The sequence below is a fragment of the Lotus japonicus genome, chromosome 3 (genome assembly GCF_012489685.1).
Source record: "Lotus japonicus ecotype B-129 chromosome 3, LjGifu_v1.2".
NCBI lineage: Eukaryota > Viridiplantae > Streptophyta > Magnoliopsida > Fabales > Fabaceae > Lotus > Lotus japonicus.
Genome location: NC_080043.1, coordinates 78364750 through 78435681, shown reverse-complemented (window position 1 = coordinate 78435681; position 70932 = coordinate 78364750). Strand labels below are relative to the sequence as shown.

The 70932-nt window shown below is 38.3% G+C and overlaps 4 protein-coding genes across 5 annotated transcripts; 3 read left to right on the top strand and 1 right to left on the bottom strand.

Moving 5' to 3' along the window:
• The first annotated feature begins 3541 nt into the window (after positions 1–3541).
• On the top strand, positions 3542–7647 carry LOC130746159 (1-aminocyclopropane-1-carboxylate synthase-like). Its single transcript, XM_057598707.1, has 5 exons — positions 3542–3921; positions 4031–4162; positions 4267–4427; positions 5731–6303; positions 6876–7647. Exons 1-5 carry the CDS (start codon positions 3751–3753, stop codon positions 7312–7314), a joined length of 1476 nt encoding a protein of 491 aa, XP_057454690.1. The 5' UTR covers positions 3542–3750; the 3' UTR covers positions 7315–7647.
• An 18237-nt stretch (positions 7648–25884) lies between these two features.
• LOC130742712 (cation/H(+) antiporter 14-like) lies at positions 25885–29236 on the top strand. Of its 2 annotated transcripts, none has more exons than XM_057594814.1 (3): positions 25885–26258; positions 26553–27548; positions 27920–29236. In XM_057594814.1, exons 1-3 carry the CDS (start codon positions 26013–26015, stop codon positions 29027–29029), a joined length of 2352 nt encoding a protein of 783 aa, XP_057450797.1. In that variant the 5' UTR covers positions 25885–26012; the 3' UTR covers positions 29030–29236. The 2 variants fall into 2 exon arrangements, with proteins under 2 accessions (XP_057450797.1, XP_057450798.1); XM_057594815.1 differs by having other exon boundaries at positions 26123–26258; positions 26599–27548.
• A 5235-nt stretch (positions 29237–34471) lies between these two features.
• Positions 34472–35772, bottom strand: LOC130744772 (uncharacterized). Its single transcript, XM_057596930.1, has 2 exons — positions 34945–35772; positions 34472–34894 (listed from the first exon to the last, which is right to left on the bottom strand). The coding sequence occupies exons 1-2, from the start codon at positions 35770–35772 to the stop codon at positions 34472–34474; spliced, it is 1251 nt and encodes a 416-aa protein (XP_057452913.1).
• Positions 35773–48737: 12965 nt separating this feature from the next.
• On the top strand, positions 48738–51815 carry LOC130742711 (cation/H(+) antiporter 14-like). The gene is made up of 3 exons (XM_057594811.1): positions 48738–49039; positions 49329–50324; positions 50703–51815. Exons 1-3 carry the CDS (start codon positions 48794–48796, stop codon positions 51813–51815), a joined length of 2355 nt encoding a protein of 784 aa, XP_057450794.1. The 5' UTR covers positions 48738–48793.
• The last annotated feature ends 19117 nt before the right edge of the window (positions 51816–70932 follow it).

The following is a 70932-nucleotide window of genomic DNA, read 5'->3' as shown; positions in this document are numbered from 1 at the left end:
CGGAGGCCCCTCCTCAATCCAAACAGAGTCTGGGTAAGAAGAGGCGTTCCTAGCAAGGTAGTCAGCACAAGAGTTTCCTTCCCTACGCACAAAGGTAAGATCAACATGATCAAAAAACACCACTAACTTATGACAATCCTTAATAATGGAAAATAAATAAGAGTTTCCAGAAACTTTCTTCCGATCCTTAACTAGCTTTGATCTTGAATTTGTGTCTTTATATTAAGAGGTTTGATCTTTAAAACGAGAATAATGGCTTTAGAAAAATTGTAACGTAAAGGAATAAGAGTGACACAATATTAACGGAATAAATATAATTATTATGGTGTGCAACGTTCTGAGAATGAAATGAGAGAATGAGAAGTGTTGAGATATCTTGACATGTCAGGTTTAAATATAATGTGACAAACTGAAGGAATAAAAGTAAGTTGAGTTGACAACGTCATATTGTGCGCTTCATAATTAGGGGTGGAAATGAGCTGGGTTGGGCTAGGCTTTGCGAGGCCTAGGCCTGGCCTACATTCAGAACTCGCGGCTCAAGCCTTGGCCTGTGACCTTTCATAGGCCAAATTTTAAGGCCCGGTCTGGCCTTCTAGGAGGTCTGGCATAGCCTATAAGCCTGTTCGAAAGCCTACGTACTTACCTCAAAATAACCTCTTAAAGAAGGTAATAGACCTTTGGTCGGTCTGACATAACCTATAAGCCTGTTCGAAAGCCTACTTACCTCAAAATAACCTCTTAAAGAAGGTAATAGACCTTTGGTCTAATAGGTCGCGGGGTAATAGGTCAGCTGACTTATAAGCCTTCACAACTATCATGGAATTTCTATTTTGAATATTGGAGAATCCAATTAAAAAACTCATCCTCAACAATACTAAAATGATTTCTTTTTAGGAGAGAATGTTTTTAATTTAAGTTTTCATCTTAGTATTTCTTCTCTTTTAACTTTTTTTGTTTGTTTTTTAGTAGTACTTTTTAGACATGATATTAAATTTATTAATATTTTTTTTACAATTAAATTTATTAATATATTAGTATAATATATTTATTAAATTATAAAAAAATTAGGTAAATAGGCCGGCCTATCAGACCCAATAGGCTATTTTGGAAGCCTAGGCCTGACCTTTTTAACTAATCAAGCTTTCTAAAAGCCTAAACCTGACTTTTTTAGCAAAATAGCCCGGCCTAGACCCGACATTTGATAGGCTAGGTCCTAAGCTCCTGAGCCGCCTGACCTATTTCCACCCTATTTATAATTCCTATATTATAATAGATATGCATTACTTCAAGTTAATTAAGTTTGGTGAGAAACTCATCTTTCTCATGGCTTCTAATTTCAAAAGAGAGATCGCGTGAGAAGATCCTGTTGCCTGAGGTGAGTGAAGAAATAAGTGCCTTCCAATTTTGATTATAGTACGGTTCTCAGTATTTGAGCTTGAATTGAGCTAAGCTATGAGTTACATGTGTCATTTCATTGTCTTTCAATAATAATCAATTGATCACATACACTTTATGAGAGCTTTAAAAAAAATACACTTATGAGAGATATATATGAATTAAACATACATAGTAGGAGTTTTTCTACCGTCATAAAATGTTATGAAAGTTAAAAATAATTACAAATGTGTATGTTTAATAAATGTCTGTCAAAAATAAATAACCTATACTTGCGAGTACATGCTCGAATCCGACTTGTCTTGAGGGTAAAATTTAATATGATTGAGTTTGTATTTGGATTTGAGTTTGATATTGGTGATACTAATACCCGTGCCCAAACCATAATGATATAAATAAAATTACAAAACTCTTAGTTATATACAAAATTTAGTGGGTTTCATCTTTTGATTTGTTAACAATTTAATTATATTTGAACAATAAAATACATGTTTTTTTCCAAAATGATATAAAACGGTTTTTTTGCAATGGGTTTTGTTTTGCAATAAAACCTATGCATCGAATTTGATTAGGGCATAGGTCTAAAGCTACTACGGACTTAGATAAACTCGAAACCCAACGTGTTTAGGTACAAGGATTTGGGTTTAGAAAAACTAAAACCAAAACCCGAGCCTAAATCCAAATCCTAGTTAGAAGTGTGTGTCTACCAATTATTACGCATGTTTTTTCAAGATTCTTGGAGAAAAATGGGAACCATGTCCCTTTGTGTACATCTCATATCCATGCTTGGTGGTTGATTTTCAATTTTTTACCATACATAGCAAAACGGGTTCTACCTTTATTTAGTGGCAAGTGCATGGAAGCATCATTTTTTCACTTTTCAAGCAAAGCGAGTAAAATTGGGTGTGGAGCCCAAACTGACACTCTGAAAGTTTTCGTTGCCGCCCCACAAGCCCATGGGCCCTCCCGTATCACTGGTCCATTATTTCCTCTGTTTATTAAATGCTGTCTATCATCCAATGGTTAATGCGTTCACTCTCCAATTTGACATTTTCATACTAGAGTCCAAATACCGGCCAAAAAGTCATTCTTTCAAGTCAGTTTACATACATGTCTTCATATACCAACAAATTGAATAGGACAAGTGGTAGACTGGTAGGTATTTCAGCTTTTAAGCATTTAATATGGAATTTGATCTTTAGATGATGTACGAAAAAAATTTTATTGAGAGAGATTTGCTCATTTAATATGATCTTAAAGTTTTAAAATGATTAGTTTTATAACTATCGGTCGCAAGCAAGATACAACAAAAACAAACACGTCTTCATATAATTTTGAAAAGAAATTATTAACCGTTTCCACATTCACTAAAAATATAAGGAGAATAGTCATTATAAAGAGTAGAACAATCCTTACTTTTGAGTAAACTTTTGAATTAGAGTTAGACCTAACTTACATTTTTACATTTTTAGGATGAGAAATGCTAGTAATATATACTCTTTATAGTAGTAACCAAACAAGCACTAACTAATTTTTCCAAATGTATATTTGGATACCTGTTGAAATTAGTACTACTAAAAGACGTTGACACTCACTTTCACTTTGAGGAAAAAAAGTGAATGAAATTCCTCACATTAATTATGTATGATAAACCCACTGCTCAACTCGTATTCAAATACTAATAAAACTTCGTTTACCTGTTTAATTATCAGCTTGCTATATTTATATAACTTTTTATTGTTTAGGACTTCTCGATCTGATCACAATTTGACAATCATGATTTTTTTATGCACTCCATATCACATTCATTTGCCTTTCATTTTTATCTTTTTTGTTATCACTCTTCATATTACTTCATATATCAATCATATGAGGCATTGATTGTATTTTGACTATTTTCTGAAGAAACTATTTGCGGCATGGTGATACCCCTTATATGTTTCAAGTTAAGCTGGTTTTCTTGATTAATTATATTGAAGGAACAAATACCTAACACAAGAACAAGTGTACAACCCAATTAAGCAAATGCAAAGATGAAAAAAAATTCCTTTATAAGTAACTGTTTCCACACGTGATCATGACAAGCTTATGAAATTGCAAGAACGCACGCAAGCAATGTGTTGCAATGACCAACACATATCCACTATTTACTTATTTTTCTTCGGTTTTCTCAGGTTTTGAAATTCGAATTAGACTTTTCCTCCTTTGTCATCACCTACAATATCAATCGATGGTCCACCACTGCATATAAATTGCTCTACATTCTCTCCTGTTTTCCCACCACTATAGCACAAAATCCAAAACCTTTGCTAATCAAATTAACTAGAGAGTGACCTTACCTTATATTAATTTAACATGGGTTTGGGAAGTGATCAGAATCATCAACTTTTGTCCAAGATTGCAACCAATGACAAACATGGAGAGAATTCTCCATACTTTGATGGGTTGATGGCTTATGAAAGAGACCAATTTCACCCTACAAAAAATCCTAATGGTGTTATCCAGCTTGGTCTAGCAGAAAATCAGGTATATATATGTTGAATTAACTCATATGATTTAATTCGTGTGCCATGCAAGGTGTTTGATAAATTGCCTCATCCAGTGGGTGTTGATTAATATTTATTGATTTTTTCAGCTCTGCTTTGATCTGATTGAAGAGTGGATAAGAAATAACCCCAAGGCATCAATTTGCACTCCTGAAGGAGTGCATAAGTTCAGAGAGATTGCAAACTTTCAGGACTATCATGGATTGCCAGAGTTCACAAGAGTAGGAATCTGAAAAATTTAATTATTTGACTATTATTGTAATGCTTGAGCATAGTGTTTAACTCATATTGGTTTATAATAAGAAATGTTTTCATTTTTTTTCAGGCTATGGCAAATTTTATGTCAAAAGTGAGAGGTGGGAGGGTGAAATTTGATCCTGAGCGTATACTGATGAGTGGAGGGGCGACAGGGGCAAACGAGTTGATCATGTTCTGCTTGGCTGATCCTGGGGATGCTTTTCTTGTTCCCACACCTTATTATCCTGCGTATGTACCTTAATTAATTTCACAATATAGTATTAAGGACACCAAACCAAGTATTAAGGACACCAAATAGGATGAAGCTTGCATTCATGTAAATTAAAACAATTTATGTCCAAATAAAATATAAATTAAGGGGACTCATATATACCACCGAGTTTCAGCACAATTAATAGATAACTAAACTCTTTTTCCCTGAAGGTTAGCTTAATTATTTATTATGAACTAAATGTCACATAAGTAAACCATAAAATAGCGATGTATTGTGTAAGTTAGTATGCAACACCCTCATTTGTAGCGATCATTAATAGTTAAAAAAATGTGAATGCACAAGTAAACTAAATGTTTAAATGAGCATAAAAAAAACTAAATGTTTAAATGTTTACCAATCATTTTCAATTCAAAATGAAAATGTTTGACATACATCCGATTTTAGCCGTGACCCCAAAATTGATGTCTACTTATAAACATTCTATTCAAAATGAGAACAAAAATATAAGCATGACTCAGTAAGTTAGGTGAAGCTCAGTCTGAAATGGAAAATAATAAATCTTGTAAAGAGAAATTGGTCAACAAGCGTGCGGTTGCTGACATGTGCAAATCTAAGTGGTAGTGGATAGGAACATTGACCTTTTAAAAAATGAAGCCATGACCCATGAACAACTCAGCGTACGGTCACCTTATTATATTCTTCTTTTACTTTTGGAAGCAAAAATATTCCTGCTTTCAGAGTCCGAGTCTTGTGCATAAAATAGTAAAATAGGTAATAAAAAATGACAACTTTAAAATTCAAAATAATTAAAAATGGATAGAAACCAAATGCAGAAATTCTCTTGTCTATTTCTTTCTTTAACACTTTTTTTCTAGCCACCAAATTAATACATGGGCCACCATCTATGAAAAATTATTTCTGTATAATTAAGATATTTAATAGACACTCAAAGTATGAAAGAAAGAAATAATTAATGTGATACATGATATAAAAAAGAGAAGAATAGGAAAAAATAATGTATGTATATATTTGCACTATTTACATGTTCAAATATCATCGCTGATATTATATAGTTGTAATCGAGAATGACAAATGATTCAAACGAGAGACGTCATTGAGTCATTAGGCTCATGTTATGATGACATGATTATGAAGTAGTAACAAACTTAATAAATCCAGGTAATTTCATTAAGTTCGCATGCCTTAATTTAGTGATACATACCCGAACTATGTATTTAATCGTCTCATAATAGTGATAGACACATTTCATATTTGAATTTTGATTTATTCATATTTAATTTTAATTTCTTTATGCAGATTCTTGCGTGATTTATGTTGGCGAACTAAGGCGCAATTAATCCCTGTTCTCTGTGATAGCTCCAACAACTTCAAGATAACAAGAGAAGCTCTTGAAGCAGCTTACAACAAAGCCCAAGAGGACAACATCAATGTGAAAGGAGTGATTATAACCAACCCCTCCAACCCTTTGGGAACCATCCTAGACAGAGACACAATGAAGAGCATCGTGAGCTTCATCAATGAGAACAACATCCATTTAATTTCTGAAGAAGTGTATGCAGCCACGGTTTTCAGATCCCCAAGCTCTTATGTGAGCGTTGCTGAAGTCATCCAAGACATGGAAGAGTGCAACAATAATATTAATCTTGATCTCATTCACATCACTTACAGTTTGTCTAAGGACATGGGGTTCCCTGGTTTTAGAGTTGGGATAGTTTATTCATTCAATGATGGAGTTGTGAGTTGTGGAAGGAAAATGTCAAGCTTTGGGTTAGTCTCCTCTCAGACTCAACACATGCTGGCTTCAATGCTTTCAAATGACAAATTTGTGGACAATTTTCTCAAGGAGAATTCAAGGAGGTTGGCTAAAAGGTAAGGGAGGGGCAACATGTTTGATTATTGTTCTGTAAAACAGTTTTTCAAAACAGGAAAAAAGAAATTAATTTAATATGAATAGTTATAAAAAAGTTGCTCTTAAAAACATCTTATAGATATTTAAAAATAATATTTAAAAAAATTGTTTGAATGAGTTGTTTTACAATGTTAAAATAATATAATTTGGAAACTACAAAAAGAAGCTGAAAATTTTTCTTAGCTGTTTTGAGATTTTAATTTTAAAAAATAATTTTTTTTAAATACTGACTATAAAAAACAAGTTTTTAAATTTTTTAAATCAGAACAATTTTTTTCAAATCACAAACAAACAAGACCTGAATGTTTATTATTTTTTTTCTAATTTTAGTTTTCAAATCACAAGTTTTTTAATGCTTTGTATTTTGGAAAACAAGTTTTAAAAATGGTTTCTCAAAACAATTAAATTCAAAGAGCTTACAGTAATCAAACAAATCCTTACATTGTCTCCTCTAATTAACAAATATGTTAGTTTTGTTTGCTGTATTAAATTTTCGCCTCCTTACATACTTTGTCCCATTCATTCCTTAAAGGTATGACTACTTCACAAAGGGGCTTGAAGAGGTTAACATAACTCGCTTTCCAAGCGACGCAGGACTCTTTTGTTGGATGAACTTGAAAAGCTTGCTTAAGGATCAAACATTTGAAGCTGAGCTGAAGTTGTGGCGTGTGATCATGAATGAGGTGAAGCTCAACGTATCGCCAGGCTCATCTTTTTGTTGCTTCGAGCCTGGTTGGTTTAGGGTTTGCTTTGCTAACATGGATAATGAAACTGTGGAAGTCGCTCTCAACAGGATCCGGACATTCATAGGCAAGGAAACAAAGAACCAAGTGAAGATCAAACGTTGGCAACCGAATCTCAAACTCAGTTTCTCCTCGAGAAAGTTTGAAGAGAGTACTGTTTTATCACCTCACATGATGTCTCCTCATTCACCAATTTCCCACTCACCCCTTGTGATTCCAGCCACTTAATCCAGTCAGATTGTCCACGTGGAAGCATCTATCTTATTTCAAGAAAATAATGTTCAAAATTCATCTAGCTTTGATTTTGTTTTTCTTCCTAGTGGGATTTTGAAATGCAAATTGTTCCAGAGTTGCTTAATTAAGATATTATAATTTATGAATTGTGTTGAGAATATGCCTATAGCTGAAATTAAGAGGAGATAATTAGTTAGGATTTAAATTTTGTTTTAAGATATTGTTTAGATTTATTTTCAAATTAGAATAAGATTAAAATAATATTAGTTGTTTCTAAAATCAATATCACTTGATTTTAGGAATCAGATCAGTTTATGAGTAGGTTTGTTATTTTTCTATTATGTAATTGCTCTATATATATAGAGCTCACAATGATAAATAAAATAATCTCCTTCAAATACATTCATACGTATAAAATTACCCAGCAAGTGGCATCAGAGCTCTTATCCTTAAGGGACCTGTGAGTCAAAAGAATACCTAATGGAAGGAGATGCATCATCATCATCATACATAGTGGGTCAACCACCATCCTTTGATGGTGAGGAGTACGAGTTATGGGCTGCAAGAATGACTACTCATCTTGAAGCTCTAGATCTTTGGGAAGCGGTAGAAGAAGACTATGATGTTCCTGAACTACCTGAGAATCCTACAGTGGCTCAGATGAAGAATCACAAACAAAAGAAGACAAAAAATGAAGGTATGAAAAACGGTAGAAAGGGGGGGGGTTTGAATAACGTTTTCAAGATAAAACTTCCACCTTAAAGATTTTAACAAATCTTTTCGAGAACTAAGTGCCAAAGATAGGAGATAGAAAAGCACACAAGGATTTTTATCCTGGTTCACTTGATAAATCACTCAAGCTACTCCAGTCCACCCGTTAAGGTGATTTCTTCCTTCTTAGAATGAAGGCAATCCACTAATCAGGTATGTGTTACAACTGCACTTGAAACCTACAAGTGACTAACAATACACTGACTTAGCTCACACTAAGATTTACTCTCTTAGTCTTCTCTAGGATCCGATCAACCTTGATCTCCTAAAGGCAAACTATACAACTGTATATGAAGTTCTTGTTTACAAAGAAAGTGCTTCTAAAAAGCTTATAGTAAACACAATGAAATTCAAGATGAAAGAAAGCTTAGAAGGATTTGAATATTTCTTGCGCGTGTGTGAATGCTTCTAGCCGGTTCTTTCAATCTTCAGCCTCTATTTATACTCCAAGGATTAGGGTTGAACGTTGCATGGAAATGCTACCGTTGGAGGGCAGTTCTGGAAATTCCAGCTTCTGCTGTGGCTGAGGATGTTAGGTAGGTCGTCAGGATAGTACACTTTGCTTTTGTACTTTGGATAGTGACTTGACCTTAACCTCGTAGACTTCTGATCAGAGGAGCGCTTCGTATTGGGACTTGTGAAGCTGATTGATCAGAGTCAGAGGGAAGCTTGGATCCTCTGACCGTTGTACCTTCTGATCTTCACTTCAGAGGATCAGTACATGGTCTTCAGAGCCAGTTGCTTCTGGACTTCAGAGTCTTCACTCTTCAGAGTCTGGATCGTCAGAGTCTTCTATACCATCAGAGCTTCTGAGCCTTCAGAGTCTTTTGGTTGTCAGATCTTCTAGATCATCAGACCTTCAAGTGAGCTGAGTCCTTATCAGAGCTTGATTTACTCAGATCTTCTGAAGCTTTTCCACTGTTCAGAGTGAACATGGAGATTGCGAAAGCGTTGCTTGGGTCACTCTTTAAGCACAGTGCTTCTGATTTGTGTGAGATAAAATAGAGATCAGAGCCTGTAAATAGCACACTCAGAAAAACACGTTAGAGTACCACAATTGTTCATATCAAAAGGTTAACTTGTAATCATCAAAACATAGAGTTGTACTACTAGATCAAAACTTGATCTTACAAAAAAGGCTGAGGCAAAAAATTGTCTATTTTTTATTTTCTTCCGTGTCCAAGATCATATTCACACGAATAATGAATTTGAAATCCGCAAAAGAAATTTGGGAATATCTCAAAGCAGAATATCAAGGTTCTGAAAGAACTAAAGACATGCAAGTTCTCAACCTTGGTAGAGAATTCGAGATGCAGAACATGAAAGATAATGAAACCATCAAGGGCTATGCTGACAGATTGTTAAGCATAGCAAATAAAGTGTTGGAAGAGTCAAAAGACCTGTCAACCATTACCTTGGGAGAATTAATTAATGCTTTACAAGCACAGAAGCAGAGGAGAACCACGAGACAAGATGAGGTGGAGGTACAAGGTATGTATCGTATGAAAGCACAAAATCCAAGAAGTGGGAAAAAGCAGCAAGGTGAGAATTTTCCTTCTTGTCCTCATTGCAAAAAGACTAACCATCCTCAAACAAGATGTTTTTGGAGGCCAGACATTAAGTGCAGAAAGTGTGGCAATATGGGACATGTAGAACGAGTTTGCAACTCTGAACCAGAGGAGGCTAAGGTGACCATGGAGGAACAAGAAGATGATGAACTACTTCTCGTCACAACGTGCTTTGCTGCAAGCAATATCTCAAGCAATTCATGGTTGATAGATAGTGGTTGTACAAACCACATGACCAATGACGAGAAGTTATTCAAAGAGCTTGACAAATCCATTGTTTCCAAAGTAAAAATTGGGAATGGTGATTTCATTCCAGTCCAGGGAAAATGAACTGTTGTGATTGAAAGCTTGTCAGGTTTGAAATATATCTCAGATGTTTTATATGTCCCTGATATTGATCAAAATTTGCTCAGTGTTGCACAACTTGTAGAGAAAGGTTTCAAAATCATATTTGAAGATAACATGTGTGTGATAAAGATGCAAAAGATAGGGACATGTTCAAGGTGAAGATGAAAGCCAAATGTTTTGCTCTAAATTTGGCAGAGAATGATCTTCCTCTCTTGTCAATGGAAGCCGACGATTCCACCACCAAGGCTTCTACCCTCAAACATGTTAGTAGTTCAAATTCTGATGTTGGCTCGGATGATATTGCAACACCAGAAATTCATGTTATGGTTTCAGACAATGATCACAAGCATTACCATCATGATGAGAAACTTAAACACAAGATCATTAAGCAGGTGGCATATTATTTCAGTGATGACAATTTGCCCACTGATGAATACTTGCTGAGTTTCGTCAAGAAAAACAAAGAAGGTTTTGTTCCTATATCAATAGTTGCTTCTTTTAGAAGAATGAAGAACCTCACTCAAGATTATTCACTTATTGTTGCTGCACTGAAGGAGTCTTCACTACTTGTAGTTAGTGATGATGAGAGAAATGTTAAGCGATTCAATGCACTCTATTTCAATGAAATCAGAGATCATAAGTTACATGTTGTTTTGGTAGAGAATATGCCTCAAGATTGTTCAAAGGAAAATTGTATGAAAATATTTCATGAAGTTAGAAATATAAAGAGGATAACAATTCATGATTCATCTTCTACAGCAGATTGAAGACAAAATCAAGAGTTTCCAGCTATTAAAGTCAAGAGGAGATTTGTTGAGAATATGCCTATAATAGCTGAAATTAAGAGGAGATAATTAGTTAGGATTTAAATTTTGTTTTAAGATATTGTTTAGATTTATTTTCAAATCTGAATAAGATTAAGATAATATTAGTTGTTTATAAAATCAATATCACTTGATTTTAGGAATCAGATCAGTTTATGAGTAGGTTTGTTATTTTTCTGTTATGTAATTGCTCTAGATATTAAGAGCTCACAATGATGAATAAAATAATCTCCTTCAAATACATTCATACGTATAAAAATACCCAACAAATTGTGTAGGTTGTCCTGCTTACAAACAGCTACCTGTGAAGTAGGGTAATAACTGAAATTATTTGTGCAATATTTGAAGTCACATACATATATGAACAGTAAAACTTATTACCTCCCGTTTGCCGGTACACAACACCTTGTTTCGACAATAGGATATATATTAAAAATAATCAAATGTCCAAATTGATTATAGGCAACCAATTGAGCAGGTTTAAGTGAAGACTTGGCTCTGCACCCCAACAACTGATTGGCATTGTCTCATCTTCCATCTTTTCTCATTTCTGAGAGCCCTTGTTCCTTAACTTCTTATTCTTTTCCATTTTCTATCACTTTTCTCACTCTCCATTCCTTGATCTTCATAGAATGGGGTTGGGCAATTAATTTCTTTAATTTGTTCATTGAAACCTGCTAGAGTTTCGAGTTGTAGACACTACAATACTTTTTAACTTTTAATAACACTGGTTTATGCAACGGATAAAAGTGTTGTTTAAATATACATCAATAATTAGTTTATGTTTGTTGTCATAAGGGGTTCGTTTTAGGTAACCCAGTTTTTCACAACACTAAATAAGTGTTATCTATTTTATAATAGAGATTAGTTTTTCGTAATAATTGTTGCATATTCCACATAATAGATTATATTTTCTCACAGTGTTGACATAGAAAATTGTTACACAGGGAACACTGGCAGCGGCGGACCTTCATGGTGACATAGGGGAGCTGCAGCTCCCTCACCATTGTCAGAAAAACTAATAGTATCTTTTTTTTTTTGAACTTCAATATGTTATAAATTAAGAGGTAGAAACCCCACTTCTAGTACAAAAGATAGCATCCTGATGGATCAGCAAAGCTGTACCAGGAGGATCAAATTCTACCCAAACCTGATCCTGGTAGTCAAAAGCCATATGGGCGATGAAATCAGCTACAACATTCACTGTACGAAGACAGTTAATAAGCCTAAAGTTCCTAAACAAGGAGGAGAGAGCCTTGCAGTCATACACAATGGAGGCAAGGTAATTGTTGAAAGGTACAGTTCTGGTCCACGCTTGGAAGAGTTGCAGGCAGTCAGTTTCAATTTCAAGTTCCTGGAAACCCAGGTCTCTGGCAAGGAGGAGGCACCACCGCAGCCCTAGAGCTTCAGCTATATCTGGTTCATAGGCAGAGGGAAGGAATTTGCAAGCTGCCGCCAGACAAAAGCCTTCGTTATCCCTGAAAATAGTTCCGAGGCCTGTTCCTGTGTTGGCTCGAATGGAGGCGTCAATGTTGGCTTTGATGGTAGTTCCCTGTGGTGCTGTCCAATGGGGCTGTGGGGGTGATGGAAGGCCCTGGGTGCACTTCGGTTGGGGTGCTGGGTTGCGGCTTGGTATATGCATGCGTGAAGCTTGCAGAACCACTTGTTCAGGGGGGATTCTCTTATTTTCAAACAGCCAAAGGTTCCTTCTCTTCCAGATTGCCCAGATTATGGAGAAAAGCCAAGGATGACCTTCCTCTGGAATCTGCTCCATCATGTGTGCTAGCCAAAGCTTGAAAGAGGGAATTTCCTCCTCAGGGATGCGGAGACCAAGGGGGGATAGAAACCAAATATGTTTAACTTCTGGGCACTGAAGTAGCGCGTGATTCGTAGTTTCTGTGGATTCCCCACACATTGGGCAGGTTTGATCCAGCTCAATTCCTCTGTGATTTAGATTTTGTTTAACAGGTAGTGAGTTATGTGCCGCTCTCCACAAGAGTTCTTTGCATCTAGGTTGGATTTCCACACTCCAAAGGTTTGTCCAGAAGAGGTTTGGATTGGAATCAGAGGGGGTTTCCTCACTCAGGTCGGTTTGGAGCATGTGATGCCCCGATTTCACTGAGTAAATACCATTTTTGGAGAAGGTCCACATCAGCTTATCTTGTTGAGCTTGGACCGGGAGTGGGATTTTCAGAATTTGTTCTGCCTCATATTGGGAGAAAGTGGAAGATATCAGAGGAACATTCCATGTGTGAGTGTCCTCTTCAATCAAGTCCGCAACCCAGGTGAGCCTTCCACTTGATTGTTCTCTTTGACCCGGTCTCTCGTTCAGTTTGTGGGGTAACCATTTGTCCTGCCAAATCTTCACCTGTTTGCCATCTCCAACTCTCCATGAGGAGCCCTTATCAATGACTTCCCTTGCTCCGAAGAGACTCCTCCAAGTGTAGCTTGGACGGTAGCCCAGCCGTGCTTCTGAGACATTACAATTGGGGTGGTAGCGGGCCTTTAAGGTTCTGGCTAGAAGGGACTGTGGGTTTGTCTTCAAGAGCCACCATTGTTTAGCTAGTAGGGCCTGATTGAAATCCTTTATCCTCCTGAACCCGATACCTCCTTTTGATTTCCTCCTTGTGGTTTTTTCCCAACTAAGCCAGTGCATCTTCCTTTTATCAACATCCCCTCCCCAAAAGAATTTGCTTATGAGACTCTCAATCTGGTTGCATAGATAGTTTGGGAGTGCAAAGCATCCCATGATGTAAGTGGGAATGGCTTGAGCAACGGATTTAACTAGCACTTCACGGCCAGCTCTGGATAAGGTGCGTTCTTTCCATCCTTTGAGTTTCTTCCAAACTCTATCTCTCACAAAGGCAAAGACCTGGGATTTTGAGCGCCCTACAATAGTAGGGAGACCCAAGTATCTAGGATGACTCTCCACTGCCTTCATTCCCAAAAGCTGCTTAAGCTCATCAACACGGGTACTAGGCACACCTCGGCTCCAGGAGAGTTCTGATTTTTCCAGGTTGATCTTTTGTCCAGAGATTGATTCATAGGTTTGGAGGATATGTAGAATGGTTGCTGCCTCATTCACAGCAGCTTTGGCAAAGATGACGCTGTCGTCTGCAAATAGGAGATGTGAAAGGGTAGGGGCCCGTGGCGTTATGCGTATTCCTGTGATGGATTTTTCAAAGAGGGCTTGCTGGAACATGGCTGAGAACACTTCTGCCCATAAAATGAATAGGTAGGGGGAGAGCGGGTCTCCTTGATGGAGGCCCCTCTGGGGAAGGAATCGTTTGTCCGGGCTTCCATTAATCATTACTGAAAAGGAAACCGATTTGACACAGCTCATCACTAAAAGGACCCAAGCGTGTGGGAAGCCAAAGTAGATCAGAGTTTGCTCTAAGAAGTGCCATTCCACTCTGTCGTAGGCCTTCGACATGTCTAGCTTGAGTGCCATGTGACCTTCTTTACTTCTGCTGCTCTTCATATGATGGAAGCACTCGAAAGCAACAAGAGCGTTGTCAGTGATTAGTCGGTGGGGGACGAAAGCGCTCTGATTCTCTGAAACAATATCAGGAAGTATTAGTTTTAATCTGTTAGCAATTACCTTTGTGACGAGTTTGAAAAGGACGTTGCATAGGCTAATCGGCCTGTAGTGGCTCGTGTGGGTAGCCTTCTTGATTTTTGGAATGAGAACTATGAGGGTATGATTAATTTCTGTTGGATCCTTCTGGCCATTCAGAACTTGGATGACCAAACTTGACACATCTTCCCCGACAATGTCCCAGAACCGTTGATAAAACAGTGCCGGTGTACCATCACTTCCTGGGGCTTTGGTAGGGTGCATGCTTTTTAGGGCTGTGAGAACTTCCTCACTGCTGTAGGGGCAAGTCAAGAGGGCAATATGGGCGCTGCGGATTCTTCCACTGATCAAGGAAATAGGGTTGACCGATAGGTTGGGAGGGGTTGTTGCTGTGAAAATGTTTGCAAAGTAGTTGTTGATGACAACTGCAATATCTTCCTCTTCAACGAAACGGTTGCCAAGGTCATCTTCAATCATCTCAATGGTGTTCCTTGATCTTCTTTGGGTTGCTTTCTTGTGGAAGAAGGAGGTATTCCTGTCACCATGGATCAGCCAGGATGCTCGGGAGCATTGGCACCAGAAAATCTCTTCCTGGTGAAGGAATTCATGAAGTTCACTCTCAGTTTTCTTAGCCTCAGCAATGGTTTCCTCGGTTTGAGGCTGCTCATGGAGAGCACTCAGTTTGGCTTTTAGGTCTCTTACCTTCTTAGAGGGGTATCCAAAACGAGTTTCACCCCAGGATTCCAGGTACGCTCCAGTAGAAGCCACCTTGTGAACGGCCGTTCCAGTGCTGTGATTCCAGCTCGCGGCAACCAACTCTTCAATGTTTTCATCCTGTAGCCAGAGTTCCTCAAATCTATATAGCTTGGTCCTCTTCCTCTTTTTCTTCTTCCTGAGAGAGCACTCAATACGTAGGGGATTATGGTCGGATCCAAACCTGTGGAGATGAGCTACTGTGATGGTGTTCCATAGCAATCTCCATTGCTCATTTGCAAGAGCTCGGTCCAACCTTTCCTGGATGTTGTCTGGCGATGGTCTATTATTAGACCAGGTGAAAATTGGAGAAGTGTAACCCAGGTCAGCAAGATTACAGGCTGTGATTACTCCAAGAAAGGCATCTGATTGTTGGGGGTTCCATGGTTGCCCTCCTTGTTTTTCCTCCTGGCAAAGGATTTCATTGAAATCTCCAAAAACCATCCAAGGGGTGAGGGCTTCAGGTTGAAGGGAGAGGAGAAGCTGCCATGACTTCCACTTGTTTTGTTTCTCTGGGAAGCCATAAAAGCCGGTGAGAGTTGCGGTTTTGTTCACATGGTCAATAGGGATGGTGAAGCTAATGTGGTGGGTCGAGCATGAGATGATGGTAAGGTCCAGCTCAGATTTCCAGTACAAAGCTAGGCCTCCTGCTTTCCTACACCCGTCTCCTGTACAATCAACTGCAAAGACACAGTTGAAACCTTCAAGGTTACGCATTCGTTGGATTTCTACTGCTTTCTTCCTCGTTTCCATGAGGAAGACAATGTTGGGGACTTCTGAAATTGTGAGCTGTCGCACAGCTCGAATTGCCCTCGGGTTCCCAAGCCCGCGGCAATTCCAACTTAAGATTTTCATGATTCTCGGCGGGACTGCTGGGCAGTCTCCACCATTTGCAAGCGTTGTTTCTGTGGTGCTGGTTCTGGGTCAGTTTCCATGGAAGTGGCCACGTCGTTTTCACATTCTTTCCTCTTGTGCTCCCATGTGTGCCATGGTGTGGTTTCCTCTGGGAGGTTTCGGATTTTTCTTTTCCAGGAACGGAGGTTTTTAGATATGGTGCGGTCAGGGAGAATTTTCGGGTTATCCTCTCCATCTGAGAACTCCGGATGTGAGGTCAGAGGGAACTGCTTTGGGAGTTCCTCGGTCTCATTTTCGGTGTGGCGTTTCTCGGTAGTGGGGGATGTTGGTGGAGGTGGGGTATTTATGATAGGGGAAGTCAGAATCTCTTTTGGCGTGGTTTTGGGGGACAGGATCTCTTTTGGTGTGGTAGTGGGGGGTGGAATCTCTTTTGGTGTGGGGATGGGGGGCTCATAATTGTGGAGAGAGATGCTGCCTAAAGATTCCATGAGAACCTCATCAATGGTTCCATCTGGGGTTGGTGTCATAAGAGTAGTGGCTCCTGGAGTAAATGCTTTGACTAGACGTCCTTGGACATGGGCCTTTTGTATTGATGGCAGCTTGACTCCAGAGGTAGGGCTGTTAGTATGGCTCTTGTTCTGGTTAGGTTCCCCTGATATCGCCAGATCTACAGGGCTTGAGCTAGCTCTTTTGTCAGAGAATAGATTCTTCTTACTCAGTGGGGTTTTTGCTTCCTGCTTCATAACTGACATATTGGCAGGCTTGAGAGGGGAAGCACGGACCCAGGGTCCATAGGGAAGGTTGGAGAGGTCATCCTCGTCCCAGGAGTCTTCCTTGTCATCGCAGAACCTGAGGGCCGGTGTGGTCCAGCGCGCCACAACCGAAGCAGAAATCCGCCAAACGCTCATACTTGAAAAGGATCTTGAGGGGTGCTTTCCCCAATTTGGGAATGGTCGTTCCTCTCTTCAGAGGTTTTGTCACATCAATCCAGATCCGGACCCGGAAATAGTTACCCAGACGGTGCTCTTCTTTCTCATCCCAGCTATCATAAGAACCCACAAAGTTTCCCATCCTAACTGCCATTTGCTGAGTTCGTTGGCTCAGGGGAAGGTCATAGATCCTTACCCAAAAGAGGGTTTTGGTAAGGGTTACCTCCTTTGGGCTTTCGTCTGCTTCCAGCTCCCGGAGAATGATGAGGTTATGGTTGAAATTCCAGGGGCCTTGGCTCAGTATGTTATCTCTGTCCTTGGCGGCAAAGAAGCGTAACGTGAACAAATTCTTTGCAATGTCCCTGACCTCGAAACCATGCTTGGTCTTCCAAGCACTTGTGACCATGGATTTAAAAGCTCTGTTGTTTATGGATTGTTGAGTATGAACCTTTCCAACTAGCCACCAGTCGTTGATGGTGGCCTCTGCTGTGTCTTCTTCAAGGGTGGGGAACGCTTCGATCTCGTCTGGACAGAGGGAGATGTTCTGCCATGGATCCATCAGGACCAAGGACAGGGGAGGATCCCGGCTTAGGGAGGAGGAGAGAGGGCACAGGGCCTTAGGGAAAGGGCTCACTAGTGCGCCGACAAGGTAACCCTAGCGGAGCAAAAGGAGTGGTTTTACGGTTTTTCCTCGTTGTCTATGTTGGAGGAGGAGCTTCTTTTTACTAATAGTATCAATAAGATACAAATGTGTTGCTTTTAGCAAATTATAATAATAAAATACTTCAAAGCAATCTCTCTTTCTCTTGGCTTGTACTAGCTACCTATTCACACTCACATGTTTCAAATACTAGCTTTGCATCCTATCTCTTTTTCTGTTTTGATGTACATGCGGTGAAACCCATATATCTCTACAATTAAAACTAAAGAAATTGTCTTTTCATTTTAATTATCTTTTTATAAAAATTGTTCTTGATAATCAAAAGTGAAATTGTAATCTGTATATATTTTCATTTTTTATAATGTTTGATGAAGATCACTAGACACTTACAGTGAGATGATTAAAAATGAGAGATAAGTGAAAAATGTGGTATATGACATAAAGTGATATGAAAAAAAGAGATGAGAGAAAAATTAGGGTGTATGAAAAGTGTGAGTCTTTAAATATTACACAATGTTAACATCTATCTAACACCTCATTTTTCTCTTCATTTTTTTCTTATATCATCTATCACATCTATTATTTCTCTTTCATTTTCTCTCTTTTCTTTTATTTCTTATCGAGAGTGTTAGTTGGATGTTTTATTTGGTGTGTGTACATTTTTACGAACTCAACTCAACATAGATCTACATTAAAATTAATATGGTAAATTTTTATTTTCCGAGTCAAGTTTTATGTGATAAATTTTAACTTTTTTTATTTTAAACTTGTTTATTAGTACATAAAAATATGTGAAATAACCTTTGTATTTGAAAAAAAAATATCAAACAAAACATACTCTAATTTACACAATATTTTAGCTCCTCCAAACTTTTATGTCAAGTTCCGCCACTGAACACTGGAACATGAGATTGTAGAGACTGTTGTGTAAAGTTTAGGAATCAATTTTCATGTCTATGTCTACATTTTTAAACTGCAAAAAATATTGTATTAGATGAGGTAAGAAACAGAGAAGTTGAGAATCACATAGACGATGACCATATCTAACTATCTAAGTTGAGAAGTTGAGAATAAAGAGAAGAGGGAATGAACCAATCATCAACAGAGGTAGACTCCACTACTGCTATGAAACTGCAGGTTGACGTGCCAAGTGCAGGCGGTGATATGTCTACTTAGAACATCTCCAATGCTAGGTTCTTAGTTCTTAGCACTATTCATGTGGACCCGTACTGTCATATGTGCTTAAGCAACTTTTTGCAGATTTTGCTTCAACCATGAGTTCTTATCACTATTCATCAGGACACACAATACCATTATATTAGTAATATTTTTTATTTTCATATAATTTTGATTTAAACTTAAATGATAATCAATATCAATCAATCAATATCAATATATATTAGAAAAGAAGAACTCCTATCAGGCTGATTTAGTGACGTGTCGTTCTCACGTTAATTCTTAGTGACGTGTCATTCTCACGTTAATTCTCATAAAAAAAATTCCACGTGTCATTCTCAAGTTAATTCTCATAAAAAAATACATTTTTAAATTTTAGATTTCATCAGAATTTGGGTTATTTATTTTTTGATTTTATCTTAATTTATTTTTGATTTATTTTTAGAGTATTAATTAATATTTATGGTATTTTTATTTAATTTTCGGATTTTTAATTAATTCAGGATTTTATGAGTTTTTTATTGCGATTTACTAGATTTTGATAGTTTTTATCTATATTTATTCAGTACCTTTTTAAATTTTAGATTTGATTAGAATTTAGTTTATTTCTTGATTTTATCTGTGGGTCTTTTATTTTATTTTTTATTTATTTTGATATTATTAATTAATTTTTATGGTATTTTATTGAAATTTCGGAATTTTATTTAATTCATGATTTTATGAGTTTTTTTTGTGATTTGCTAGATTTTGGTAGTTTTTATCTATATCAGTACCTTTTTAAATTTTGGTAGCTTCTACGTATGCGTATCTATTTTGATTTAAAACCAAATCATCCAAAAAATTATTACTTATGTGATATTTTTTAAAATAAAATCCGATGAGATAACAACCGAATGCATTCAGTTTTTATTTTTTTTAAAACAATCATTATATTCTAAACTAATTGATTGATATTTTTTTAAAAGATTTGATCTATTTATGTAAGATATTGCATCGGCCATATCCTCCCCTATATATACCCCATCAAACTCTCATCCTAAACCATCTCTTCAACTCTCTTTCATTCTTCTCTCCCTCGATCCGCCGTCCGCCACGTCACCGCCCAACCAGGTATCTTCTGTTGGGTTAAATAACATTTGTGATTTTTTCTTCTTGATTTGTAGGTTGATGAAAGTATTCGTAGTGACGGGGTTAATCCCATGGCATGGCATAACGGTGTGATTACCTTTGAGACTCACGATATTGCTCAGGTTGGTACTACGATCTATGATAGAAGAACTGATGTATAGATTTTCATATTTCTGAATTAATTAATATGATATCTATTGAGTTTCTTTTTTATGTCCTTTTAATTGTCGTGAATGAGGAATAAATTGATTGAAGAGGTAAGCTAACGTAGAAATAGAAACCGTTTTGTGTTTTATGTTTTTGATATGTTATTTGAATTGTGATCATTGTTAGTGCTGACCCTTTATTTTCTTGAATTTATAACAATAATGATAAAATATATTTATGCGGTAAAAATAATAAAATATATTTACATTAACCATTTGAAGGTGCAAGTATATATTTCAGTTGAACGACACAATGTTCACCATTTGAAGGTGCAGATATATATTTCACCTATTTTTTTTTTGTCAATTAGGTATTTCACCCTTTTTTTACTTGAAAGAATTAGGTATTTCACCTTGGTGAGGAAGTAAAATAATATGAATCACAATTTCTAAAATAATAATAATATGGATCACCGTCAAAAAGAAAATATGAACCACTCCAAGATGAGATTAAATGTTTACCTTTTATTTTGTACAAGTTTGATTTTAGGATAGAATTAGGAAAATAATCTTTAAAAAATTAGTTAATTTGAAATTCTTTTAAATAATATTCTATTAATTATAGTATCGTATTGAATGTTGTTTTTAATAAAATATATACAAATTGAATAATTCTAAATAGTTAGTGTATATTTTTTAAATAAAAATTGTATATTGGAAAACACAAAAAACCGTTTGAATTAATTTTTTTAATAGGTAACTGGATTTAAATTTAAGGCATTTATAAAAAAAGCACATGTTGACAAAAAAATATGAATAAAAATACATTAACTATCCAAACAGCCCGTAAGTAACAAAAAAACAATCAAGTTGTTCAGCTCGTGAAAAACACACCGCCAGTCCACTAGCACCTTTCATAAGTTCTAAACCCTAAAGTTACATATTCCCTTAAGAGTGTTAATTAATTTTTATCGTATTTTTATTGAATTTTCGGATTTTTATTTAATTCAGGATTTTTATGAGTTTTTGTTGTGATTTGCTAGATTTTGGTAGTTTTTATCTATCTTTAGTTAGTACGTTTTTAGATTTTAGATTTGATTAGGATTTAGGTTGTTAATTTCTTGATTTTATCTTGGGTCTTTTATTTTATTTTTAATTTATTTTGAGAGTATTAATTAATTTTTATGGTGTCTTTATTGATTTTTTCGGATTTTTATTTAATTTATGATTTTAAAATTTTTTATTGTGATTTTCTAGATTTTGATAGTTTTTATCTATCTTTAATTAGTACCTTTTTAAATTTTAGATTTGATTAGGATTTATGTTGTTTATTTCTTGATTTTTTCTTAATTTGTCTTATTTTTATTTAATGTTAATTTCAGGAAAATGGAGCTGATCCGGTGCTAAGGGTCCACAGAGCTACCATGAACACGCAGAGATTTGATGGTTGCTAGGTGAATTTGGTAGAGTTTGTCATTAGCCGCGGACTAGAGCTTATAGGTTACTACTTATAAGGTTTGATGTACATTTATGGAGGGTGAAACGATATTACTCCATCAAATCAACCATTATTAATGTGATTGCAGCCATTATTAATTTTAAAATCTTATTTTTAATTAAAGAGATTTCTTTATGTATATGTAACGTGAGATTTTGTTTGATATAAAAACTATTATTGTAAAATCTTCTTTAATTTTAGAGATTTCTTTATGTATATGTAACATGAGATTTTGTAAAACCCCAAGGATTTCTCTATACAGTCAACTTCTTTATTTCTCTGATAAATCAGAATCCATTTAGTAAGATGATTTGCATCTAAGGCTGCTCTGAAATCTAAAAGCTATTGTTAGTTGTATGTTTTAATTTTAAACCACTGTAATGCTATCTACGTGAGATTTTGTTTCATATAAAAAGTACCATTATACTTTTTTTATACAATCATTATATTCTAAACTAATTAATTGATATTATTTTAATATAAAAATTTAATATAATTAACTTTTGTATTGTTTTAAAAAAATTTAGATTGTATATTTATATATGTATATAACTATGGTGTTGTTTTCAAAAGGGTATGCAATCTGTCTAGGAGGTGATTTTAATGGGATTTTGATCTGTGGGGAAAGAAGAGGTGGGGCTGCTCAAATGGATCCTGTGTACATAGATACACTCGCAGGAGGGTTGTATTTAGATGAAGCTGTCCTTGGCTGTGGCAATTTCTGGTTTCTAGAAATCTTAAAGAGAGGTGTGTTATTCAATTGATTTTTCAGTTGAAATGCCTTATACGTCATAGGGAAGGAACTTGAAGGAAGATTGGCACATTGAAGGAAGATTGGCACATTTAATTGATTTGAGAGGCCTTGATTAGTTGGCATCCTGTGTACTCATTATTGACATGTTTATGGAATCTCTCGGTTGTGAGAGTGTGAGTCATGGTCCTTGGGTGGCTTATTAAAGAAGGCATGAAGAGGTTACTGTCACAGGAAATTATTGTGCAGCAGCTTGGATTAATTTTTAATTTGGTTTTGTTCTAGCTTTTTGCTACTGGATGTGAAGTCACAATTCTTAATTAGAGACTACTTTTTGTGTTGGCTTTTGTGTGAGTACTCTTTTTCCCTCTTGGGGTTTTTCCCGCTGGTTTTTTCCTAAGAGGGTTTTAATGAGACTCTGCATAAGCTGTCTTTCTCACCAAAATAGTTCATAGGTTGACAAAGCTTTTTGCTTTGTTTGCCTGGGCGGGATGATTGTATTTTCTTGATCACACCTTTTGTCATCCAATCTACATGAGAGGATTGTTCTTATGATTCATCTTTATTATTAATAAAAGCTATTTGTTCTAAAAAAAGAATAACTATAATAATTTGATAGTAAGAAAAGTACGAGGAATACAAAATATTAATACATATTTACTATAAAATTATGACCTAAATTTATCAGTGCTAACAAATTAGAGTTACGAGATGTCACGAGGAGGAACATTTTACATGAAAAATGAAAATTTGTACGAGTTAAAATAATTCATTTTTCTATAACTTAAGTGTATTTTTAATAATTTAAACAATAATTATATATTTATGTATTGTTATATATCTAAAACACAAAAACATTACCTTTTATGCAACACGAGTATACATCTTCACAAACAAAATTCAGTTATACCTCACATATGCAAAACTTAAAGCTTTTAACTTATTAACTTCTGTGTTTTTCAAAATTTGTGCTATTTAAATATCTACATCTTTATTATGATTGTTCTTACATTCTTAGTATCTTAAATATTTTATAATTTAAAATATTAATCGATGTATCAAATACAATAGACAAATTCCCCGTGCAACGCGCGGGTAAAAAAACACTAGTTTAATACTTAAATTGAATGAGTTGATGAATGAGAGAGAAAAAATTAATTTTTTATGCTAAAAACTTACAAAGTAAAACTCCTTATATAAGAACTAGTTCTTATTTTTAGGAACTAAGAATTTCACGTTAGCCCCTCCAATGATTAAGAACCCGGTTCTTAGTTCTTAGATTAGAAATAAAAACTAAAAACCTTACATTAGAGATGCTCTTAGTACAAATTCGGCATTATTTTGCTGACACAAGATCCAAGAGTCAAAGGTGCCCTTATCACTAATTTGAGCTCCTACAGTGAAATGAAAGTGTTTATAATATGTGTGAGTAATCTATAATTATCGATAATCTCTATAAAAAATTAGCATAAATTAAAATTCATAATTAAATTAGATTTTATGGAAATAAAATTTCCTAAAGAACAATTAATTTTTAATATCAAGTTTATAAGTAAAATTCTGGTACTATTTTTTTGTCTTGACAAAGGTATCCTCATCGCCGATAGTTGTGAGACTAATATTTCACCCTATGGTCAACGCACTAAGTGGTAGCGGGCTGACCAATGAGATTTTTTTTTTCATTCACAAAAATTGGGATTCGAACCCCCAACTGCTTATCTAAGACCCATATACAATGGTTAAACAAAAAATGTTTTGTTTAACCCTTTTCTACCCCACTTTTTCTCTTCCCAACACTCCACATCATCTTCTCTCAAATTCAACAAACTCTCAACAATTACCCACTCCAATGGTTTTACTTAACTCTCAACACCCTACCCCACCACTCACCACTCACCCTACCCCACCACTTTTTTATTTCACATTTTTATTTAATTTTATATTTTTGTTTTTATAATTACATAAAATTACAATTATCGATTTAAATTAAATTAAAACAATAAACACTTAACAATGAGTTGTTTGAAGAATTCTGGGTGTTGAAATGGTGATTGTTGGGATCCATTTCAATACAAATACTAATAGATAGATAAATAAGATGGTGAGAGAGATAATAAGAGAGTGAAAAAACTTGGTTTTTTTTTTCTGTGTCCAATCAAACGAACCAAGTCTCTATTTATAGAGAAAAAAAAAATCATGAATTTTGGTATAATTTTTTTTTTTCAGAAATTTTTTTTTGATGAAATAATTGAGTTCAAAAGATAAGGAAAAACAAAATCCGGAGCAACCAACCAGAGGAAGCCACGTGGCAGGGGCTGAAATTTTTTTTATCTCTCCTGCAGACAAGGCGCGTCACGCGCCTTGTCTGCGCGTGTAGCACACGCGCCTGCGGTGGCCACTGGCCTCGCGCCACATGGCACACCGCATACTCTTTAATTCTGTTGAAAATCTTCAACAATTTTCTTCTCTCTCCCCCCTTTCAACCAACTTCAACAACCATTAAACCCCTTCAACAAAATTCAACAAACTTAAACAATGGTTTCAACCATCCATTGTGGATGGTCTAAGAAACAAAGTGTTGAACCACTATTTTTTTTTGAACAGCGTTGAACCACAAATTTATATCTGATTTAATAAACACACATAAATATTACTCCCTCTGTTCCTATATAACTGACACTTTGAGATTGTTGCACAAGTATTAAGAAATAACAATTAATGTTATTGTTTTATTAAAATTACTATGTAACTTCCTATTATACCCTTTATTTATCTTATTAATTCTAACTTTTCAAGTTTCTTACCACCAATAAATGAAGTGTACAATTGGTAAAATATAATTAATGCTCTCTTAAATTTTGTAAAGTGACAGATACTCCCTCTGTTCCAAAACTATTGTAGTTTAAGGTTTTTACACAAAGTTTAAGAATTCATTAATTGATGTTATAATTTGACTGAAACACCATTATTTAATATGAGTTATAGGAAAGAGAGAGAATACAATTTATTGGTCAACTAATTTGTGAGAATTGTGATTGGTGGAAATAAGAGGTAATACTTAGGAAATACAATGTTAAATGAGGGCATGAGTGGAAGAAAATTAGATAAAGTGCTTGGATATGTAAAACAACAATGGTTTTGGAACAAAATAAAAAAGTTAAAATTACAATAATTTTGGAACGGAGGGAGTAATTAAGAACAAAATGTAGCTAGAAATAGTGTTAGTTATTTTGTAACAAAACTCTAACACATTAGCCGTCACGGTAACAGAACTCAAAATGAGGATGTTATATAAGGTGTGAAAAAGAGTACTAAAGAAGTTGCGGCTATTACAATTGAGGATACTACTTTCAAAAAATAAAATAAAATTGAGGATACCATGAAACCACAGTTTTCTTCTAACATGTATTCCGTTATACCATTTTGTTGTACTAATAAAGTCCCAAGAATCGATTAGGGAATTAAACTTTGCTTGATATTACTATTCTTGTCTAACCAATTTCACGGCATAAGATACAATATTATCACCTTTCAACCATTAAGCTTCTAACTTGCTCGTCCATTCATTTTCTAAAATCTCTATTTCCATCATCTCCCTCACGCACACGTTCTTTGAAGTTTCCTTGCATTGTTCATATCCTTTGCCCACCATATGTTTTTTTTTACTTCTTTAATTTGGAGCATTAACTTCCATTAAGTCTTCTAAAATGGGTGATGAAATGGAACATGAAAGGCTAGATGAGCTAAGTTCCTATGGAGAAATTGGGGATGAGCGATTAGTATGCCGGTACATTGAGAAACACTCAACCAAGGGCATATTTCTTGGGGATAATCCCCTCCATCATGCCACATCCATGATAATAATTCAGATTATTCTTATATTCATTGTTGGTAGAATAACCCATTTCTTGTTGAAACCTTGCCATCAAACACAACTCACTTCACAGATTGTGGTAAGTTTCTTTTTTTCATCATAATTAACATGTTCTATTTGTGGGAATTAAGTTGTAATAATAAATTAGTAGTCGAAGGAATCAAAGAACAAGATCAACCTTTTACTATCATTTCATTTATTCTTGTTTGGTTTTATACTATTTAAGGAGATAAAAAATGTAAAGTTATGATAATATTCATTTCAACCTTAGATTTAGTAATATTTAGGCTTTGACACAAAATTATAGACTCATATTGGAAGAAATTTATTTGATGATGTATTGCCTTTGGTTTTTGTTTTTTTCTCTCATCAGGCTGGTATCATAATGGGTCCCTTATTGTTTGGTCAATACCGTTCAGGTTATGAGTTGTTGTTTCCAGCAGCAAGCAAATTGACGCTTCAAACATTTGCAGAATTTGGCATGATAATTTATTGCTTCAAGATAGGGGTGCAAATCAATCCCAAACATATCTTTAAGTTTGAAAAGAAGGCAACGGTTATAGGTTTAGTAGGCCACATATCTTCTATATTGTTTGGAATCGTAGTTTTCATTATTGTTCAGAGAAGCTCCTCTCTCAAGTCTGAAGTGAGTGGTGTTCTACGTATGATAGTTCTTGATGCTTTGACTGCATTTTCTTCTATAAGTAGACTCCTCAGCGAGATAAACATTCTCAATTCAGAGATTGGACGGGTGGCTTTATCTGCTTCCATGGTTAGTGATGCAAGCTCGTGGATTTTATTTTTTTTAGTACGCAACAGTGTTAAAAACGTCTACCAAGCATCATTTATACCTGCTGTGGCGATGGTTGTGACAGTTTGTTATTTCATAAGTTTATTCTTCCTGCTAAGGCCGTTGGTTATATGGATCTCCAACCGCAATCCACGAGGAAAGCCTATGACAGAAGGCAATTTCTTGTTAATTATGTTTATACTTCTATTTATTGGATTCTCTGCACAAAGCGTTGGACAACCTTCTTTCATTGTTGCTTTTTGGTTTGGATTAATCTTACCGGATGGTCCCCCTTTAGGTTCTGTTTTGGTAGAAAGGATTGATACCATTGGTTCTACTTTGATTATTCCAGCTTATTGTACTATAAGTGGGATGAGGACAATTGTTCCCCCATTATCATCACAAGATGCATGCATAGTGGCTGTTTTACTTGCGGGACAAATAGGAAAGTTTGCCGGCACAATTTTACCCTCACTTCACTTTGAAATTGAATTATGGGATTCTATTGCGCTATCTCTAATCATGTGTTGTAAAGGTCTTATAGATCTCGCACTCTACACCTTATTATTTGATAGTAAGGTATATTTTAAGGTTTTCACCGTTCATTTTACTTGTGAGAAGTTACAATTAGTGGCATGTATAAAAACTAATGGTTCTAAATATGAACTTTACCCACTAAATTTCAAACCTCAATTTAAATCCTCATATCAATTTTCGGTAACAGTGGGAAAATGTTTCACATAGATGGTTACACACATTTAATATAGTATATGACTATACATGTGCACTTTTGCTTATAATCCAAATTAATGATTCAAGAAGTCCTTGAATTGAAAAAGTCAATTAAGAATTTCTGTGTCTTGGGTTATTTTTTAACTATACATGTCATTTTATATTTATACATATATATATGTTGTGCTAATTTGCATATATATAATGCGTACTCGCAGGACATTGGGGTACTTTCTTTCACCCTTGGAATATATACCATGGTGGGTGTAACTGGATTTGCAACCTTAGTTATTTATTACATATATGATCCTTCAAAGAAGTACAAAAATTACATCAGAAAATCAATCAAGGGCTCCCAGCAGGACCTTGAATTTAAAGTACTTGTTTGCGTCCACAATGAAGAAAATGTACATCCATTGATCAACCTTCTCCAAGTCTCTGGCCCTTCAAAGGCTACACCGCTTTCAGTCTTTGTTCTACATCTCATGGAACTTTCAGGCAGGGCAGCCCCCATCCTTACAAAAAATGAGAACACTGACAAGTCACATCCGAATGGAGATTCATCCTCTCAACAGATAAACAACGTTTTTGATCAATTTCAACAGCACAACAAAGGAAGTGTCTCGTTGGAGTGCTTCACAACTATTGCACCATTTTCTAGCATGCACAATGATGTATGCTACATTGCGATGAACACAAAATGTCACGTTGTGATTATGCCATTTCATAAGCAATGGTCCATCAATGGAAATGTTGAGATTTCTAATGCTTCAATCAGGACACTAAATCAAAAAGTTCTGAGTAAATCTCCTTGCTCAGTTGGAGTTTTAATTGATAGAAGTCAAACGAGCAGCAAACCGTTAGTTTTTTATGAGAATTCATTATGTGAAATTGCCATGATCTTCTTAGGTGGTGCTGACGACCAAGATGCATTGGCCTTTAGTTTTAAAATGGCTCAACATCCAAATATTAGACTCACAGTGTTTTGGGTAAGGGTTAATATGCATCACATACAAAGGAATATGAAAAACCCTTATATTGACGTGATGGAGCATATAAAGTATAATCCTAACCTTAAAGGGAAGGTAAACTTTAAGGAGGAGATTGTGGAAGATGGGATAGGAACAACACATGTTATCCGAACAATGGAGGGACATTTTAATTTGGTTATAGTGGGTAGACACCATATAGCAGACTCAAGATGTACATTAGGTTTGACAGAATGGTGTGAACTCCCAGAACTTGGGCTTATTGGGAATCTCCTAACCTCAGATTTTACATTTTCAGTTTTGGTGGTGCAACAACAACCCTTCAACTTAGATATCTAACAAAACGTCTCCATTTTATTTAACTCTAGAAATATATTCTTCTTATAGGTAAGTTAAAAGTGTAATCTAGAGGTGTTTGTGTCTCAGTTTACATGCATATGCACCATAGTCTCAGTTTAAATTCAAATCTAAGAGATTTGAATTTTGAACTAAATATATTAAGTAATAAATAATTTTCTTTGTCTTAAATACATAAAATAATAATAAAAAAACTACATCCACTTTATTATTCATTATATTAATTATTAATTGTTAAAATTTTCAATTTATTATATTTGAAACAAAATATTTATTTAAATTGTAATTATTAATTACAACTTGAGGAGAATTTTTTAAATAATAATAATAATAATTAAAATTGATTTACCTTTACATTAATAAAAATATTATATAGTTAAAAATAGTTTTTTATTTTTTTCATAAATGCAAATTTTAATGAATGATGAGAAAAAGCTTGAAAACATTTTTCTAAAGTAGGAAAAAGAAAAAGGATAGCAAAAAAAAAAAAACTAATACAAAACCCACTGAGTATCAACTCTATCACAACCATTCTTAGCTAACGTATGAGCTTCATAGTATGCCTTATGACAAACTGCAAAACTTTTAATTTGCTTATATTTTTATTTGGTACATAATTTCCTCATATATTAAAGTTAGGGTTAACCATCGTATTACTCACTGTTTTTGTGTCGCCGTCTAATTTAGGTCCATCTCAGAAAAATTATTGTAAATGGTCCTCATGTTTAAAAATTATTTAGAGCGGATCGGAGCTCCGGCGAGTGCTGATTTGAATCGATAAATGGTCCTCATGTGGATTTTTAAAAAAATAAAAAATAAATAACAAGACATATTAATTAACTAGTATTAATCACAAAAAAACGAGTATTAATCAAAATAAAACCTATTAACAAATCTAATCCTAATCTAATTAACAAAATCAATTCCGCCCAAATTAACCCCAATTCCCACGCATTAACCTAAATCCTAAATCACCTCAATCTTTCATCTTCTAATTGTCATCATCCATTGCTGGCCATGACTACGGTAACATTACCCTTTGATTCTTCTTTTGTGTTCCCCTTTTGCTTTTGCTGGCCATGACTACGGTGAAATACTCCTGCATTGAATCGTGTTTTGTGACTGGGAAGAGAGGGAAATTAGGGAGGAGGAAGAAATAAGGGAGAGGATTGAGAAACAGAGGAAGAGGAAGAAAGAATAATAGTATAAAGCAAATCCAGGTTCCAAACACCATCCACCCATAAGTCAGTCAACTTTGTTGGAACTTTGCAAGAAGAAGAAGAAGAAAGTAACAGAATTGTAACAAAACGAGAGAGAGAGCAAAAGAGTTTGACTATTAACAAAAAAATTTGTTATTCACTATCTGAACTCAATACAATGGGATTCTGCTATTTATAATAGCTAATGCCAACTCAGCTTTTGAACTAGACTAACTAACACTGTTAATTAGCAAGTAATACTAATTAACCACCTAACTTTTGAATTACTATTTAACATCCCCCCTTAATCCAAAAGTTACAACAAAATCAAACAATCCCAAACTGTCCTAGATACTGCAGAAAACCTGCTAACAGGGAAAAAAACTGCAGAACCAAAACAGATACAGAATTTCAAAGCACAAGAACATTCATCATCTTTTTCAAAGTCTTGAACCTATCAGCCTTCAATGGCTTTGTAAACACATCTGCAATTTGCAGATCAGTACCACAATGCTGCAACTTGATATTCTCTTTGCTAACTTGATCTCTCAGAAAGTGGTACTTAGTTTCAATGTGCTTTGATCTACCATGACTAACTGGATTCTTGGCAAGATCTATGGCAGATTTATTATCCACCATCAGCTGAACTGCCTCATCTGTCTTCAATCCCAATTCTTCAAGTAAAGCTTGAATCCACAACCCTTGACAAGCAGCACTGCATGTTGTTATGTACTCAGCCTCACAGGTTGAAAGTGCCACTACAACCTGCTTCTTAGAAGACCATGAAATAGGTGCTTTTCCAAAGAAGAACACATAACTCATTGTGCTACGCCTATCCACTTGATCCCTACACCAGTCTGAATCAGTATAAGCTACAAGATGTAGATTACCATCTTTCTTCTGACTTGGCAAGTGTTTAGGAAAGAAGACTCCATGATTTGGTGTTCCCTTTAATCTAAGAATCCTCTTAGCTGCAGCTAAATGAGACTGTCTTAGACAGCTCATAAACCTGCTAACCAAGCCAACACCATAAGATATTTCAGGCCTACTATGACATATAAACCTCAGGCATCCAACCAATTGTCTAAACATGGTACTGTCAACCTCAACTTCCTCTTCACACAATCCCAATTTCAGATTACCTTCAACTGGAGTCTCAGCAGGATTACAACTTAGCAAGTTGAACCTCTTCAATACCTCAAGGATGTACTTCCTTTGATGCATGAGAATGCCCTCACCAGTTTGAACAAACTCAATCCCTATAAAATATGACAGTTTACCTAAATCTGTCATCTCAAATTCACTGTTTAAGCTTCTTTTCACAGCTTGTATTTCTGAGTAACTACTGCCTGTGATGAGCAAATCATCCACATAAAGGCAAAGCAAAAGTACACCACCAGAATCACAAGACTTCACATAGACTCCATGCTCAACTGAGCACTTGTGAAAACCTGTCTGGGACAAGAATGTATCAATCCTCTTATTCCAAGCTCTAGGAGCTTGTTTTAAGCCATAAAGGGCTTTTCTCAACTTCAGAACCTTGTGCTCACTGCCCTTAATTTCAAAACCAGGGGGTTGTGTGATGTAAACCTCCTCCTCTAGAGGCCCATTCAGAAATGCAGACTTGACATCAAGCTGCCACAAATCCCAGTTCTTCCAACTAGCCAAGGCTATAATCATTCTCACTGTTTCCAAGCGAGCAACAGGGGCAAACACTTCAGAGTAGTCAAGACCAGCTCTCTGCATAAAACCTCTCACAACAAGTCTGGCTTTGTGTTTAGAGATTGACCCATCAGGATTAAGTTTCACTTTGAACACCCATTTTACTGAAATAGGTGTCTTGTTTGCTGGTAAATCAACCAAGTCCCAAGTCTTATTCCTTTCAATAGAAGCAAGTTCTTCTTTCATTGCCAATCTCCAAGTCTTATTTTTAATAGCTTCTTCAAACTTTACTGGATTAGCAACAGCCAGTAAAGCCATGTGAATCATGTCACCATCACTGTTGAACTCAGTTTCTGCAATCAATTGATAATCACTAAATCTGGCAGGTAGAGTCTTAGTTCTGATTGGTCTTGGATTGTGAACCTGAATCTGATTCTGATTCTGAGAAGTCCCTGGCACGTCTACAACTGCATACTCTATACCTTCTGAGTCATCATGATCCAAATCCATATTTACTCTTTGCATTGAATCATTAACAACCATAGTTTCTTTCCCTTTCCATACACTATGTTCTTCAAACACCACATCTCTACTGAACTCAACTTGACTTGTTCTGGGATTGTACAACTTATAAGCTCCAGTTGAGCTATATCCTATGAAAATCATGGTTTCACTTTTGTCATCAAGTTTCCTCCTTCTCTGGTCAGGGATATGTTTATGACATAAACAGCCAAAAATCCTAAGATGTTTGACTGAAGGCTTTCTTCCTGACCATACAGCTTCAGGAACTTGTGAATCAACACTCTTAGTAGGACACAGGTTAAGCACATACACCGCTGTCATCACAGCTTCTCCCCAGAACCTATGAGGCAGGGATTTTCCTTTCAGCATACTCCTCACCATGTTCAGAACTGTCCTGTTTCTTCTCTCATCAACACCATTGTGTTGTGGTGTGTACGGAGCTGTAACTTCATGCAAAATTCCATTCTCTTCACAGAAGTTGCTCATCTCATTTGAGCAATACTCTCCACCTTCATCTGTTCTCAGCACCTTAATACTTCTACCAGATTGCTTCTCAGCCATTGTCTTAAACACTTTGAATACTGAGAAGACTTCACTCTTTGTCTTAGCAAATAAACCCACATTTTTCTACTATACTCATCAATGAATGAAGCAAAATACTTATTTCCACCAATGGAAGCAGTTTCAAAAGGGCCACAAACATCAGAGTATATGACATCTAATACAGCAGTAGATCTAGTGGGTGTGAAAGATGTAACATCCCGATCTGACGACTGGCCTCACGGTAACAACACGAGTCTTTTCAGTGCGCTTTGTCCTCACTCGCGCACTTCCCGGGAAAACTTCCAAGGAGGTCACCCATCACGATATTGTTCCAAGGCAAGCACACTTAACCATGGAGTTCTTATCAGTTGGGCTCCCGAAAAGAAGTTGTAACTTGTTGTTATGAGTAGTACCAATCAAATCATTTATGCCCTCCTCAACTGTATAGTTCATCCCTATACAGTCTCGAAATACCTCTTGTTCGGGTGTGAGATCGGTTCATTCATGTGCCCCTCCGCCTAGAAGCCTGCCAGGAGCCGCTCCTTGTCCGTGCCTCACTGCACCGGCGATCACTCCCCGACCTCGTCGGCCCCGGGCGTCACAGGCCCACCAGCTTCCGCTTGGTTCGTCCTCGAACCACACCGTACTGGGAGAGGTCGGCTCTGATACCACTTGTAACATCCCGATCTGACGACTGGCCTCACGGTAACAACACGAGTCTTTTCAGTGCGCTTTGTCCTCACTCGCGCACTTCCCGGGAAAACTTCCCAGGAGGTCACCCATCACGATATTGTTCCAAGGCAAGCACACTTAACCATGGAGTTCTTATCAGTTGGGCTCCCGAAAAGAAGTTGCAACTTGTTGTTATGAGTAGTACCAATTAAATCATTTATGCCCTCGTCAACTGTATAGTTCATCCCTATACAGTCTCGGAATACCTCTTGTTCGGGTGTGAGATCGGTTCATTCATGTGCCCCTCCGCCTAGAAGCCTGCCAGGAGCCACTCCTTGTCCGTGCCTCACTGCACCGGCGATCACTCCCCGCCCTCGTCGGCCCCGGGCGTCACAAAAGAACTGAAAGGTGCTCTAGGCTGCTTGCTAACTTAGCAATTTTCACATAGCTTAGAGGGAAGCTTGATCTGGGATAAACCATGCACCATATCTTTGGACTTCAGAGAGCTCAAATCCTTGAAGTTTAGGTGGCCAAATCGTTGATGCCATAGCCAAGAGTTATCTTCCAATTCAGCTGTCAAACACTGAGAATCTATGGCAGTCAATTTAACCTGAAAAGTTCTGTTTGGAGTGAGAGGGACCTTCATAATTTTTCTCTCATTGGGGTCAAATACTTCAAGATGCCTTTTCTTCATGGTCATGGAGAAATCCTTTTCCAGTAATTGACCCATGCTGATGAGATTAGTCTTCATTCCAGGCACATAGAGGACTTCAGAGATCACAACATCCTTGCCATCTTCTATCTTGACCAGAACATCACCAATGCCTTATGCTGAGATAAACCGATCATCAGCAAAGCGAACTTTACTCTTCTTGTTCTCATCAAGGTTGATCAGCCTCTCTTTGTTACCAGTCATGTGATTTGAGCAGCCTGAATCAAGATACCAGGTTCCTGGATAGTTTCCACCCTCCTTGGTCACCATCATGAGCGTCACATGCTCTTCATCAGTGATATTGCAAGTTGCTGGATTGCTTTCACCCTCCTCGGTCACCATCATGAGCGTCACATGCTCTTCATCGGTGATATTGCAGGTTGCTGGATTGATTTCACCCTCCTCGGTCACCATCATGAGAGTCACAGGCTCTTCATCAGTGATACTTCCTTCCTTAGCCAGATTTGCTTCATCACTTGTTCTCCCTCGAGTATCACCACCACTCGGTGCTTTGCATTCAGAAGAAAAATGGCCAATCTTATTGCAATTGAAGCAACGAATCTTCTTTCTATCAAATTTCCTCTTACCACCTCTGTAATTGCTAGACCCCCTCCTCTTCTTGATGAATTTTCAAGTTGATCGTGTTCTTCTTGATTCTGGAATTGAGATTGCTTTCCTGAGTTGTTCTTGTAGTCTTTCGATTTCCCCTTTCCATGATAACCACCTTTTCCAGAAAACCCCCCTTTCTTGGAGGTTTGTGCTTGAAGCGCTTGATCAGTCGATTTCGATTTCTCTGACGATCTTTCAACGATTCGTTGTTCATGAGCCTCTAGCGATCCTTGAAGCTCTTCAATTTTGAGATTCTCCAGCTTCTTAGATTCTTCAATCGCCACCACAACATGGTCGAACTTTGGGGTTAGGGTTCGCAACACCTTTTCCACTATTGCTTGATCAGTCATCTTCTCACCGCAAGCTTTCATCAGATTTGTGAGGGAGATGATTCGATTGAAGAAATCAGCGATGCTCTCATTGCTTTCCATCTGCAACAACTCAAATTGACGCCTCATCGTTTGCAATTTGACTTTCTTCAACTGCTCTGCACCTTCATTGTTCTTCTCCAGGATCTTCCATGCCTCTGTAGAGTTCGCTGCTCTAGCAATCTTGTCGAAGTGTGCGACATCTACGCACTGGTGAAGCAGAAACAACGCCTTGCAATCTTTCTTCTTATTTTCCTTATGCGCAGTCCTTTGCGCCTCTGTGGGTGCCTCAGGAAGCTCTGGGTACCCGTTCTCCACTATGTCGATGACTTCTTGATACCCGATGATCACCTTCATCTGGATTCGCCAATGATCCCAGTTCTTGCTATCGAGTATAGGGAGATTTGCTGGAAAATTTCCATTGTTGTTCTGACCCATCGTGAACCAAAGCTCTGAATACCAGTTGTTGGAACTTTGCAAGAAGAAGAAGAAAGTAACAGAATTGTAACAGAACGAGAGAGAGAGCAAAAGAGTTTGACTATTAACAAAAAAATTTGTTATTCACTATCTGAACTCAATACTCAATACAATGGGATTCTGCTATTTATAATAGCTATAGCCAACTCAGCTTTTGAACTAGACTAACTAACACTGTTAATTAGCAAGTAATACTAATTAACCACCTAACTTTTGAATTACTATTTAACAAACTTGATCAAAGTATCACAAATATTAACAACTAGAACTCGATCTCAAAGCCTTCCCGTTTCCACTCAGTCATGATACCACAATGAAGAGTTTCCCATGCCCAACTGAGCACCAAAACCAGGAGCAAGTGAGTTCTTGAAATTCACAATTCCTTTCCATATACATGAATTATCATATAAGTATTTCTCTGAAAGGGCGTTCACCAAAATCTTCCCTTTTCGAGAAGAAGACTATTCACCGATTTTCCAAGCATAGCAATGTTATTAGATCGGGTGCTTCGAAGACCCAAGTAACACCTTATTTTTTTTATAGTTAGCACCTTATTTACTTATGTGCTTTAACTTATTATATCATGTTTGTTCTTTTTTTCATTTTCTTCTATTTTTTTAACAACATTCTGTTATTGCTATTAATCTTCTTGTGTGTCCAATTTTTAAACATTTTGATTTTTCAGTCTATAACCGTATATTTTTCTCAAACTTTCAACCATATAACCATCAAACTGTATTATTTTTAATAAATTTTTAAAATACATACTTTTCAAAATTTGGTTAAATTTAGAACTTTTTGGGTTAAATAACCCATAATTTAGGTGGACCAATCAAATTTAAGATAATTAGTTGAATTTTTTATATTTCATTTATTAATTTATTTAGAGTTAAATATGTTTTTTGTCCATGATTTATATAGATTAATATAAATGGTACCTGGAAATTTTTTTTAAAGTTTTAGTCTTGAAAACTTTATTTGATCTAAAATGGTTTATGTAGATTTTTCACATCTATTTCGGTCCCTCTAATTCTTTGATTAAAATTAAATCATTCCCCCTCATAGTATTTTTAAAACCCGGAAATTCATATCTTTATCTCAAAATTCAGAAATTTATAAACCCTTTCTTCATCATCTTTAAACCCCAAAAATTTCCTTCATCTTCTTCCCTGAATCACAACCTTTCCCTCACACCTCCTTCGAAGAACAAGTTACCTACTTGGAAAACACCATCCCTGAAAATCTTTCCCTCAGAAAAGCCTCCATCATGCCATCTAAATCCTCCTCCTATTCATGGCACGTTTTCACCGCCAACTCCCCTGTTTCACTACAAAAACCATCCATACCCATGGAGATCTTTATTGACCTGTGTGTCCACTGAATGAATGGCATGGATGGGGATTGGTACAGCACCATTCACGTTACCCTTAGAAATAGATGGTTACAACTATGCAAGCTTCGAATGCGCTGGATCCATTTCAATGAATGAAAACGTGGTTCACATGTTGAGGGATTGGGGTTTCTGAGATGAATTTCTGGGTTTTGAAATTATTATGAGGAGAGAATGATTTAATTTTAATTGAAGAAATTTTGAAGAGACCGAAATAGATGTAAAAAATCCACATGGAACCATTTTAGATCAAATAAAAATTTTCAAGGACTAAAACTTTTATTTTTTTTTTCATGTACCATTTTATATTAATCTGTACAAATCATGGACAAAAAACATATTTAACCCTAAATAAATTAATAAATAAAATATAAAATTTTAATTAATTATCTTAAATCTGATTGGTTCACTTAATTTTTGGGTTATTTAACCCAAATTTTAGGATGAGTCATTTAGACAACCCCTAACAAAATCTTAAGTGACCCATCCTAAAAGGATAGAGGGTTAACCCGCTTATCCATTGTAACGGATACAGAGGACAATTCTATGTTGGACAAAGAATCTCAATCTCTTCCTGAAAATCAGATCTCACCGACAACCACGCACCCCTTTCTGCTCCCTTACCATCATCGTCTTCACACAGACCCAGAGGCCGTCCGAAGGGGAGCTCGAAAAAAAAGGGGAAAGTCGTCCCTCCCTCCCCACCAGTCATCCCAAACTCTTCTCCGCCACTCATCCCAACAGATAACAATCAACTTCTGGTGTTACCGGTCGAATTCCAGCAACCACAGGGGATCCTCACAAGAGCCAAGAGTGCAATGCTGATGGGAAAGAGACTTGGAATGATATATGACTGCAATGATGCAGAGGCGATTCATGGAATTGCTTCTCAAATTACTGCCCGCCATTAATCAAGCTGGTTGATTTTGTTCCAGGTCACAATGTCAAGAACTTGGGTGACCTGGAACGTTAGAGGACTAGGTATTTCCTTGAAGAGAAATGTGGTTAAGCAAGCGTTTAGTAAACTGAGACCAGAAGTTATTTTAATTCAGGAGACCAAATTGAATGCTGATAGAGAACGAGAAATCCAGGATTGGTCTAGCTCTTTGGATATGGAGGCCGAAGCTATCTTTGCAATTGGAGCAGCGGGTGGGATTTTAACTCTGTGGAAAAGAAATGCCTTTGATGTCACTGGTGTGGTGAAGAAACAACGCTTCATCATTCTAAAGGTACATTTATCTGCTTTTGATTACCCTATCTGGATTGTTAATGTATATGACCCGAATGCTGAGGAGGAAAGAAGAGAATTCTTTAGGGAATTGGAATCAGAACTGAATAATTTTGAAGGTGCCTTAATCTTGGGGGGTGATTTCAATGCCACCCTTCATGATGAGGAGCGTATGGGACACGATAACAATAGTAGGCCAGCTGATGCATCCTTTCAACTCTTTGTGGATTCTTTAGACCTCATTGACTTGAATATGGCTCATGGAACTTTCATATGGAATGGCTCTAGGAGTGATGGACCCCGAAGTAAGCTTGGCCGCTGGCTACTCAATGTAGCTATGGTACAGTTTGATGGAGCTTCTCAAACGGCTGAGGATTGGGGTATCTCAGATCACCAGGCAATCACACTTCGATTGGGCTCCTCTGATTTTGGCTCAAAACCCTTTTGTTTCTACAACAGTTGGTTGATGGAAGAAGGCTTCAAAAAAATGGTTGAAGATTGGTGGTGCTCGGCAGTTGTTGAGGGCTGGTCAGTCTTTGCATTAATGAAAAAACTCAAGGGACTTCGTGATAGAATACGTGAATGGAAGAAGTCAAGAGGATCTTGGGGGCCAGTGAAAATTCAAGAACTGGAATTGAGGTTACACGAGGTTATGGGAAGAATGGAGAATGAAGGCAATAACTCTTATTTGAGACAAAACGGATTGGAAATTCTAAATCAGCTTTGGCGAGAATACCGGCTTGAAGAAAGTCGTTGGATCCAAAAAGCTAGGATCCGCTGGCTTAAAGTTGGGGACCGCAACTTAAGCTTTTTTCACAAGGTGTTCAAATACTGGGCAGCTCGCAAACGGGTGGAAAATATGAATTTCAATGGAGAACAATTACATAGCCCAGATGACATCAAGAGAGCAATTTTTGTGCACTTTCATACCTTCTTTAAACGAGATACCAAAGTCAATGTTACTTTTCAGTGCCCCAATCTGAATAAATTGGAACCTGTGGATCGTGCTCTCCTTGAGGAGGAATTTACCGAAGATGAAATATGGAAAATAGTAAAAGATTGCAATGGTAACAAAGCACCGGGGCCCGATGGATTCAACATAAATTTTTATAAGGAGTTTTGGCATCTCATCAAAGGGGATCTTATCAAGGTATTTCAGGACTTCCATAACAACGGAAAACTTGTACAAGGGCTGAATGCGGCTTTCATAGCCTTAATTTCGAAGAATTCTAATCTTTTCTCAGTTGGAGATTTTCGACCCATTAGCTTGATCGGTAGTATCTACAAGCTGATTGCGAAGGTTTTAGCCAACCGACTTCAATTGGTGATGCCCTTGCTACTAACAAAGATCCAATTTGCGTTCACAAATGGTCGCCAAATTGCTGATTGCATGTTAATAGCGAACGAATTGGTTGATCCTATGAAGAAAAGAGAGCATGGAGGCCTCCTATTGAAACTCGACTTTGCCAAAGCCTATGACAACATCGAATGACCCTTCCTCCTTAACATTATGAGAGACATGGGCTTTGGTCCCAAGTGGGGCCTTTGGATCCATGGATGCGTGTCGACAGCCACACTTGCGGTCCTAGTCAACGGATCACCCACAGATTTCTTTGCGATTGAAAAGGGCCTCTGACAAGGAGACTCTCTTTCTCCTCTTCTATTCAACATGTGTGTGAATGTTTTATTGTGCATGTTGAACATGTTACAAGTGGAGGACATTCATGTTGGTTTCCCAATTGCGGATGGATTCGCTCTGAATCACTAACAATTTGCGGATGATACGCTAATTGTTTGTGAAAATGACATCAGCCATTTGAGCATAATCAATGCAGCTTTGGAAGTGTTTCTATGGGCTTCGGGGTTAAAGATTAACTTCTCAAAAACCTTCTTGATCGGCTACAATGTAGCACAAGAAAGAGTCATTGAACTCGCATATGCATTTGAAATAAGTGAGGGGGGGGGCTGCCTTTTGTTTACTTGGGAGTGCCCCTTGGCGATAATCCGAGAAGAATATCCTTTTGGAATCCAGTTATTGAAAAGATGAGAACTAAGCTTGGAAAATGGAGATCCAAATTTCTTTCGCTTAGTGGGAGGTTGGTTCTTCTAAAATTCGTCCTCTCTTCCATACCCATCTACTATATGACGATTTTCAAAGCCCCGGTGGGCGTAGTGGGGGAATTCGAGAAGCTGATGCGCTCCTTTCTTTGGGGAACTTCGAAAGGGAACTATCAGATTGCTTGGATCGCGTGGGAACAGATTTGTAGAAACTCTCAGTTGGGGGGCCTCGAAGTAGGATTCCTCTCTTGGAGAAATAAAGCTTTGCTCTTGTAATGGGTTTGGCGATTTGGAAGAGAAAGAGATTCCCTTTGGCGGAAGGTGGTGTGCCAAAAATACGGATGGGATGATAACTTACTGGTCATGCATCTAGTGGTGGACAAATTTAACATGTGTTCTACGGTGATCCAAGACATATCAAAGTTCTCTTGGAGGACACAATCATGGCTAAAGAGTTTCGAGACCAGATTATGTGTGTTATAGGACCGGGTCGATCGGTGCGATTCTGGCTTGACCCATGGGTTGATCATGCTCCCCTCCACCTATCCTTTCCAAGGATGTTCGCTCTAGCAAGGAATAAAAATTCACTGATTAGCGAGGCGAGCTACCTTGCTGGTCGTACATGGAATTGGCACTTAGAGTTTCGCAGGGAATGTTTTGGGTGGGAAAAAGATGAGGAAAACAGATTTTATGCCATTGTGAATTCATATTTACTGAGTGTTAGACCAGACTTAATTTTGTGGTGTGGCGATCATAGAGGGATATTCTCCGTCAAGGCTATTTGTGAAGCCACAACGCTACAACTATTATCTCCTTTACAGGGTTCTTGAAACATCCCCAAAAAGACTAGCAAAATCATCCCACCAAAAGTGTCACTTTTCCTGTGGCAAACAGTAAATAACAAAATAGCTGTCAAAGGTAATTTAGTGGAGAGAGGGATAGCTTTGGACAACGAAGGTCGCTGCAGTTTATGTGGTTTACAAGTCGAATCAGTTCACCATTTGATGCTGGCTTGTGGCAAGACATTTCCATTATGGTACAATATTCTCAATCGTGAAGGTTTGGCGTGGTGCTGCCCGGGCTCTATTCAAGGTCTGCTGGAGGAATGGACTGATTTTAGAGCAATATTTGATAAGGACTCACGGGAACTGATTGCTTATGCGCTATGCTGGTCCATTTGGTTGGGTCGCAATGAATTCATTTTTCAGGATAAAGAATTCAACATGGAATTGGTTTGGGACTTGCATATATCTCGACTATCTTGGTGGATTAAAGCATGGTGGAAAAAATGTCCTTATGCTAGCAGTGATTTCTTGTTGAACTTTGTGGACATCCGATTGAAAGCTCCAAAGGTAAAAATCCGTAGTAATCAATGGACACCACCACCAATAGAGACCTTAAAATTTAACGTCGACGGATCTTCTCATGGCACTCCCGGGAAGAGTGGTATCGGAGGAATTATCAAAGATGCAGGAAGACAAATCAGAGGCATCTTCTCAAAAGCTATTGGGGAGCTTTGGGCCTTTGAAGCTGAGGCGAAAGCTATTCTTTACGCACTCATTTTCTACCGTCAATTCCAGCTTAAGCATATCCTTATTGAGAGTGATTCTGCACTCGCTGTAGGCTGGGTAAATAATAGAGTCAATAGCCTTGGAAATTGATTCAAGACCTCAACCTAATTGACTCCTTTTGTATTGAAGTTGATTGCTTAGGAGTTTCTCACATCTACAGAGAATCAAACAACTTGGCGGATTATCTTGCCAAATCTAGCTGTAATAGGCAATCTGAAATCTGGTCTCTGATGAGAAACTAGCTGATCACATCCCTGAATTTTTGCTGCTAGTTAGTTGTGCTGTAGTTGTTTCCCTTGGGGCTGTTTTTTTTGCTGCATTTTCAGCTGCTACATCACATGGTGGTGCGCTTTGGGCTTCCTTGGAATTATATCAGCTTGGCTTTTGGCAGTGAACTTTTGTTTTGGCAGGCGCAGCCATTGTAATGCCTTTGCTGAAACAATTTTTAGGCTTGAACCTTTTGACTTTCCTCTCCTCCATGCGGTGATATTGCTCGTGTTTGGTGGTCTTGAGGGGCGTGATTCTATCTCTTGCTGCAAAAGTGTCTTGGTTATGAATCTTTCTTTTAGCCTTTGTTTTGTTATTTGGCACTGTTTTGCCACTCTCATTTTTATTCATGTTGCTGTTTATAGTTGTTTTATTTTTCCTTGAACAAGCTCTTCTTTAGCCTCTTTTGTACTGACTTTTTATCTATGCTATTATATTCTTCTTTTTCGAAAGAAAAAAAAATCTTGTAAATGTATCAATATATCACGTGACTTCTAAACAACACATTTGTGCTTTGCTTCGATTTGGATTCTGACGTGATTGCATACCCATGAGCCATTGCTATACAAATTTCTTGTAGTGGATTTTGATTTGATCCATTTCCAACGTGAGAAATTAAGGACCCAATGACCCGCAGTCACTGACGGATCTAGAAAGTTTGAGTTGTGAGGGCAATATACATACCCACATAAATATAAATAAGTAGTGGGGGCAAATAACATATATAGTAGAAAAAAAATATTTTTTTATGCCAAATAATACAAAAATCTCATAATTAATACTATGGAAATCTAAAAAAATTGGTGGGGGCAAATGCCCCCATATCCTATAACTTGGATCCGTGCCTACCCACACATATTGACATATTTTCAGTGTTCATTTGATGTTTTTTTATGAATCAAATTGTGTCACCACATTCAAAAATTGTTCAATTGTTCATTTAAAGTTATGAGTGTTATACTCATGGTAACATGACATAAATTTAATTGGTGGAATAGGAGAGAGTACTCAACCGATTAAGAATGTTAATGGGTATAGGTGGACATATATATCAACCACCTATGCCACAAGTATAAATTTGTACCTGTACGGCCGTACCGGCTTCACACCCACGTGAATATCTATTAAGTGGATTTTAAACGAATTTCTAAATATCCGTGGATACCAATGAGTACTCAAGGATATATATGGATTCATAAATATTTGTTCAAATGAAATTAATATTAAATTTAAATTTAAATTCAAGATTACTGACACGACCCATGGGTGAAGGGGAATGAGTTTTTTCTTCCCTTTTTTTTTTTGGGTAGAGATGCTTCTTTTTACCATTATAATAATATATCATTATACAAGTTTATTTGAAGGAGAATCATAGTGAATTATAGCCCAAGGCGAAGCACAAACTCATTAAAGATTATACTCAACTGGAATATATATATATATATATATATATATATATATATATATATATATATTTAGGGTTAAGGGTCATATCAGTCCCTGTGTTTGTAAAAACGTTTGATTTTGGTCCCTTAGTTAATAAACCGCCAGTAACTATAAAAAAAACCGCCACTAATCGTCATTTTTTGGCTAAGGGACCAAAATCAAATACTTTTACAAACACAGGGACTAATATGACCCTTAACCCATATATTTATATGCGTGAGGTATTTAAGTATTTTATATATCAAGTGGGTATTTATGGGTATGGATACTTCAATATCCATACCCACCCCAATATGGATAATTGAAATACCCATTAAATAAATTCGTGGATACCCATGGGTGCGATAATTTTGTGAGACCCAAGTTTTTAAGCTTAGAATAAATTAATTAAATTCCTATTCACGATTACGTTTTGATGTATCGTGAAGGAAACCTGAACAAGTGTTTACCGAATGGAATAAATTTATGAAGGAGAAAGTTCAGGAAAAGACTAAGAATAGTATTAAAGTCGATATTAGTTATAGCACGAGTCTTATTCACTTAGGCCTAGGGCAAGAGCGTTAGTATATGACTAATATGCTCTTAAAGCACTGTAGAAACGAAATTCAAAAATCTTCAGAGGAATATAAGAATTTCTCTTATTCCTTTCCATGACAAATGTTTCGACACGAAACCCTGGAATGTACGGACGATTGATTCGAATTCTCAGAAGTTTTCCGAAACTAAGTTCCTGATAGCTTAAGAACCTTAAAATAAACTGTTGGTGAAGACTTTTTCTATTCGGAGTTTTAAATGAAGATTTCACACGTGAGTACCAATTTCTTTCGATGTTTCTAATCTTTCTTCATAAGGAAGTTTTCTCATCCGACATCAACTGCAAAAAGTAGTTTTTCGAGTTAAATCGATTCAAACGACATTGGATAGTTTGCTTTAGTTCCGAGAAATCTGTTTCGAGTTATAAAATTTTGTCGCCAGAATCTCTCTTAGAATTCACAGAGGAACGCGCTGGAAAAATCATAATCGCAAAATAATCATTTTCCCGCATTTTCTCTTCCCTATAAATAGCTTGAAAATCAAAATTTCAAAACTCCAACACCCATTGAACCCGCGGCTTGGAGAGGAAGGAAGGAGAAGAAAGTTTTTGCCGTTTCTTGCCTGATCGTCGCTTTGTTCGTTGCTACGCGTAGACCTCGAGGTAATGATGCTATTCCTTACCTCTGATCGTAAATTCTGTTGCTTTTCTACATGTCTTTCTGTGCTCAAAGTTATGAGCTTTTTGTAAAATTGTCCAAATAACTTGATTTCTTTGTCAAAACATCTTCTCTACTATCCCAAGAGCATGATTATACAGTTGTTATTCGCCGAATCGTCGCAGACCTCCAATTCTGTGGAAATACCCATTTTCTTACCAAAGCTTCGCTCTTTGGATTAAAAACTCTCGACTGAGCTTAGCGTCAGTAGGATTAGTTTTCATAAACGTCGTTAGGGACAACCCCTTCAAAATTTCAACTTTAGATTTCCGAGCTAAAAACACTTACCAAAATACCTCTGTTTTAGTTTTCGACCCGATAATTTTTCCGAGCTTTAATTTAATCTAGTTATGACTAATGATAACCTAGGAATTAAGTTTGATCGAAGAAAAAGCGTCAGAACACAATTGTGTGTCACGACCAAGAGCACCCTTTGGGGGGAGGAGAATTTTCTCTTTTGTGAAAACTCGTCTTATCGTGTTAGGTTATCGTACTCTAGAGCTTATAATGCTTTGTCTATCGTTAGTAAATCTTATTCGGTTAGTTATGACTTGCTTTGATTGAATTCTGTGATATTTTCTCAAAGGTTCGTTTGGAGAATTACTTGGAGCAGAAGGAGAGGAGAGCGAAGGAACTTTGCTGGAACACGCTGGAAGAGTTAGAGGTGAGGGCAACTCACTAATACTAGCTAATGCTTTAGGCGTCGATGAATTCGACTTGTTTATTGTTTATGCTCATGATTGCTTGAACTGAACTGGAAAATGTTTTCTGGAGGCTTCGACCGAGTGAACTGATTGAGACGTGTGTCTCCGTTTTCTGGGGCTTCGGCCGACATTGGTGATTGAGATTTATTTATCGCTTTGATTTGCCATTGATCGATTTATATGCTATAATTGCTAAATGGTTAATCATAGGCTATCTGAATACTTGTGCAAATGATTTGCTGGATTATATTGATTATGCTGTGCACTTGTACGAATAATTAAGGAACGTCAGAGTGTGGGAAAACGGGTAGTTATGTCATACTCATGATGATATTTGGGAAAGTTTGACGGGACGAACCGAGGTTCGGGCCCTCATTATCATTTTAGCGGATCGAGACCTTTTATGAGAGTTACTTGGATGATGAGATCTTTTAAACTCATAAGATTAGAGACAAACATAAATAGAAACTATTTTACAAGAAAAATTCATAATACACTAAACAACCTCTGAACCCTGTAAATAATGATAACAATCTCAGATGAAAGCTTAGGGCTTAGATATTAGTTTTGAAAAATGAAAAGTGTTGCCGAATCCAAGTGTTGGGGAAACTAAAAGTTTCTAAGTATGTTGATACTCTTTTGCTCAATGAGCAATTTTATTGTTTGGCTATCTAAAAGATAAGTCGGGGAACTATAAGTTTCCAAGTACATTGGTACTCTTCGCTCGATGAGCAGTTTATTGTTTGGCTATCTAAAAGATAAGCCGGGGAACTATAAGTTTCCATGTACATTGGTACTCTTTCGCTCTCTGAGCTGTTTTTGACCATCGAAATTAGATGAGTCAGATGACTCAAGAAGTCATCAAGGGTGATTTCACTCTTTTATATTTAATTGTCTTTTGTCGCAGAATCGACATTTACCTTAGGGTATTCTTTTTAGAGACAATAAGTTAGCTAGAACACATGACGACGTGACGAGTGAGGTCGGAGACGTTGTTTGGCTAATCATATTGCATCATTCATACATTTTGAAGTTTATACACGGTGGGATGTCGGACCTCGGTGGATGCCAAAATGGTCATATGACCCGGATTTTCACATAAGAACACCAAGAGTGTTTCTTAGTAGCAGACAGAAATGGAAGGCCTATGGTTTACAACTGATCTGACTACATTTGTTTGGTGTAAGAGACGCCCGAGCGGAAAAGGTTACACACTAGGTCAGTGGTGACTGACTCGTTGGTGCCCAGCTATTCCGGAGCATTCTTTTGAAGCATGTCATTGCATTTCATTATACATGCTGACCTAATTATTGGATGTGATCGATAATTGTTATCTTACTAGATAATTGTTAAATTGTCAGTAATTGTCATTCATGATTCATTTGGAGGATATGCTACTTACATGCTATAATAAGCTGACCGAACCCTAGGAGTTATCCCCGTACACTCTATCTGTTATGTGTATTATATATGTATTTTTTTGAGTTGACCCTTGCGCCTGCTGTTTGTGTTTAGGCGACTGTACGCCTGCTGCCAGATGTCGATGGCAGACTGGTTCATGATGGTTCACCCCTCGGGGGGGGGGACCCGGTATGAGATGATCGACTAGGACATCCCCGACTCGTGGCTGATTGACCCCGCCAGTAACCGAGCTATATATTCAGGGAGAATAATGTAGGACAAGGTTAGTGAGTTTGGGCACCTGACGAAGGGAGTCTTGAGACGATATTCTGTTAGCTTTAACCTACCGTCTGGCGTGCATTGTGGACGTGGTGCAGGAGTGCCACCACCGCCGTCGTCTGACGACGAGGACCCCTCAGAGGGGGAGTATGTTGGAGGAGCTTCTTCTGGATCGAGCTCTCCTACCGTTACTGAACGTGCTGACACCGGACCGAGTTCCAGACCTGCTGTGTCGGTGGAGGAGCTTGTCAATGCTGCCACCCTTCGCTATAGGACTTCGGCTTCCTCCCGTGGATATCGCGTTGTGCCCTTGGTGCACGTGATGGAGGAAGACGTGTTCGTCTGTGTGGTGGATGCGGAGACGGGTGTCTCTAGGATTGAGACTTGGTCGGTAGAGAGGGATATCATCGACGTGGACATGGAGCTGATCGTTCTGGATTCTGATTCAGATGACGACTATGCCAGCGCTTTGGATGAGGAGTGTTGAGACATGCTTCTCTGGGGAGGTTAGAGTAAGAGTAGTGTCATAGCTTTGATCGTCATGTTCTCATTTTGGGGCAGGGTAGGTCCCCGACCTTTAGCTTTTTGTGTGGTTTTCTCTATGGGGATCACAAAGAGTTGGTAGGACTAGGTGGTCTTGTTTAGGCCGCTTTGGGCTGACTTACTTTCGTATGGAGTATCGTATTTTGAAAACTTGACTTCTACTTTGGTTTGTATGTATTTGCCAGCAGGCACTACTTTCAGATACTTTCTGTTACTTTTCCCGTCACTGGAGGTTACTCACGATGTGGCTTGCTACTTACAGCGGGGGCTGTATATATATTGTACATTAGTTATGTTTATCGCTGTTGGGTTGAGTCTTTATTTTGACAGGTCTTCTATTTGAAAAGAAAACAAAAAAAAAATATTCACGTTTTCCGCTTTATTTGATTTTCGGTTACTAAAGTGACGCCACCGAAATCGGGGTTTTACAAATTTACCCATAACGAATTTTATCCGCAGGAATTCGTGTGTGTAGGTAATTTTGACGACCCTACAACTAGCATTTCAAACACAATTCAAAATGAGGATGTTAAATAAGATGTGAAAATAGTGCTAAAGAAATTGCAACCATAACAAATGAGATACCAAGAATCGATTCAGAAGTTAAATTTTGCTTGATGTTACTATTTTTTCCTAACCAATTTCACGGGATAATAATAAGATACATTATCTTTTCAACCACTAAACTTCTAATTTGCTTGTCCATCCATTTCCTAAACTCTCTATTTCCATCATCTCTCCCCCACACACACATTCTTTGAAGTATATTTGCATTGTTCCTATCCTTTATCGGCCATATTTTCCTTTACCCGTTTGGAGAGTTAAGTTTCATTAAGTCTTCTGAAATGGCTGATGAAATAGAATATAAAAGGTTAGATGAGTTAAGTTCCTATGGAAAAATCGGGGATGATCGACTAGTATGTCGATACATTGAGAAACACGCGTCCAAGGGCATATTTCGTGGGGATAATCCCCTCCATCATGACACATCCATGTTAATAATAGAGATTATTCTTATATTCATTGTTGGTAGAATGATCCAACTCTTGTTGAAATCTTGTCATCAAACACAATTCATTTCACATGTTGTGGTAGGTTTCTTTTTTTTCATCATATTTAACACATTCTGTTTGTGCGAATTAAGTTGTGATAATCAAGTAGTAGTTAGAAGCAAAATGGAAACAAGATCAACCTTTTTTTTGTTATTCTTGTTTTGTTTTATACTATTTAGAGAAAGCAAAAGTGTTAAAGTTATGATAACATTCATTTCAACCTAAGATTCAGGGATATTTATGCTTTGATTTAAAGTTATAGACTCATATTGGAAGAAATTCATCTGATGATATATTACCTTTTGTTTTTATTTTTGGCTCTTATCAGGCTGGTATCATGTTGGGTCCCTTATTTCTTGGTCGATACCATTCAAGTTATGAGTTATTGTTTCCAGCAGCAAGCAAATTGACGCTTTCAACATTTGCAGAATTTGGCATGATAATTTACTTCTTCAAGATAGGGGTGCAGATTAATCCCAAACATTTATTTAAGTTTGAAAAGAAAACAACAATAATAGGTTTAGTAGGCCACATATCTTCTATATTGTCGGGAATTGTAGTTTTAAGTATTGTTCAAAGAGGCTCATATCTCAAGTCTGAAGTGACTGGTGTTATACGTTTGATAATTCTTGATGCTTTAACTGCATTTTCTGCTATAAGTAGCCTCCTCAATGAGATAAACATTCTCAATTCAGAGATTGGACGAATGGCTTTATCTGCTTCCATGGTTAGTGATGCGAGCTCGTGGATTTTATTTTTTTCTGTAGCCAATAGTATTAAAAACTTCAACCAAACATCATTTATACCTATTGTGGCAATGGTTGTGACAGTTTGTTATTTCACAAGTTTATTCTTCCTGCTAAGGCCACTAGTTATATGGATCTCCAACCGCAATCCACGAGGAAAGCCTATGACAGAAGGTCATTTCTTGTCAATCATGTTTATACTTTTATTTATTGGATTCTCTGCACAAAGCGTTGGGCAACCTTCTTTCATTGTTGCCTTTTGGTTTGGATTAATCTTACCGGATGGTCCCCCTTTAGGTTCTATTCTTGTAGAAAGGATTGATACCATTGGTTCTACTTTGATCGTTCCAGCTTACTGTACTATAAGCGGGATGAGGACAATTGTTCCCCCATTATCATCACAGGCTGCATGCATAGTGGTTGTTTTACTTGCAGGGCAAATAGGAAAGTTTGCAGGCACAATTTTACCCTCACTTTACTTTGAAATTGAATTATGGGATTCTATTACGTTGTCTCTAATCATGTGTTGCAAAGGCCTTATAGATCTCGCACTCTACACCTTATTATTTGATAATAAGGTATATTTTAAGGTTTTCACTATTCAATTATGCTTGTCAAAAGTTACGACCAATATTTAAAAATCATGGACATGTATAAAAACTAATGGTCCTAACTATGCAATTTACCCACAATATTTCAAACCTCAATTTAAATCCTCTCCTCACATTTCGGTTACCAGAGGGAAAAATATTTTACATAAATGTTATATACGCACGTTTAATATAGTATGACTATACATGTACACTTTTGCTTATAATCCAAATTTAGTGATTCAAGAAGTTTTTGAATTGAACAAGTCATTTAAGAATTTTCGTGTCTTGGGTTATTTTCTAACTATACATGTCATTGTATATACTTGTTGTGCTAATTTGCATCTTTCTAATGCGTACTCGCAGGATATTGGGGTACTATCTTTCACCCTTGTGATATATACCATGGTGGGTGTAACTGGGTTTGCAACTTTAGTTATTTATTACATATATGATCCTTCAAAGAAGTACAAAAACAACATCAGAAAATCAATCAAGGACTCCCAGCAGGACCTTGAATTTAAAGTACTTGTTTGTGTTCACAATGAAGAAAATGTACATCCATTGGTCAATCTACTTCAAGTCTCTAACCCTTCAAAGGCTACACCATTTTCAGTCTTTGTTATACATCTCATGGAACTCTCAGGCAGAGCAGCCCCCATCCTTACAAAAAATGAGAACACTGAGAAGTCATATCCGAATGGAGATTCATCCTATCAACAGATAAACAACGTTTTTGATCAATTTCAACAACAGAACAAAGGAAGTGTCTCGTTGGAGTGCTTCACAACTATTGCACCATTTGCTAGCATGCACGATGATATATGCTACTTTGTGATGAACACAAACTGTCACGTTGTGATTATGCCATTTCATAAGCAATGGTCCATCAATGGAAATGTTGAGGTTTCTAATCCTTCAATTAGGACACTAAACCAGAAAGTTCTGAGTAAATCTCCTTGCTCAGTCGGAGTCTTAATTGATAGAAGCCAGATGAGCGGCAAACCGTTAGTTATTTATGAGAATTCATTATGTGAAATTGCCATGATCTTCTTTGGTGGTGCTGACGACCAAGATGCATTGGCCTTTAGTTTTAAAATGGCTCAACATCCAAATATTAGACTTACAGTGTTTTGGGTAAGGGTTAATATGCATCACATACAAAGGAATATGAAAAATCCTTATATTGACGTGATGGAGCATATAAAGTATAATCCTAACCTTAAAGGGAAGGTAAACTTTAAGGAGGAGATTGTGGAAGATGGGATAGGAACAACACATGTTATCCAAACAATGGAAGGCCATTTTAATTTGGTCATAGTGGGTAGACACCATATAGCAGACTCAAGAAGTACATTAGGCTTGACAGAATGGTGTGAACTCCCTGAGCTTGGGCCTATTGGGAACCTCCTAGCATCAGATTTTACATTTTCAGTTTTGGTGGTGCAACAACAACCCTTTAACTTAGATGCTCGATGAATAAGGTGAATCTCAATATATATATATATATATATATATATATATATATATATATAAACAAAACGTCTCCTTTTTATGGCTTAATACATCAGAAGACCCCTGTAATTGTAAAGGGAATTAAATCCAGGACCTAGAAAATTTTTGCATCAAATTTGGTCCCTAATTTTTTTTGTTAATTCAATTAAGGCCAAAATGTGCCAGCTCTCAATTTTATCCCAGTCATCAATTCCACGTGGTTTTTATTATTATTTTTTAATTAAAAAAATAATTAAAAATTATTTTGAATTCCAACTCAATTAAATAATCAGAAAAAAAAATTAAAAATCTTTTTTAATAAAAAAAACTAAAACATTTTTGTTAATCCTAAACTTAAAAAACCTAAATTATCTTCATCCTCATCTCCAGAATATTCCACCATGAACAAACTCATTGATCTTCATCATCCCACATCAGGAAAATGAAAAGGGAAGAGAATGATAGTTAGAGATCGAAACGACGAAGTCTTAGGGGAGAAGAAGAAAGAGGAAGAAGTTGGGGATTGTGGCTTCTTGGGATGTGCGTCAGATCTGGGTTTTCTGCAAGCTGAAAGTGTTCAAAGGAATCATGGTTCTGCTTGTGATTGAGGGAGAGGGTTGATTCCAGATCTGAAATCCAAACCAAGAAACAAAGCAATTAAGGAGGAAATGAAGCAGCAAACCCAAACCCAAAGCAAGAAAGCAAACCCACCACCACCCCCCTTCAAAAATTGGGGCTGACAGTGGCCAACAGAGAAACAAAATTGCCCCCGTTCAGTCACGGTTTGATCGAGTCTTGGAACAGTGGCACGGTGGAGCTGCTTTCGGCGAATGAGCGAGAAGGAAATTTTATATCCAGGGTTTAATTTGGGATTGGGTTCAATTTGGGGATTTGTTATAGGGATTATTAGATTAGATTAGGTCAGATTATTAGATTAGTTTATTAGTTAGATTATTAGTTTGTTTAGTTAAGGATTATTAGATTAGGTTATTTATTAAGTTTTTAATTTTTTTTCTGATTATTTAATTGAGTTGGAATTAAATTTTAATTATTTTTTAATTAAAAAATAATAATAACAACCACGTGGAATTGATTACTGGGATAAAATTGAGAGCTGGCACACTTTGGCCTTAATTGAATTAAAAAAAAAATTTAGGGACCCAATTTGATGCAAAATTTTCTAGGCTCTGGATTTGATTTCCTTTACAATTACAGGGTCTTCTGATGTATTAAGCCCTTTTTTATTTAACTCTAAAAATATATTCTATTTATTGTAGATAAACAAAAGTGAAATTTTGAGATCATTTGTGTCTCAATTTACGTGCATATGCACCATACTATCTTTGGTGAGTAATTGACGAATTGAAATTGTTCCGCCCTCCTTCCGATTCGTGATGTTGGGAGGTAGCTTGGTATCCTGGAATGTTCGAGGATTAGGGGGTGCTGAGAAGAGAGAACTGTCATGGAGGCTTTTTTTTTTGTCTCAAGATGTGGACTGTATTCATAAAGGGCTAGGCCCAAGATACAAGGCAAGAGCCTAGGAGCAACCGTTCTGCATGGCTACAGTGAGGACAAAGAAAGCTTGCCAGCCGGTTGGTAAAGGAATCAATGCACATGATAAAAGAAAGCAATAATGCAGCATAAACTATTGGAGCAGACAAGACTACCCTGACAATTTAACTCCCATGAGATAATGTTCCCCTTACTCTATTCCCCCTTTAAACTTATCAACCTATGCCTCTTGGTGGATTGTCCTGAATTGGGCAAAGAATTGTCCCGATTTGAATTGGTAGCTGGTTTAGGTGGTTGCTAGCTGTGTTGTGTTGTGGATGGTAGTTTCCTGTGTGGTGGTTGTTTGCTCTGGCTAGGTCCCTGTTTAGAGCTTGAATTAGCTGAGGCGGTTGGCTCCAGATCCAGTGCTCTGGTAAGGTTCCATGGTGGCTGAGGTTGGCTACACAGTGAGCAGGTGGGTTGCCTTCCCTCTTGACCCAGCTGAGATCCCAGTGAGGAAATTCTCTTGACCAATTATGGATATCATCCACAAGGTGCTTTACTTCTCCTAATTGGATAGTACCTTTGCAAGCTTGAATGAGTTTCTGGTTGTCAGATTCGAAGATGACCTTCTGCCATTGCATGTTTGCAGCTGAGAGTACAGCATCCCTGAAGATTAGAGTTTCTGCAATAAGGGGTGAGGGGGAGAAATATTTCCTCGTGAGCCCCCAGGTAAGTGTTCCTCTGTCGTCTCTGATGATAATTGACCCTGTGGTTTTTTTGCTGAGTGTGGAGAAGGCTGCATCTGTATTTACCTTGAGGTATCCCTCAGGAGGTTTCTTCCAGAAGTCGTGTTGCTCTGATCTGTTGGGTGTATTGAGGTTGCTTGAAGGCTGAGGGGGGATAGGGAATTGGTTTGATGTGAAACCGTGGACAGCTAATTGAATTCGATTAATGGTGAGGAGTGGATCTGGTCTTGCTCCTTTGAAGATCAAGCCGTTTCTAGCCTTCCAAATTTCCCAGAGAGTGAAACCGAGGATTGTGGAGGGAAGGTCAGTGTGTGGATTAAGAATGGAGGAGAGGGTGTGTGAGAGCCATTCTTGGAAGGTGTCTTGTGTTGCAATGGAGGGAAGGAGTTGCAGTTGGTTTCCAAACCATACAGCTCTAGTCCAAGGGCACCTTAGGAAGGTGTGGAAGGTAGTTTCATCAGCCTGGTTGCAGACAGGGCAAAGGTTGTCAATGGAGCAGTTTCTTTTCCATAGGTTGTGTTTGACTGCCACCGCATTTTGGCCTAGTTTCCAGAGGAACATCTTTATCTTTTGTGGTAGGCCTAGTCTCCAGATCTGGTTCCATAAATTTTGGTGGGGGGTGTGGATGTAGAGGGGAGTTGTGATAGGGTTGAGTGATTGTTCTTGAACTGCCTGTAGCCAGACTTTACAGAGTAGATTCCAGTTTCCCGATGTGGCCAAATGAAGGTGTCGTTGCTATCCATCAATCTAATTGGTGTTTGCAAAATTTTGCCTAGGTCTGTTGATGGTAAGACTTCCCTGATCTTCCCGATATCCCATCTATGATCTGTGTTGTTTATGATTGAACTGACTTTTGTTCCTGTTGGCAGGTTATCACAGTTTAGGGATTCTCCACAGGCAAGCCAGTTTGCAGCTCTTATGTCTACCGTGTCCCCGTTGCCAATTAGCCATCTTCCATTTTCCAGGAGGGCCTCTCTACCATGTAGGATACTTGACCAAGCCCAGGATGCTCCTCTCTTCTTTTTAGCTTGGGTAAAGTTGCAGTCAGGGTAGTATAAGGCTTTGATGATTTGAGCCCATAGGGAAAGAGGTTGCTCTATCAATCTCCAGGCTTGTTTGCTTAGCAGGGCAGTGTTTAGTTTCTCAAAATCCTTAAAGCCCATGCCTCCTTCCTGTTTGTTGAGTGTCATAATATCCCATTTTCGCCAATGAATTCCCCTGTTGCATTTGTTCCGCCACCAAAAGTTTGCCACTTTTGCGCATAGGTATGTGCAAAAACCTTTAGGGAATTTCAGTAGGGACATGGCATAAGAGGGGATTGCCTGGAGGACTGATTTTATCAGAACTTCCTTTCCAGCCTGATTAAGAAGAAGGCTTTTCCAGCCTTGGATTTTGTTCAAGAGCTTAGTTTTGATCCAGGCGAGGGATTGGGTTTTGGAGCTGCCCCACTCCGCTGGGATTCCGAGGTAGGTTCCAGGGTTTCCCCACACTTGAATACCGAGGATTGCAGCCAGAGATGCCCTCCGGTTTGTGGGTAGGTTTTTTCCTCCAACAAACCCTGATTTCAAGATGTTGATTCGCTGCCCTGAGGCTGAAGAGAAGTTGTTTAGTATTAGTTGTAGCTGGTAGAACTCCTGGTCTGATGCTTTGGCAAAGATCATCGCGTCATCTGCAAAAAACAAATGGGTTAGGGTTGGTGCTGTTGGTGCTAACTTCAGCCCTTTGAGATGTCCTTGGATTTTGTGGTTTGTGAGCATGTGAGATAGCACGTCAATGCTAAGAATAAAGAGGTAGGGGGAGAGGGGATCCCCCTGCCTTAGGCCTCTCCCCGGAGTGGGTTTGTCCCCAATTACCCCATTGATCTTGAATCTGTAGGTAGCTCCGGTGATTAGGTTCATGATAAGATTTACCCATCTTTCTTCAAAGTCATAGGCAAGCAGTGCCCTGTGAATGAATCTCCATTCCAGCCTGTCGAAGGCTTTGTTGAGGTCTAGTTTTAGAATGGCATTTTCCTTGCTGGCCTCCCCATTAGCTTTTAGCTTGTGGAAGGCCTCTTGGACTATGGTCAGGTTGTCTTGTATGAGTCACCCCCCTACAAAGGCGCTCTGGTAGGGGGAGATGATGTCCTCCATGAAGGGCTTCATTCTGGAGACAATAACCCTTGTGATGACCTTATAGATAAAGTTGACACAGCTAATAGGTCTGTACTGTGTTAGGGATTCTGGGTTATCAATCTTGGGGACTAACACGACAAGGGTTTCATTGATGTCTTCTGGGATGGTGCCGTTGGTGAAGAAGTTTTGTATGGCTTTTGTTACCTCCTCTTTAATTGTTGGCCATTGCTTTTGGTAGAAGAGGCCATTTAAGCCATCAATTCCTGGGGCCTTCATACCCCCTAGGTTGAAGATTGCCTCCTTTATCTCTTCTTCTTCTACTGGTTCCAAGAGGGTTCTATTCATTTCAGTGGGGACCAGTTTGGGGACATGGGAAAGGCATTCATTCAGATGTGTGATGGGAGAAGCGGCGTAAATGTCTTTATAGAGTTCAATGACAGCTTTTCCTATGTTTTGTTGCCCCTCTATCCATTGGCCAGAAGCGTCCTGTATCCTAGAGATGCAGTTTCTTTCTCTCCGTTGAAGGGTTGAGGCATGGAAGAATCGGGTGTTCTTGTCACCCCAATTCAGCCATTTGATTCTGGATCTCTGATTCCAGAAGATTTCCTCTTGTTTCCATAATTGCTTGATTTGTTGTTGTAGTTGCTGGGCATCTTCTCTATCCATGTCAGTATTGGCCTCATTTTGAATTCTGCGAAGGTCCCCCTTTAGCTTTTGGATTTCAGTGTCTGCCCTTTTGAAGTTCTGTTGGTGCCATGAGGTGAGATGGAGTTTGCAGTTTTTACTCTTCGCAAGCCAATTTCCCCAGGGATCTCCATCATTGCTATGTGCATCCCAACCATGGCCCACCACTTGGGCGCAGTCTGGATGCTCTTCCCAGAACGCTTCATACCTGAATTGCTTATCTGCTCTGATGAATGGTTTCAGAGAAATTTTAATTGGTGAGCAATTGGAGCTGATAATGGGTAGGGCAGTAGCAACCACGTTGGGATATATTGTCTTCCATGGCCAGTTCACTAGCACTCGATCCAGCTTTTCCTTCGTTGTTTGTCCGTTCCTGGGATTACTAACCAGGTGAATTTGCAGCCTTTTAGGTGGAGGTCCAACAGAGCATTGGAGTCTAGGAAGTTCCTGAAGAGATTCATTCTCATCTTGTTGTGTGGTCTGAGCCCCACTTTCTCGTGGGGTTCTAAAATCTCATTGAAGTCACCCATTAAAGCCCAAGCCGTGTTAGTGTCTGTACGCAGGGAGGAAAGGAAGTCCCAAAACCCTCTTCTTTGTTCAAAAACTGGGGGAGCGTAGAGAAAGGTGCAGAGCCAGGAGGAGTTGGTGCCATTGTCTTTGATGCTGGTATGGATGTGGTTCATGGAAGAGGAAATAATGGTTACTTGGATGGAATTTTTCCAGTACAAGGTCAGCCCTCCTGAGGTTCCAAGGGCATCCACGCAGTGAAAATTTGGAAATTTTAAAGAAGTATTGGTTCTCTCTACTCTTTCTTGATGTGCTCTGGTCTCCATCAAGAAGAGTATGGTCGGCTGGGATTTGAGGTTGAGCTCCTTCAATTCCCTAATTGTCGCGGGCGCCGCCATGCCGCGACAATTCCAGCAGATGATACTCATGGGGAGGTTGGGGGCATGGGCAGGCCCGCCTCCTCAGCCGTATTGGTGTCTGGGTTGTCATATGAGAGTTGTTTGTAGCCTATCTGGAGAAGTCTCCTCTTCCTTAGGGTATTATCAACAGAGTCAGGGATGGGTCTCTTTAAGGATATCCCTGTATTGAATCCGGTGGCCAGCCATGTCTCACACTCACTTGGGAGTTGGCAGTGAGGTTTGTGAGTGTCATCTTCTTCATCTGAAGGCAGTTCCACAAAGTAGGCTGGTGGGTTATTGGGATTAGCTGTGTTTGGCTTAATTCCAGTTTGTGTGTTGTGGGGAGGGTTGTGGAGTTCTCTCTTTTCATTCCTTGGTGGGCTATTGGGGTTTTTCTTGTATTTGGATTTGGGAAAGAGTGTTTGTAGGTCTTTTTTTATGGCTTCATGGAGTAGGAGGTTTTCTCTCCTATTGGGTTCATTCTCAAGGAGCCATTTTTCCTTGAGGGCTGCTGCCTCCTCCGCTGAGATTTGGTTGCCGAGCCTTGTTGGAGGGCAAGGCCAGTCTGTGATGATGGTCTTTTTCTTGAGGCCAATAAATTCTTCTTGGATTTCTAGGTCGTCTAAGTTCTTAGGTCCTAGTCCAGCTCTGACTTTCATGTGTTTCAGGTCCACCCTGATTAGAGAGGGGGGTGGTTCGAAGGTGGGGGAGATTGAGAGCAAATGTCCAGGGACACGGTGGCTGGGTGGGTGGATCAGGTCTTGTGTGGGGGGTTGTTGCTCTGGGTTGGGGGATGTTGGTTGTTGTGCGGAAGCTGAGGGTAGGTTTTGGTCGGAGGCTGGGGTAGGTTTTGTGCGGGAGGTGAGGTTGTGGGAGACAAAGTCTTGGTTGGTAGGGGGTTCTGGGGTTGCAGTTTTGGTTGGGGAGGGATTGGGGTGGATCTCTTGGTTGTTGGATGTGGTTGTGTTTGTGTTTGTGCTTATGTTGGGAGGTTCCTTTTGGGATGTTTCAGGGATTTTGGATTCAAGATTTGGGTTAGTAGCCGGTCTGGTTTGGTTACGAAGGGTTATGGTTTCAGGGAAATCATGTCTTGAGGTTTGTGGTTCCTGCAAGATGATTCTTGTCTGTGGGGGGCCAAGTTTCCTCTGCCAGTAGTATAATTCTTTATCAGTTGTCCTACTCTGTTGTGGTTGAGCGGAGTTTCCTGGATCTGTCTCTGCTGGTGCTTTTGAGTTGGATCTGGTGCTAGCTGCTATGGCTTCCAGGGATCTGGCAGGAGGCACGCTTAGTCTCGGAGAGTATTTTGGCTGCTTTGGGTCAGTGATACTCATAGCTTGGGGGTTCTTGCAGTCTTTGTTTTCATGCCCTATTATACCACATCTGTAACAGATTCCTTGTAGTTTCTCGTATCTAAGGAAAACCCAAGCTTTTGGTAGAGCTTTCCGGGGAACCCAGAATCCAGTTGGTAGGGCTTTTGTGATGTTCAACATGATCCTTGCTCTGAAGTAGGTCCTTAGCATGCGATTCTCCACCTTTGGGTTTTCAATCTCTAGGACTTCTCCAATTTTCATTGCAATTCTTGCTACATTTGCGGTTGACATGACCTCCAGGGGTAGTCCATGGATCTGGATCCAGAATGGGACATGGTTGAAGTTCACTTCAAAGAATGATACCTGAGGGGCCCAGTGTTGCAAACTGAGGAGATGCCCCATCACGTTCCAAGGGGAGTCATCCATCACTTCTTTGGCTGAGGTTTCGTCTAGGAATGTGAATATGAGTGTGTTGATGCCCATGTCTGCGATTTGGAGTCCTTGTATGTGGTTCCAGGTTTTTTGTATAATGTTTTTCATGGCAGCCTTGTTCTGTGATCTTGTTGTAATGAGCTTTCCTATGATGGTTCTTTTTGCAAGATCCTGGCTTGCTTCCTCCTCTATCTCCAGATCTATGGTGGTTCCTTCGATGGAGCTCGTGACTTCGTTGGGTTCGCTATTTAGCTCCATGTGTGCCCTTAGTTCCTCGTTTGGTTGCGCCATATCTTGAGTCAGGGGTTGGTCGGTTTCAGAGTGTGGTCCTGGTTCGTAGTCAAAGATTTGGGTTGTCGGGGTAGTGGGTGCTTCTAGATCCATGGTGGGTGGGAGTGAAAAGAGGGAATTTTGTGAGGTTTTGGGTTTTCAAGGGGTGGTCAATGGGAGTGAAAAGAGGGTATTTGTGTGGATTACAAGGATGTATAGTAACTAGTAAAGGATAAGGTGACCCCTAAGAGGGTAGAAAGCTCCAGCCAAGGGAGAGGAAAAGCTCTTCTCAAGGTTTATGCCCTAGCACAGCCCTGAAAGAGAGAAAGTCATGGAGGCTTTTAGAAAAGCAAATCTAGTGGTGGTTCTGCTTCAAGAGTCTAAATTGGGTGCTTCTAGAGAGAAGGTGATTTATTCCTTTGCTGCAGCTCTGAACTTCTGTTGTATTTTAATTTGCTCATGCGGTTGGAGCAACGGGTGGTCTAATCAAAATGTGGAAGGATATATACTTGGTTGTCTATAGAAGAGGTTGTCAAGGAGGATAGATTCATTGGCATTCGAGTGAAGTTTGGAAGGGAAAGCAATCGGCTGGTGATTGGGATTGTCTACGGTCCCATTACAGAACCCGAAAGAGTGGTTTTCTTTAATTAGCTGAAGGGTAGGTGGTCGTGTGGGGTGTTCATGTGGTCCTGGGAGGGGATCTCAATGTTACACTCATCTCTGGGAAAAGCCTGGGAAGTTTTGTTTGGTGATTTTAATGCTCTTGTTGCCAAGTCTAAAGAAAGTCTTGTTGTAAGATTGTGTGTTTTTCTCTCTGCTGGTCCCGCAAGCTCCAAGCGTGGTCTGTGTTGGTGGTTTGTGAAATGGAGGCAAAGGATATTCATTTGGTCATGCTCTTCCTGGTTATGTAGTATTATACGCCTCCATGTTTTCTTTTGAGTTTTATTAGGCGTATTGTTTTTCCCTTTATGTTTTTAGTTGTTAGTTTTTCCATTCTGTTTGTAATGTGCATCTATGTACTTTAGGCTTTTGCCTACCATCTTTTTAATACATATTTGTTTTTTCAAAAAAAAATTATATAAATAATGATTAAGTAACTTTCACCTTTTTTAATAGAGTTTGGATGTCTACTCAACACAATTACTTTTTTATATTATATTTATAATAAAAAATATTTTAATATTTACCTACTTATTTTTTTTCCTTTGGTCACTAGTCTCCACGGGGGAAAGAGACCTCACGTGACTAATCTGACTAGGGATACAGTAATGATGTCTTGATTACACTATAGTATTTTTATATAATATTAAAATATGTTGTAAATAAACCCGTGTAACGCACATATATTATATCTAGTAATTAAGTAACTTAGCCTCTTTTAATAGATTCATTACACATCAGGCAGCCCATTTTGAGGCTGATTGTCGCCCATAGCCTACCCAACTTCCCCGGCAAATTACACATATTCCCCTTATTAGATATATACATATTGTCTTTAACGGATATCTACACTCATTCGAGAAATCATAATTAATGTATTTTTCGAGATTCGAAATAGTGCATAGTTGTTTTGTTTACTCTTTTTTTCTTCGTAAAGTCATAGTTGTTTCACTAATTGTTAGATAAAAGAATTTTAGTTTTATTTATGGGTTAAATATATATTTGGTCCCTGACTTATATATCTTTAACTAAAATTGTCCCTATAAAAAATTTCATATTTTTAGTCTCTGGAAAAAATTTGTTTGATTGAAAATAGTAATTATAGCATCATAAAGCATTTTTTATTTTTTTACCCAGACACGACTCATGTGACAATCTTAGTCAGACATAGGTGTCCATGTGTAATTTTTACACCAATTTTAGTAGGGGTGTAAGCGAGTTTAGTCCGATCCGCGAATCCGAATCGAACACATTATGGTGGGTTGGATTGGATCATTGGTTTGATTCGAATTTTATTTATTGCATCCGATCACCATCGGTTCGGGTATCGGATTTGGGGACTGAAAAACCGATCAATCTGAACCAACCCAATAAATTGAGATTTTTTTTACATTTAGCCCAAACACTCCATCCCATTACACTGTCAATTTATATTTGTATTGGATATGTTGGTTTTCTTTGAATTATATAGATTATGTCATTATTGAATATTTGGTTCTTTGGAAATGTTGAATTTTTTATACTTTTTATAATTTTTCACGTTTTTAAAATAATTTTTGTGCAAATTCTTAAATAATATTTTTTTAGTTCAAATCCGACCATCCATCCAATTGAGATCGGGTTGGTTTGGTTCGGGTTTAGAAGTAAAAATGAGGAAATCCGAACCAATCCAAACCGAACGTATTTAATTGGTTCGGACATTTAAACACCATAAATCTGATCCAATCTGGTCCGATTACACCCCTAAATTTTAGTCCTTCTCTAATCTCCAGTTTCCCCTATTCTTCCTGTTGCTCCTCTCACCCATCGCCTATGCTCCCATTATTTTTTCCGGCGAACCATCGCACTCAAATGTACTCATGTCCATCTTCTTCTTCTTCTCCCTCTTCCCTCAAACACAAATTCAAATTTAGTACTTTGTATCTTGGACAAGAGAACTGTTAACGAATGAACTTTCAGTCAGTAGACAAATGAAAAAGACTAAGTGTATTGCTAAAGTGAGAAAAGGATGATCCTGATACATACAGAAGACCCCCCTTTTATCGTGGGTGAGTCTCTAACCCTAGCTCTCATTCCTATTACACAGTCCATTGACTAAAACGGTCGGGTCGCACTGATCAGGGTGGGCTTCTTGATTTTCCCGTCGGTCATGTTGTGATTGCGAGTCATCCGTATTGTGATTGTGAGTCTTCCGTATTGTGATTGCGAGTCTTCCGTGATTCAGGGGAACCTGACTGTAGCTTTGACTCTTCCATGATTCGCAGATGGGTGAGTCATCGATCTGGTTAAAGCATCATGCTTGTGTTGGCCCTATAGTATTTTTTGATGGATGTGCCTCTTTGAGTAACTAGACCGGCTCAGTGTCAATGTTATGTCCACGCAGTCCAATCTTAAGACGGCCGGATATGTCCCCTGAAGTGGTATGTCCAGCCTAGTAATGGTGTCTCGTCTGGTCCAAATCGCAGAGCGATCCACAATGGTTTGTCCCGCCTAGTAATGGTGTCTCGTCCGGTTTAAATCGCGGAGCAGTCCACAACCCCCCAAGGCTTGTGACTTGAAAGGACACAAAAGCCTTAGACAAATTTTTCCACACTCAAACGGATGTCTCTTGCACGGAATTTGCCTTCATATTCAGTTGTCTCACAATTCACTCTTCCCTGTTGAAGTGTTTTACCGTCGTCTCACTGTTCACCCTTCCTTGTTGAAGTGTTTTACGGCTGTCTCACCGTTCATCCTTCCCTATCGAAGTGTTTTACGGCTGTCTCACCGCTCATCCTTCCCTGTCGAAGTGTTTTACGGCTGTCTCACCATTCAATCTCCCCTGATTTATCAACACTTAGAAAAACAATAAAAGGCTAGCTCCATCTGTGGCTAAAACTAATTGGAGGCTTGAGTCTTTTACTTATATTGACTTGGCGTGATTGCGGAAGGATCCCTTACTACTGAGTTGACTCTTGAATAATTGCAGTAGGATGAGTCTCCTAAAGTAACCTGACCGGAGTTAATGAGAGGATAGAGCTCGCTTGGGTAGGGAACAAGCGGCATGCCTTGACATCCGACCAAAGTTGGAGGAGAGATTGAGCTCACTTGGGATGAAACCAAGTGGCAAGATCCAATGGCTGATCGCTGTTAGCAGAAAGATAGGCCATTTGACTAGAGCACACAAAGACCTAATTCGAATGAAATCTAGTCTCAATGGTCGACCAATGTCTAGCTAGTGGAGGATGAAGATGGTGTTATACGAGTGTTGCATGTAACGTTGCTTAATACATCTAATGGAGGAGAGAAGGAGAAGTTTGGGGGAAGAAGATGGAGAAGATATGAGTGCGGTGATTTGTCAGGAAAAAAAATGGTTGGAGAAGATGTGATTCTGTTATTTTTTTTTATGAAATTATGTTGTCATTATTAATTTGTGTGTCAAATTTTTAAACATTTAGATATTTTAGTCTATATCTTATTAGTCATCAAAATGTATTTATTTTTAACAAAATACAAACTTTTCAAATTTTGGTTAAATCTATATCTTATTGGTTAATGTTAGAATATAATATAAAACCATTGATATGACCCTTACCCAACAACTTAAGCTTTTGGGATAAGTGGTTACTTGATATGATATCAGAGCATCTATGACCGAGAGGTCTAGAGTTCGATCCTTACTTCCCTCACTTTCTAATTAAAAAGTGGAATTTAATTAAGCACATGGTAGGTGGGCCTGTGCATTTATCCACCCTTCAAGCCTAAAGGGCTCTTGCGTGAGGGGGCGTGTTAGAATATAATATAAAATTATATGTTAGAATATAATATAAAACCATTTGTAACACCCCGATTTCGGTGGCGTCACTTTAGTAACCAAAAGTAAACTTAATGCGGAAAAACGTGAAATATTTTTTTTTCGATAATAACTAAGACAAGACTAAATTAAATAAAACCCAAAAGCGAAAAGTAATAGAGCTAATATACAATATATAAACAGCCTCCGCTGTAAGTAACCTCGTCACGAGTAAACCTCCAGTGACGGAAAGAAAAGTGTAACGCCCGAAGGCAAAATGTACAAACCAAATCTAAAGGTAAGTGTCCGCAACACTATCCCTCAAAACTGAGAATAAGCTGGCCCATCGGCCTGAAGCAAGACCTCCTAAGTCCAACCAACTCTCTGTGATTCTCGTAAAGAACCACACAAAAAGCTATAGGTGGGAAACTACCCTGTCCCCAAAGAAAACAAATGATGTTCAGAGCTAAGACTCTACTCCTACACTAATCCCATCTCGAGGAGCTCACACCAGCACTAAAACCTACATACTAGCATGATCGTCGCCCGAATCTGAATCCAGAACGACCTAGTCTATGTACACCATCCGTCCTCCTCTCGCTACCGCGATGCGCTCCTGTTCCAGCTTCTCCACTCTAGTCTCCCCCGAAGGGTGAACCGTCATGAACCAGCCCGCCAAAGACATCTGACAAAGGGCGTTTGTCCGCCAAGGCACACACAGAAGGCGCGAGGGTCAACTCCAAAGAATTATGTAAATAATAGCACCAATAGATATAAATAAGATAATAGCCACTTAGGCTTATAACTAGGGATAACATCCTAGGGTTGCATATTTCCACAAAGAATAGAACGACTGTAAATCACAGTTAACATACATCAAGTAGAACTAACAAGTATCAAACACACTCATTAACTATGTCAGTATGCATGTCGCATGAAATGATATGCAGGTTAACCCAGTCAACCAATATGCAATCCGGAACGGATGGACATCATCGGATCAGCCCTTCACCAGCCACGGTGGTGCCATTTCGGCCCGTGATGCCTCTTACTCCAACAACAACGGTAGCCAGATCTGCTACTAAGAGTCGCCTAATAGCGCTCTTACGCGGAAATCCGGGTCTTATGACCATTTTGGAATCCACCGAGGTCCGGTATCACGCCGTGTATTAACCTCCAATCCACCGAGGTCCGGTATCACGCCGTGTATTAACCTCCTATGTATGCATGAGTGCAATGTGATTTGCCAAACAATGTCTCCGACCTCACTCGACACGTCGCCACGTGTTCTAGGTAAATTAAAGTTTCTAAAAGCTTACCCTAAGGTAAAAGTCGATTCTGCGACAAAGTACAATAATCATAAAATGAGTGCAAACACTCACGATAACTCTTCGAGTCATCAATGCTCACACGAAGTCTCACGCTTTAGTGGAGTCTCACACATTCACAAAGTCTCACGCTTCAGTGAAGTTTTATGCTTTCACAAGGTCTCACGCCTCAGTGAATTTACACACTTGCACGAAGTCTCACGCTTCAGTGAAGTTTCATGCTCTCACAAGGTCTCACGCCTCAGTGGAGTTCCATGCTTTCCACAAGGTCTCACGCCTCAGTGGAGTATCCCGCATTCACAAGGTCTCACGCCTCAGTGAAGCTTCTCGGCTCATCCCTTGGATGGCTAACAAATTGCTCAACGAGCGAAGAAGTACCAACATACTCAGAACTTACCAAACTCCTCAACACTTGGATCCGACGACACTCCTCGCTTTTCCAAAACCATGATTTGACTTCCAATGCCTTCCTTCGAGGTTGTTATCATTACTTAAAGATTTTGAGGTTATTTAAGGTCTTATGAATTTTCTTTATAAAATAGATTCCATTTTGTCTTATCGCAAGTCTTATACATTTGCAGGATCTCCCAATCCCAAGTCGCTTCCAGAGGATGTCTCAATCCACTAAACAGAATTAAGGCCCGAACCTCGTTCGTCCTATCAAACTTTCTCAAAACTCTCAAAATAAAATCGGCATGACCTGCCCGCTATTCTCACCATTCAGAATCTCAGATTCCAGTACAGAGCATATTTAAATCATCACAATCAACAACATGTCATATATCAATAAATCGCATCATAAACACTTAGCACTTAGCATATAAAGCATGCACCACACATCCTAGATTACCCACATAGCACATAGCATGTAAGACAATCTCAAAAACATTCAGTAGATGAATCATCTACATTGTCAGCCGAAGCCTCAGAAAACATTTTCCAATCACACACAATTCCAGTGCATAAACAGTAAACAATGTCGAAACATCGACCCTAAGCATTAACTAGAGATTCAGTGAGAAGCCCTCACCTGCAGATTCTCCAGGATTATTTTCTAACACTTGTTCACAAGCAAAGCGTTGCTCCTCAGGAAATTCCTCAAAAGTTCCTTTAAAGCAAAGTCACAGAAATACTATCAGAATCTATCGAGAACTAAGCTATCGATACTTACTAAGGTTACACGAAGTAATCTATACTCTAAGGTACGATAATCTAGCGCGAAAGACAAGTTTTCGGAAAAGGAAATTTCCTCCTCCCCCCTCTAATAGGCTCGGCCACTTTTCACAATTAAGGGGCTCGATTTTTCTTCGATCAAACTTGGTTCCTATGCTTTCATAAGCCGTAACTAAGGGTATTCTGAACTCGGAAAAATTATCGGATCAAAAACTGTCGCAGGGGTATTTTGGTCATGATTTTTAACTTAGGATTTTCAAAACTGAAATCCCAAAAATAAAATTTTGCAGGGACGTCACCAACGACGTTTATGACAACTAATCCTACTAGCACTAAGCTAAGGCGATAGTTTTCAGCCTAAAGGTTGAAGCTTTACCTCAAAAACTCCAAAAATGGGTATTTAAGGCTAAAATTGATTCCGACGGAATTCCGGCGACATAACGGAAAATCTAATCCGGCAGAAGTGATCTTGGGCACATATAGAAGAGGTTTAGAATCAGAAATGAAAGATTCAGGATAGTTTTGCAAAAACCCATAAACTATCCACTCAGAAAACTCTACAGAAAAGCTATGGAAAAAGCGATCAGAGGTAAGGATTAGCGACTATACCTCGAAACCTTGAAGCAGCAACTGATTAATCAACGATCAAGCAAGGATTGAACAAAATCTCTTCTCCTCCTCTCCTTAGCAAACTCGCGGCCTCCTTGGGTAGAAAATGGTGGAGTTTTGTGATTTCTTCTCACTTGCTTGCTATATATAGAAAATGGTAATTCGCGGGAAAATGAAAGTTTCGCGAATCTGATTTTTCCGGCATCATTCTCCATGAATTCTAAGATAGGTTTTGGCAAAGGAATTCCTAAGCTAAGAAGATGTCTCCTTGTATTTTTGGCAACTAATGCAAAGTCGGTGCAAAGTCGGTGTAAAACTATTTTACCCGATAAGTTGCTTTTTGCATCGAATGTCGGAATAGAAAACTTCCTTCGGAAGAAAGATTGAAATCATCAAGAGAAATGGGTGTACGCGTGTAGAATATTCATTTGAAGCTCTGAATAGATAAAGTCCCCATAGTCGGGTGATTCTAGGGTTTTGAAATACCAGGGATTCGGTTTCGGCAAACTTCCGATGATTGGAATCGGACGTTCGTAGTTCCTAGAGTTTCGCCTCGAAACGATTGTGATATATGGAAAAAGAGAAGTTCTAACATTTCTCTGAAGATTTTTGGAATTAACTGCCATCGTGCCTAAAAGTGAAAATTAGCTATATACTAGGGTTTCTGACCTAGGTCTAAGCGTATAACGATCGTGCTGTAACTTTTATCGACTTCGATACGATCCTTTGACTTTTCCTGAACTTTCTCCTTCATAAATTTATTTCATTTGGTAAACTCTTGTTCAGGTTTCCTTTCACAATACATCAAGCCTAATCGTAAATGGAAATCTCTTCTACTTATTCTAAGCTTAAAAACTTGGGTCTTACACCATTGATATGACTCTTACCCAACAGCTTAAGCTTTTGGGATAAATGGTTACTTGGGCCTGTGCATTTATCCATGCTTCAAGCCCAAAGGGCTATTGCGTGAGGGGCCGTGTTAGAATATAATATAAAATCATATGTTAGAATATAATATAAAACCATTTATATGACTCTTACCCAACAGCTTAAGCTTTTGGGATAAGTTGTTACTTGACTTGGTATGAGAGCCTCTATGACCGAAAGGTCTAGACTTCAATCCTTGCTTCCCTCACTTTCTAATTAAAAAGTGGAATTTAATTAAGCACATGGTAGGTAGGCATGTGCATTTATCCACACTTCAAGCCCAAAGAGCTATTGCGTGAGGATGCGTGTTAGAATATAATATAAAACCATTGATATGACCCTTACCCAACAGTTTAAGCTTTTGGGATAAGTGGTTACTTGACAGTTAAGAGCAATGAAAAATACCACTAATTGACTTTCTCATTAGATTTTTTTAGGGCACTTTCTCATTAGTTACTATAAGCGCAAATTTTAATATATTTATATTCTAAATTGATATTAAAATAATATATTTAATTATAAAAACTAGTTTGTTTACCAAAAAAAAATTATAAAAACTAGTTTAATCAGTGACTTATCAGTTTAGCTTATAACACATTGATCGACTCAACACCCCAACTCAGTCGATCACTGATTTAGTTTTTTAAATATTAGATTTACTATGCATTTCCACTTTTTTGCTTTTCAATTTCCTTACTTTTCTGAAAATAATCCATCCAATCGTGCTTCTTTCTTACGTGATTGCAAGAGCCATGAGTCATTGCTATCCAAATTTCTTGTAGTAGGCTTTGATTTGATCCATTTCTATAGGAAAAGCAAGCCAACAAGGGGTCAGAGGCAAGAAAGGCTACCAAAAGGGTCCCCTAGGCCCGTAGCATAAAAAAAAACCTTACTGCTCAAAGAAAACTTACTGCTAAAAAACTTACTGCTTACTTCCAGAGGTGCTGGTTTGTCCCCGTTGATGCCGCTAAAGCTACGTTTGAGCTTCTTTGATAGCCACACAAACGCAACTCCGACAGAGTCGAAGAGTTGTTAAAACGGGAGCGCTGTTAAAATTTGAAGACATAAGCTTATCTGCTCAGAAGTCAATCCGGTTTCTCTGTGCTTTGGAGGTTTAGGGGCTTTTGTTAACCCTTAGGGTTTTTACATCATGATGTTTCAGCTTTGTAATTTGAGTGTGCATGTTTGTTCCTGTAATTGCTTATGTTTTACATCGCGATACACTCGCTGAGATTTATTCTCGCATGTTGTAAGTGTCGCTAGGCAACCCTTTGGGTTTTAATGGATTGTGATCCTTTGACCAAAAAAAAAACCTAGAAGAGAAAAGGATTCTTTCAGATTTGGTTTTTTTTCCTGGGTGGGGGTTTGATCGGAGATTTTATGGGTTTTCAGAGAATGGGAAGTGTAACACCCCGATTTCGGTGGCGTCACTTTAGTAACCAAAAAAATAACTTAAGCGGAAAAACGTGAATTATTTTTTTTCGATAATGTAAGTAAAGACAGAAAGAGATGAAACTCTAAAACGAAGATAACAGAACTAATATACAATATGATTACAGCCCCCACTGTAAGTTGTAAACCACGTCACGAGTAAACCTCCAGTGACGGAAAGTAAAAGAGAGTAACGCCCGTAGGCAAAAGTACAAACCAAGGTAAAAATACTGTGTCCGCAACACTAAACCTCAAAATCTGAGAACAAGTTGGCCCAGCGGCCTAAGAAAAGACCCCCTAAATCCAACCAGCTCTCTGTGATCTCCATAGGAAACCACACAAAAAGCTACCGGTAGGAAACTACCCTGTCCCCAAAACTGAAGCATGACGGTCAGAGCATCGACACTACTCCTACACTAATCCCATCTCGAGTAAGTCGCTCGGTGGCCAGCGGGGTCGACCACCCCTGAACCGTAGTCCTCCTGATCAAGCTTCTTCAACCTAGTTTCCCCTGAAGGGTGAACCATCGTGAACCGGTCCGCCATACTCAACTGACAATGGCGTAGTCCGCCCAAACACACACAGAAGACGCGAGGGTCAACTCCAAAGAATTATATAAATAATAAAACCAGATATATAGGGTAATAATTATTTAGCCTCTCAGGCTTATACGTTTAGGGATAACATCCTAGGGTTGCATATATCACAATGAATATAAAGATCATAATAACAATTAGCATGCCTCAAGTAGGATAAACAGGTACCAATCACACTCAGCAACTAAGTCAGCATGTATGTTGCATGAAATGCAATGCTGGGTAACAAAATGCATTCCGGAAGAAGGATGGACACCATCGAGTCAGCCCTAACACCGGCCAAAGTGGGACCATTCCGCTCGGGCGTCTCTTACACCACACAAAAGTAGTCAGATCAGCAGTGAACCCGTAGGTCTGCCATTCCGTCTGCTACTGAGGACCACCGTAGTGTCCTAAATATGGAAATCCGGGTCTTATGACCATTTTGGAATCCACCGAGGTCCGGTAATCCGCCGTGTATTAACCTCAAAATGAGTGCATGAATGCAAGTGATTAGCCAAACAACGTCTCCGACCTCACTCGACACGTCGTCACGTGTTCTAGCTAACTTATTGTCTCTAAAAAGCCTACCCTAAGGCAAACGTCGATTCTGCGACAAAATGAATTAATCAAAAGAAGAAGATACTTTGGAACTCATGGTTCCCGGCTAAA

Coding starts and splice junctions, on each gene's coding strand:
- LOC130744772 (XM_057596930.1), bottom strand. CDS start 35,772: ATGGGTCAGAACAACAATGGAAATTTTCCAGCAAATCTCCCTATACTC. Junction 34,895..34,944: donor GTCTAGCAATTACAGAGGTG/GTAAGAGGAAAT, acceptor AATTGCAATAAG/ATTGGCCATTTTTCTTCTGA.
- LOC130742711 (XM_057594811.1), top strand. CDS start 48,794: ATGGCTGATGAAATAGAATATAAAAGGTTAGATGAGTTAAGTTCCTAT. Junction 49,040..49,328: donor AATTCATTTCACATGTTGTG/GTAGGTTTCTTT, acceptor GGCTCTTATCAG/GCTGGTATCATGTTGGGTCC. Junction 50,325..50,702: donor CCTTATTATTTGATAATAAG/GTATATTTTAAG, acceptor GCGTACTCGCAG/GATATTGGGGTACTATCTTT.
- LOC130746159 (XM_057598707.1), top strand. CDS start 3,751: ATGGGTTTGGGAAGTGATCAGAATCATCAACTTTTGTCCAAGATTGCA. Junction 4,428..5,730: donor CCCACACCTTATTATCCTGC/GTATGTACCTTA, acceptor TTCTTTATGCAG/ATTCTTGCGTGATTTATGTT. Junction 6,304..6,875: donor TCAAGGAGGTTGGCTAAAAG/GTAAGGGAGGGG, acceptor CATTCCTTAAAG/GTATGACTACTTCACAAAGG.
- LOC130742712 (XM_057594814.1), top strand. CDS start 26,013: ATGGGTGATGAAATGGAACATGAAAGGCTAGATGAGCTAAGTTCCTAT. Junction 26,259..26,552: donor AACTCACTTCACAGATTGTG/GTAAGTTTCTTT, acceptor TTCTCTCATCAG/GCTGGTATCATAATGGGTCC. Junction 27,549..27,919: donor CCTTATTATTTGATAGTAAG/GTATATTTTAAG, acceptor GCGTACTCGCAG/GACATTGGGGTACTTTCTTT.